This window comes from Cydia amplana, chromosome Z (assembly GCF_948474715.1).
Source record: "Cydia amplana chromosome Z, ilCydAmpl1.1, whole genome shotgun sequence".
Taxonomy (NCBI): domain Eukaryota; kingdom Metazoa; phylum Arthropoda; class Insecta; order Lepidoptera; family Tortricidae; genus Cydia; species Cydia amplana.
Window position 1 is genome coordinate 7,864,994 of NC_086096.1, and position 72,089 is coordinate 7,937,082.

Consider the following 72,089-nt stretch of genomic DNA (forward strand, 5'->3'; position numbering starts at 1 on the left):
TATTTATATACCAGTATGTATATACCAGTTAAAAAGGGGATGAAAGTTTGACTTAGGGGTTCAAATTTTATTTTAAGCCAGGAACTTGAAACGTTGTAAAAAGGTATTATATTAAAAGAGAAGAAAACTAATTTCAGCGTTTTTGAAAATTCATCCCCGAAGGTGGTGAAAAAGGGGTTGAAAGTTTGTATGTACATCAAATATTTTTTTGAGTGCGGGACTTGAATCTTTGTACAAGGCCATATTATAAGACAAGAAAAATAATTTCAGCGTTTTTAAAAAGTCATCCCTTAAAAGGGTTAAAAAGGGGTTGAAAGTTTGTATGGAGATCAAAAGTTTTTTTGAGTGCGGGACTTGAATCTTTGTATGGAGAACAAATATTTTTGTGAGTGCGGGGCTTGAATCTTTGTAAAAAAGCATATTATTAGAATATAAGAAAAGTGATTTCAGCGTTTTATAAAAATAATCCTATTAAAGGGTTAAAAAGGGGTTGAAAGTTTGTATGGGGTTCAAATTTTATTTTGAGCTAGGAACTTGAAACTTCGTATAAAGATATTTAATTAGAAGAAAACTAATTTCAGCGTTTTTGAAAATTCATCTCTCAAGGTGGTGAAAAAGGGGTTGAAAGTTTGTATGGAGATCAAACATTTTTGTGAGTGCGGGTCATGAGTCTTTGTACGAAAGCATATTATTAGAATACATACAAGTAAAGTAATTCCAGCGTTAAAAGGGTTAAAAAGGAGTTGAAAGTTTGTATGGGGTTTCAATTTTATTTTTAGCCAGGAACTTGAAACTTCGTAAAAAAAGGAACTTGAAAACCAGGAACCAGGAACTTGAAACTTATTAAAAGAGAAGAAAACTCATTTCAGCGGTTTTGAAAATTCATCCTTCAAGGTGGTGAAAAAGGGTTGAAAGTATGCATCGGGCGCGATTTTTTTAAAATAGTGGACATGAAAATCTTCTAAGAGCGACGCAAGAGGGATTATATCGAGAACTTTTTTTTTTCAGTTAGGGGCTTGAAACTTCATGAGTAGTTTGTGACAGACAAATCTCATGCTTTGTATAATTATTAACAAATTATTAACAGTCCCTACTGCTATCTTCTTTAGGTGGTCGCCAACATCCGTTAGGGCATGGCAATTAAAGAAGAAGAAGACTACTATATTTTGCCGCATTAATGCTCTCTGCTCATGTAGAATATATTACCACCAACATACAAATCCACGCGGACGAAGTCGCTGGCAACAGCTAGTTCTATAATAAATTAAATTAAAATGTAGCAAATACATTTGTTAAATTGAATTATTATGATAACCGGATGTGCAGGAAACATCTTACTTGTTATTCCTACCAAGAAGTGGTGGAAGGGGTGAAGTCTGATCGAATATAAGCGGGTGTCTGACAGTTGTGGCTCACTTCTCAGTTGGAGAGCTAACGACGACAAACGAAGCTAAGTGTCCATTTTATTTTATTGTGTTTTTATGACTTGAATGTTTTCTTTGTGTTATAGTCTGATGGTATGTACGTTACAACCTTTAATGTGAATATAACCCTTTGATGACCTTTTAACAATTGCTATGTAACGTATATTCCAACTGATTACGGTGTAATACATCATGTAGCTTATTGCTAGATTTTATTACTGTTTTAAATTATGTCAAGTGTGTACGTTAAGGTAGCCAGTACTAACTACAAGCCACCAATATCTATTACGCAGCGTACCTACTTAACTAATTTAGCAATACAATATTAAGATTGTTGTGAATTATGTGGTAATAAAGCCGATTAATTGTTCAGTAAATCTACAATATACTTTTACTTACAATCTGCTTATATAAATATATTACTTAAATAATGTTTACCATATTTATATTCTAAACCTTGTAGTTGTTCCTATAATAAATACATTACTTTGAGCAATAACTAACTGATCTTAATTAAATACTGCATTACATCTTTATTGTCTATGTTATTAATGGTCTTACTATTAGTAAATCTGACATGTGCACGCGCCAGTGTTGTGTTGTGACGCGTCAGAGCCGCATCAAGTATGGACGAGGAGTGTGAACTCTCCGAGAGCCAAGACGGAACTGATAAAAAATGCATAACACGTCATATAGATGTGAACAGTATGCCATCATAATAGAGAGCATCACAACACAACACGACAGATAAATGTGAACCCGGCTTAAGGTATGTATTAACTCGTAAATTCTCTCAGAATTCGCTGTTAAAAAAGTTTTAGATGAGATATAATATAAAAGGCGATTACTTTAATACGATTGTATTTAATTTTACAGAATAGTATCTACAGATCACTATAAAAAATGCAGTGGTTAAAAATTACCACAAAATAAAATGAAAAATCTAAAATAATGTGCTGCTACTTTTTTTCCGAACCACTAGGTACCTACTTAGGTAGGGCTGAAAGGAATATTTGTAAATGAAAACCATCAACATAGTCAAAAATATATTTTTAATAATAAAAATAACGAAAGACCCAAATCAATTTTAGGTGTGTTAAGCTGACAATATGCGTCTAATAAAATAAACAGTTCTATAAATATAAACAATCTTATTAATTGTAACATCTTTCAAGCGTAACTTGTAGACAAAAAATACCAACTAAGGCCCACTTGCACCATTCCATTAACCCGGGGTTAACCGGATAAACCTGGAGTTTTCATGGTTACCAGTACAATTTGACACTAGGTAAACGGTTTAACCGCTTAACCCCAGGGTAGTGGGATGGTGCAAGTGGGCCTTAGACGCGTATAGCACTACTATACGTACCTACTTCAACCTCCAACAACATTATTAGGTATTAGTGCATTTACAAGTTGGTTCCAAGAAGTGAAATAATCATTTATACATCTATTTCCTTCTACCGCATCGATCAATTCAATAGGCACGCTGGCTGTTTTCCACTAACACCATTTGAATGCAACACTATCATGACATTGTGGCAATCCAGTTTAGGTTCGGCCAAGGTGCATACACGAAAATTATTTACCAATCAAAATTGAATTGACTAGGGGCCGGATTCGGCTTTTGAACTAGATATCTATTAGACATCACCAAGATACGACAACAATATTTTTAAGATCTAGCCTGTCAAATTTGACATTTCCGCGATTCTGGAGATACTCTTGAACGATTTTCACAATGTCTAAAACGTCTCGTTATGTATTTTTTAGATCTCTAAACGATTTTGAAACGATCTTAAAACGATAATTTAACGTAAAAGTGACATTGGTTGCCCGAATTGTGATGCAAAAGAGATCTAGTTGAAATCTAAACTAGTTGGTATCTAGTACATATCGTATCGTTCTCTTCTCTAGAACGGATCTTGTTTACCGAATACCGCGGTATGACTATAGTATCATCATACTTATATTCAGCTTATTTAAACCTACTTTACGCGTCTTAGTACTGCCTTATCTATTATACCCGATGACGACTTTGATTTCAATTAAAATTATGTAAACCATGACTATTGTCATCCACGAAGGCGCGCTCAACACCTTCTAAATCTGTACCTGGTAGATAAAGTAATTGAAGAAGGGTGGAGCACGCCATCGCAAATTACCTACAACTAGATAAACATTCTTATCGCTCAAGAGGAAGAACTAGGCTTATTAAGTATCTAATGTTCCCTCTATTCAAATAGACACAAAGAACTTAGAATTAGTTGTGTGACGCTTTGAGCCTATATCTAGGTACGTATTCTACGTAAGCTATATAGAATTCCATCCATTTGGCCCACCGTTTGCCAAATTAAAACGGCAGATAGGCTGGGTCATTTGATATCTTTTTAGGCCTCCAAAAAAATCTTATGCCAGCGGATTTTCACTAGATCCACGGGAATGTAATGGCATCAATTTATTTATTTTACTATTACTTACATGGTTTTAAAAATATGTGTGCGAAACTTTGGTATCTAGATGATATTTTAAATTTTAACATATTGTGCCAACAACTCAATTGCTCCATACTGCTACGAAACCATAGGTATCATTATTTTTACAGCCTTCAGTGATCTCAGGACAAGAATGTTGACAAGACGATTTTAGATAATTTCATATCCTACAAACCATCGATACCTTGTCCTGTTCTGTCCATTACCCTGATAATGTTTATTTGGCCCAGGTGTAGATTGTAGATTTCAGAACCCTCATGTAGATGAAAAGGGAGCTTTGCCCTCACATACCATACCTACTTAGGTATTAAATCTAGATGCACTTGACGGTTAAGACATGTAATACCTGCACACAGCCTGATAATATACCTACACATTGTAATATTTGTATTGTACTGATTATATAATTCATTTTCACCCCCATTTTAACTCCATTTGAACTTTATCTGCTTACTTATTTACATTATTATATAACCTACAGTCACTATAAGGCGATACTTAACTAATATATTATCAATATTATCTTTCAACAATGTGTCAAAATTTACACGAACAATGAATTATCACAAAAATATCAATTTCAATTAAATACTAATTTTGGTCCCATCCCAAAGACCTCTCAACTGCCATTTTCCATTGTTTATACCTCATATCGCGTTCGTCATCTGTGATACGTGGAACATAAATGGTACCATCGGTCATAGGTATAGGTGTGACCGGTTTAGAAGCGTCGACTCCCCAATAGGCTACTTGCGCCGCGCCCAAGGCGGTGCTCTCAGTGAAGCCTGCTCTGATAACGTTGATGCCAATTAAATCAGCCTGCATTTGCATGACCAGTGAATTTGACGTCATACCGCCGTCGACCTGGAACGAAAAACATTCCATAAGGACCCTTCTAGATCAAAAGCTGATCTTAAGGAGAAACTTCACAGTGTCTGGAATGGAATAACCCCGGATGAGTGTAGAGAGTTGGTAGATACAATGCCGCTGCCGCTCAGGATTAAAGCCGTTTTGGATGCAAAAGGTGACGCCACCAAGTGGTAGACGTTATATTCTGTGTCGGCTAAATTGAAGACGACCTTTTTTGCGAGTTTTTTTTATTATATTTGAAGAAATATTGTTTTTTTGTCACTGTGGCAAGATGTTATGATATTATGATATTGATATACATATGTTATTATGATATTGGTAAATAAAATATTATTTATAATCTATATTGTTTTTAACTTATATGTTCTACTATACATTAGTCCTCCTGATTCGTCCTGATTTTGTAGGTTGAAGTTAGGTTAATACATTTATTTCCTATCAGACGACCTCATTTGCATTGGGGCTCGTAGTCGATATTTATGTTATCTTGACATTATTGTCAAGTATCTTGCACATCAAACAAATTTGGCACGTTTGGTACAAATCTTGTTCAAAAGTACATAGAAAAGTTTAAGTGGTATCCCATGACAGTCACCATGCGATCCTTGAGGTGCTGAAATAGATAAAACTGAATTGTCGCAAATCCCTGTAGGGATGCTCTCAGAGCAAGGAGCAGAAGCCCGTAACAAATACTGTTCGATATTAGGGAGCACCATAGATAGGTAGTAAATCTAAATAAGTCGCGACGCAGACATGTTCGATTTGTTTTCTAGGGCATTGGGTACCTCAGACCCCATAAGTACCTAATTAGTGATTATGGATTGCAAAAACGGAAAGACAAATTTACAGAAGTTTAACTACAATTACTTACTTAATTATTCAGCCACGACGTCAAATATGGAGGATGACGAAAATGTAGTATTATATAATGAAGAGTCTAGGTAGGTTTTGACATAATAATATTATAAGGTATATAGGTATATATCAGGTATACCTGATATAGGTACTATATCAGAACCAGTTACAAACTATTACGGATAACCCTAAGTACAAACTTTTATTTATACTACGTCGGTGTCAAATAAACAAGCATACGGCCCGCCTGATGGTAAGCAGTCTCCGTAGCCTATGGACGCTTGGAACTCCAGAGGTATTACATGCGCGTTGCCGACCCTAACACTCCACCCTCGCAGTGTCTTACGTGTCTGCCGTTCGTTTTTTTGTAATAATTATACAACCTCATTGATAAAATAGCAGTTAAGTTGTTCAAATGTTTCAAATTACTTATACAGACATTATAGAAACCTGTCATAATTTTCTTTCTGATAAAATAATTTACGAATTCATTATTTTTAGCCAGTTTAAACATGGCATTGTATGGCATGGGTTATTGTTTGATAAAGAAGAATACCGTCAGTTTAAGACAAAACTAAACGCAAAGACAGAAATAAATAAGCTTATTAATAAGAACATTCTAAACAAATATCCTGAAATAAAAAAGGTTTTTCTTAACATCTTACATCATACACCTTTAACATCATCCGCTCCAGTAGACTTTTCTCGTTTGTCACAATGACAAATACTCCAAAAGCGAATAGGTTATCAGACGATAATTTTGAACGCCGAGTTATTTTAAAAGCTAATTTAAATGGTGAAAAACTTTTCAAAATATAAAGGTAAATGCTCTAATACCAAAACAAACGAGTTGTGTAAGTAGAAATAAATGTAATTTGTACTGAGGGTGTCTCATAAGTAAAGTCGGGTTTTGTAACTAAAAGCTTACTACACCACAATTTGTACAAGTCGTAACCTCTGTTACGACAATTATCTAGTTCTGTAAAAAGTGCGATTGTCGTACTATATTTAAGTCATACTGTCTTAGTTAATTGACGGCGTAACACGTTTTGACAATGAAAAGTATAGAGGGCGACAAATACGAAATTCGTTTATTGTTGAGACATTATTGGCCTGATGACAGTAACAAAGAATCATGGAAATAAAGGTTCCAAAGAACATATATTAATAGGATTCTAAAAAATGGCCCAATCTCAGTATAAACATTAGGATTATTAATATATTCAATAAAATAAAAGTGCAAAATTCTCCAATCAGCCATTTTGACTGAAACGCCAATCAGAAGCGAGCTAAGGATTGACGTCATCAATCCATGACGTATTTCTTAGAGTAGCATAGACAACCTCATTGACCGTAATCCATACATCCTCACCAAAGAGTTTGGAGGTTCAAAAAAAATATTATTTTGCCACTAAACGTTTGTTACGTCCAAAAATATTATTACACGATGTCAAGTAAACATTTATTTGTTATTAAATAAATAATACGATATTTCACCAAAAAACTTTTTTAATTATTTGGCTGAATGGAACTATCATTGCCATGTTGGCTGTCGTAACCAGAAAAAATTAAAAAGCAAAACCGGCACTCGGGTGATTTTCGCTCAGAATTTACATGTATCTAAATAATTCATCTTAAATTGCAACCGTGTGAGAGTTTTTGTGTAAAATGAGTTATTTTGATTAATTATCATCCCTAATCGTAATATATGGTGCTGAATTAAAAATATCATTCATTCAAGGGAAAATTCGTAACTGTAAGTATGTAAACAATGTCTATCACCCTTCCAGCAACTAATTAATGACGTCATAAATGGCTTGCGAGGCGTTTTCGCGCGAGGTTTAAACGAGCTATAAAAAAATCAATTATTTATGTTAAATCTTATGAGTAAGTATAGCTGAAATATTGTGTTTTTCGGAACCAATACAATTGTACCGACAATATTAAAAGGGATTACAAAATTTGTCATCAGGCCAATTGGAAACAAAAAGGCCGTGGCAGGATAAGGAACCACCTTGTGCCTTAACAGGTTTTTGGCCTAATTAGGGTTTCGTACCCAAAGGGTAAAAACGGGACCCTATTACTAAGACTCCGCTGTCCGTCCGTCCGTCCGTCCGTCCGTCTGTCACCAGGCTGTATCTCACGAACCGTGATAGCTAGACAGTTGAAATTTTCACAGATGATGTATTTCTGTTGCCGCTATAACAACAAATACTAAAAACAGAATAAAATAAAGATTTAAGTGGGGCTCCCATACAACAAACGTGATTTTTGACCGAAGTTAAGCAACGTCGGGCGGGGACAGTACTTGGATGGGTGACCGCTTTTTTGCTTGTTTTTTGGTGATGGTGCGGAACCCTCCATGTGCGAGTCCGACTAGCACTTGGTCGGTTTTTTTTTCTGATGATGGGCCACGTCATTAGTAAGTGTTATACTAAATTTCAGCATTCGCCTCATCTTATTTTTATGAATAGTTCCGTTTTAATGGAACAAATTATACACTCTATACACTCCATATAAAAAAATAAAAATACATGTGCCAACGTTTTTTTTTCTAACTTGTGAAACAGAGACACCTCCAATTTTTTTACTTATAATAGGCTTTTTAATGAGCTTTAACATATACCGTGGAATGGGCTTACTTTTAATCCTGGGTTTACTTTGATAAAAACTTTATCTGAGGTTCAAACTCTAATATTGCGCTTTCTGAACGCATCCTTTGGTTTTTTTTTACGGTTGGCAAGATTGAACGTCTCTGTCAGTTTGTGATTTGTGACTGTGGGATAAACCTCGTCGATCGATGAGAAAAAAAAATGTAAGTATTAGTTTTCTGTACTTTTAATAGCCTGTATAACTTCTAATGTACAATGTTCTATATAGTGAATACATAAATTGTATGTAATCCAATGAATCAGGCATGTATCGGTCTATAACCTCAATTCTTGTTGGAAATCATAATCATGGGGGCCATTTTAGTATGGCATTAGTTTGTGGCATGGGGTGTCATTGATCACCTATAAGGGTTTACTTTATCACTGATCAATGACACCCCGCGAAATATAGTGTTTTATATTATTTAGATAATTAATGATTTTTTGAAGGTTTTTTAAACTGATTTTTGTTTTATTGTTTTAGAATAATGTCTCGAACTTATAAGAAAAGGTTAAGTTCCCGAGCTCATCGAAATTACAGTGAAAAGTTGTTAAACCGGGCTGTAACAGCGGTGGTGGAAGACCGGCTGACAATGCGCCAAGCATCAGAACATTATGGAATATCATATGGCCCTTTATTTAACAAATTCCATGGTAAATATGGAAAAAAACCTGGAGCTCAACCAGTTCTTTCCCACAGTGAAGAGACAAGAATATTAGAATCAGCAGCAAAAAGCGCAGTGGGGATTCCCCTTATCACTTCTCGATTTGCGTATGTTCGCAAAAATGCTATTAGATAAGCAAGGGCGATCAGTGGCAAAATTTACGAACAACCTTCCTGGTGTTGATTGGACTTATTGCCTGCTCAAGATACACAGCTCAGAATACTCTCAAAGAGTAGCCACTAATATAAAAAAATCAAGAGCTGCTGTATGTCGAGAATCGCTTACTAAATACTTCGACAACCTTGAAGAAGTAATTAAAGATGTCCCGCCGGCTAAAATCTTCAACTACGATGAGACCAATATGAGCGATGACCCCGGAAAAAAGATTGGCCTCTATAAACGGGGAGTAAAGTACCCGGAAAAAGCTACGAATTTTTCTAAAAGCTCTACCACCGTCATGGTATGTGGTTCGGCAGATGGCGTGCATCTGCCCCCGTACATTATTTACAAAGGTGTACATTTATATGACACCTGGAAAGAGAAAGCACCCGCTGGTTCACCATGTTGTGATCGACCATGTTGTTCGAATTAATCGAACTAACAGTGGCTGGATTGATGCTCCTACCTTCAGAGATTGGTTTACGACATCATTTTTACCACATGCAAAACGCTTACCCGGGAGGAAAGTGCTGATTGGTGACAACCTGTCGTCCCATTTAGATGAAGAAGTATTGAGGCAATTTCGATGTTCGATTTCGTGTGCCTGGTTCCAAACTCAACACACTTGACGCAAGCTCTAGACGTGGCTTTCTTCCGACCTATGAAGACGGCTTGGCGTCAAATCTTAACAACTTGGAAAATTCAAAATCCCCGACTTTCAACTGTTGCGAAAGACACCTTTCCTTATCTACTAACGAAAGCGTTGAACAGGATGGATGAGGCAAAACCGAAACCTAACTCATTGTTTTTAAACATTACTTCGGGAATAAAACGAAACATGATGAGTGCTTTTTATGCCACAGGCATTCATCCTTTTAATAAAAAATAAAGTCTTCTAAGACTTTACCGACTCCCAAGAGAAAGCATGGATGAAAACGAAGTTGAATCCACTTTGACCAACTTTTTAAAAGAGTCACGATATGGTAACAGCTCTGATCAACCTGCTTGAAAAAAGAAACGATTGGATGTTGCACCTGGCAAAAGTATCGCTCCCCCAACGCTAATGTAGCAACTGGTTCACCTCAGCCAGGAACGAGTGGTAATGAAGATGGTAATGACATACCATTGAGCCCTGAGCATCATTCGATTGACACGAACCAATTAAACCTTAATGAAGAAAATACAAATCAGACAGAGTTCTCTGACCATAGCCCTGTACAGCATCGTATTGACATAAATCAACTCGAGTTGATTGAAGAGAGCACAAGCCAGTAATCGTGAGTTAAAAAGCAACGAATCGGATAATTTTGCTGAAGAAGAGGATGAAACAACCGAATTTGTTCTCGTATAATTTTTGACTGTTCGTGGCAAGCAAACATATAAATATGTTTGCCAAATTATACAAAAAGATCCTTTGTTGGTTGAGGGCTACAAGTCCTTTAACAGTAAATCCAGGTTTAAAAAAATACACAAAGACATTTCAGAAATAGACCTTTGCGATATCGTTGCATATTTGCCAAAACCTGTCGAAAAAGATCTTTACATTGAGTGTCCTTTTGATGTAAATATCAAAGAACTGGGTAAAAAATATGTAAGAGTTGATTATATTTGTAAGTTAAGAGAAAAAAGATCTCAATTAGTTAATTAAGTACGTTTGCTTGTGTCACCTACTACCTACATTATTATTTTAAAGCTAACGAATCTCGCTTTGTAACAAAATTATGTTGGGTGACGACCCAACACGACACAACGCAACATAACATGCCATGGACAGCTTCGATGGAAACTGTCCATGGCATGTTAAAAGAAAAAAATCAGCTACTTAGCCACACTTTGGACAACAAAATGTTGCCCACAATTAATCAATTAATTATCCTTATGTTTGAATCGTTATGGCAAAAAGAATACATTAGACGACTCTATGACAGAAATTATATTGCAAAGAATGACTGAAAAGAGAAATGAAGAGAACGTTTTAATTAAATAAGTCGAAGAACATGGCTGGCACCGAAAAAAATTGCCGTTAGAACCAATAAATAGTACTGGAATCATTGACTTTCCAGAATTGACAGAACAACTAATATTTTTTTTTACTGGTAAAAAGCAAATGGGTCAAGCTATGTCGTATCTGGAAGAAATTATTCTGGAGGATGGTACTATGAATATGCAATTCGTCAAAGATCAATCTAACATCTTGAAAATACAGGTCCAGTCCAGAGACATGTCCAGAAAACGTTATCGTTGTTTTGTGGAATATATTCCAAATTGCAATGAAATTGACGGTATCAAGAGTTTCTTCTGTGAGTGTGCTTGCGGCTTACATACAGTCAGTTGCTGCTCCCACATTGCTGCAATTGTGTACTATTTATTACATGGAAGGTTTTTATCTAAAATACCAAGACCAGCCGACAATTAAGCAAGCTTTTTAAAAATGACAAGGATAGTAATTAATGAAAATAGCGCGACGAGGACAATTGAGTCTATTCTTACTTTTGTTATGATGCACCATTGTTAGAAGCTTGAATTAAATATATGTTACAGCTCATTAAAAAGCCTATTCCCACAAGCAATATAGCCACAAGTTAGTCAAAAAAATATTGAAAAATGTTGACACGTGTATTTTTATTTTTTTATATGGAGTATTATCCGGTTTATAGGGACAAATTGGGGGTATTAACTAAGTGTACTATATGTGAAAAGTACGAAGTAATTCGTTCAATTAAAACGGAAGTATTTATGAAAAATCCTTTTTCTTATTTATTTATTTTCTTCAAAACAAGATGAGGCGAATGCTGAAATTTAGTATAACACTTACTAATGACGTGACCCATCATCAGAAAAAATCTGTCCGAAAAGCTTGGCACAAAATGGTCCCTTTGCCACGGCCTTTAAAGCAGCCGCAGCAGCAAGAAAAATATGTGAAGTTGAAGGGGAACACGTGTTAAATGAACGGACGGCACAGCGGTGGTTTAATCGTTTTAATAGTGGAGATTTGACCCTTGAAGATCGACCGCGCTCTGGTCGGCCACCCGTGTGGGATATTGAGGCTACAAAGGAAGCTGTTGAAAACCAGCCCAGTACCAGCACTCGTCGATTATCGAACTCACTTGGACCTTCTAAAGACACTATACATCGCCACTTAGTCATTAGGTAAGACCTATTATTATATAAGTTGTCGAGCACTAGCCCCATGAATTAGACAAAGTCCAGGCAACACGACGAGTAGAGGTTTGCAAGAAACTCCTTGCCCTGCCGCAATGCGATCATTTTCATAAACGAATCGTTATCTGTGACGAGAAATGGATTTACATGAACAACCCAGACTTGGCGCATCAGTGGTTGGACAGGAATCAATTACCAGAACCTGTGGCGAAAAGAAGTCGATTTGAGTCAAAAGTCTTGTTACGTGTCTGGTGGAATTATGCAGGTTTGGTGTATTTCGAGATAATTCCAGAGGGCCGAACTATCACTGCCGAGATATATTGTGGCCAACTGATACGAATGTATGAGGTTTTATCGCAAAAATATCCAGGTTTAGTAAATCGAAAACAGATGCTCTTACAACAAGACAATGCTAGACCACATACTGTGAAAGTTACACGGTCTAAGATCGATGAACTTGGTGGTATTGAACTCCTGCCACATCCAGCATTTAGTCCGGACCTTTCACCGTCAGATTACTATTTATTTAGATCCATGGCAAAATTCCTTCGCGGGAAAAAAATCGAGTCAAAAGAAGATGTTGAAAATGCAGTGCGGCAGTTTTTGCATCTAAGCCCAAAGAATGGTTTTATCAAGGACTCGAAAGAGTTGGCTGAACGTTGGGTTAAGACTATAGAATACGAGGCTTGCACTGAAAGATTCGGGAATCGCCTATTTAATTATACAATTATGATTCAAATTCATCCTTTTTATAATCGTAGAGGTCTGCTAACTCAACTCAACTGGCAGTTTGATAAAATAAACGACACACTTTTTATTTATTTGTTTTCAAAGCGGACTGGCCGTTGACAAAATGGAACAAACACGGGAAAATTTAAGAGCGATCATATTTTACGATTTTAAAAGTGGTTTATCACAAAAATAAAACTTAGATCTGATGACTTCTGTATTTAGGGAGGAAGTTACATCAGAGACGACCATTTATCGCTGGTTTTCCGAATTCCAACTACGTCGTGTGAATTTTAGTGATGATGTGCGTGAAGGTCGGTCAAAATCTGCGGTCACTCAAGAAAACGTCACTCAAGAAAATTCGACGTGTCTCATATCGTGAAATTCTGTCATGTTTGGGGATTTGAATGAGTGAAATCCAAACAATCATGCAAACAGAACTTTGCGTAAGAAAAATATTTTCCCGTCGGATCCCACTTACTTGCCGAAGAACCAAAGACGGCCCGCGTCAGTTTGGTGTTGAAAAAAATGAAGAAAGGTTCAACAATGGAACTTCAAACGCAATTTTTAATATCGTATTGGGTAGAGAAACGTGGATACATGCACACGAACCTGAAAATAAAAAGCAGTCGCAAGTTTGGATAATATGACAACGAGCTGAAGCCAACCAAGGTTGTTCGCTCTCGAAGCACGGCGAAAAAGACGGTGGCTATTTTTGTGTCGAAGTCCGGTCATATTGTGACTGTTACACTAGAGGATCGCAGGACAGTTAATGCAGATTGGTTTACAATGGTTCGCCTGCCTGAAATCGTTGGCATACTTAGAAAAGAAAACTGTAACCGACGCATCATCCTCCACCATGACAACGCCACCAGCCCGCACACCGCTCATCAAACAAAGGAGTATTTAACGCATAATAACATCGAATTAGTGGACCATCCGCCATACAGGTCCGACCTAAGTCCTAATGATTCGTATACATTCCCAAAAATTGAAGAAAAGTCACGCGGTCAATAATTCCAGTCGCCGGAAGAGACAGTCGATACCTTCAAAAATGCCATTTTGGTTACTACTACTTTGGAATTGAATAACTAATTTAATATTTGGTTTGAATGTAGGGGAAAATGCGTCAATATGCTAGGAGAATAGTTTGAAAAACAGTAAAAGTATTCTTAACTCGATACATTTGGCCATTTGTTCTATTCCCGAAATTTTTAGTGCAACCCTCGTATGATGGGCTATATTTTGAATATTAAGGTTTTCTTTTAATATGATTATTTAATAAACGAAAGTGAACATTGAAACCAACATTATTTATGAGACACCCTCAGTAGGTACCTACCTACTTATTGTAAGAAGTACGCTCATCAAAATATAAACGTGAAATTGAGACACAACTCTCAACATTTTTGACATTAACCTATATTTTTGCTGGGATATATATTTATTCCCAGCAAAAATATAAATACAATATTAAAAACGATTTCAAGCGACGAAAATGACAAGGAGATAGCATACCGCCTCATTTGAAAGGAGATGCACTTGGTAATGAACAACTTCAAGTAAAGAGAAAAAGGCAACAAGACTTCGACCTGTTCCTACTATGGAAGGAAAGCCAAAACGCAAACACCTTTTCTGAAACTTTGTTTTAGCGTAAAGAGATATTTTTTGTCGTTGGGTGCAGCGAAACTTGCACTTAAATATCTTATGGATCGACGAGGTAACTTTTACAAGAGTCGGCAGAGTCTGTTGACAGCGTCTATGTATCCCAAATGTGCTCCTTCATCAAACATAGGGCAGAAACCATATATCAACGACGGAACTGCTCACTACGCACCATACTAGGCTGGCTGAGATGCAGGATCAGTATTGTCGTTATACGCGCGACCAGCATGTGCATCCGGGGCACACGCCACCGCTTTAAGTCCACTGCAAACCGAAAAAAAATCAAGCTGAAATGCGAGAAAAGATGGGGTTACTCATAGATGTTGTGCGACCAAACTCGGGAACCACCAATGACGGTAATTCGGCCCGCACAGCATTAATTATCCAACTCGAATAGAAAAACGTTTTCGGATATTTTAGACATATAATAATGGCTCGTTGATGATCTACATACGATCTTAGCGACATTATCAAGTACATTAGAAATCGATGCTGATAAATTTAATTCATTTTGTGCAAATCTTGCCGCGAGTTAATGTTAAAAAATATAATTGGTGTTATATGTCAGTGACTCTACACAAAATCTTAATTCATGGGAGGCAAATTATAAAAGCTAGCTCGCTACCTATATGCTTTCTGAGCTAGCAGGCGAGTCTCGTAACAAGTTTTGGCGGTACGATAGGTGTTGAGAACTCTTTTGATTATCCTTTATCGAGTACATGGAAATGCTCATCCAGAAAGGCAAGGAGAGGGACTCGCATTTAAGGGTAGGTGATGTAGCTTTAATACAGTGGTTCCTAACCTTTTCAGTCCGGTCACCCCTATGACTAATTAGGGAACCTGATTTTACCCCTCCTCCCAATGGTAATAAAAAATACAAAGTGTTCGTTTGTTGTATTGTTAAATTAGGTTAGCTTATTACCCCCGCAAAATACCAGTTTTACCCCCAGGTTAGGAACCACTGCTTTAATAGATACAAACTCAAAGCTTATTCAGTGGCCTTTAGGGAGGATTTCAGGATTATAGAAACCAGCGAGATCTAGAAAAGGGTTTTGGGCCTCTCGCCCAAAAGGTGGGAGGATGTTGAGAACTCTTTTGATTTGTGTCAAATATTTAAATTTATATTTTTTTCTATGATTTTTACAATCAATGTCACTCTAAAATAAATAGCGAAACGTTTAGTGCGTGTTTTCTTCATTCGGACTATATTCCATCTAATTTCCTACAATAGGGAACATCACACACGCAAATTAAATCGTAAAACAACTATACTAGACCTGTTTCTTCTGAGTCTGAGTCTTCCGATCCATACATTTCGCTTCAGACTTTAAAAAAGATAAACAATTCTGTAGCTCTTCCCGAGAAAACAAACTTTTGTTAAAACCATCGATGGATTATGTGGTGATTTATCGATATACCACTTCGAGCAATTCAAAAGAGACTGGATTCGTACCCATAAATACTTCAGTACAGTTGCTGTCCAGAAGTTAATGAAGAATATTAAAACCAAAGTCAGAAAATTAGCAAAGGGAGGCAATAAATAAAAAAAAATATCACTCTTGTTATATTGTTTGAAGATTTAAGAATCGCATTTGTATGTTATAAAGCTTTTTAGCTTTTTACGCATATTACACCATTATACTTGTTTCCATAATTAATGATACGGTCCCCCTGAAATATGAATTAAACGACAGTTCTAGGTTTCTTCAATACGGAAAACAATAAAAATTTGAAAAATAACCGAAAGAGTGCTTCGAGAATTTGAAGCCAGATTTACAATACGAGGGGTGTTCAAAATATTCTCGGTATGAGAATGAAAACAAACAAGTACGAAAAGTTTGATATTTTTATTTTTCAATATACTCCCCCCCTATGTTCATACACTTAAAAGATCGATCAATTATTTTTTTTAATCCCTCGTAAAAATATTTTTTATCTTTCGTGTAAAAATGCTCCTCCACTGCCGCCTTCAATGCTTCATCGTCAGAAAATTTATTTCCACGCAGATCCTTTTTAAGATTGGGGAGCAAAAAGAAGTCGCTGGGGGCTAAGTCCGGACTATACGGTGGGTGAGTAACAGTTTTAAACCCACATTCAACAATAGCTGCCTTGGCAATATGAGCAGTATGGACGGGGGCGTTGTCATGCAGAAGCAGAATACCTTTGGTTAACTTTCCTCGCCTCTTTTCTTTAATTACATCCTTTAATTGACGTAGAATGCGCAATTAGCGTAGTACTGTCCTGTGATATTTACACCTTTTTCTTTATAATCGATTAGTAATACTCCTTCACAATCCCAAAATATCGTGGCCATGACCTTGCCAGCTGAAGGGATGACCTTGAACTTCTTGGGATGAGCTGAACCCTTAATGTGCCACTGCATGGACTCTTGTTTACTCTCTGGGTCATAATGATGAACCCAGGTTTCATCTCCAGTAACTATTCTTTGCAGCACCTCATCAGGATTTTCACCGCACAGGTCAATAAAATCGGAACAACAAGCTACACGCATGTTTTTTTGAAGCCGAGTCAGCATTCGCGGAACCCATCTTGCACTTACTTTTGACATATTAACATGGTCATGTATAATATCATGTACGGTACCAATAGAGAGATTGGTTACTTGTGCTATAGATTTTACCTTCACTCGACCATCTTCCAATATAAGTTTTTCCACTTTATCAATATTTTCTTGTGAAGTAGCTACTACAGGCCGGCCAGGTCTAGGGTCATCTTCAATACTCTCCCTTCCGCGTTTAAACTCGCTTGACCACTTTTGAATGGTAGATAAAGAAGGAGCAGACTCACGGTAAACACAATCCATTTCCTCTTTTATGGTTTTTTGATTTTTACCCTGTTTTGTCAAGAATTTTATCACGCATCGATGTTCTAATTTAGTTAACATTGTCAATTCGCACATGATGTTCATGTTTGTTCAGCAATTGCAGAAAAACAAAAGACTATCTCGGTTCGAATTATACTTTTTTTTAATGTCAATGAATAAACCTTAGCGGCCAGTAACGAAAGAAATTTTAGAAGAGGTCGTAAGATATAAATACCGAGAATATTTTGAACGCCCCTCGTACAAGCCGTTGGAAAGCCTATTCACGAAAGAGCTCCTCTAAGAAAGGCCGTAGCAGGATAAGGAAAGAAAAAATCCCTTTATGATTAAGAGCTGGTTTTTTTTATAGTTGCTTACATCTAGTAGTCCAATTGTGCAAAGTTTTGTTGAAAAATTCCCAGTGGTACAGCAGGAAAAAAAAAATCCGAATTCATGAAATATGACTGTTTTCAAAAAGTATTGAACTTTATCATATAATCTTTTCTTCATTTTGGTTAACTAAATATAGTGCGTCAAGCAAATCTTGTCAGTAGCAATGTACTGCAAATTAAAGTAGGGTAACACCATGTAACACTCAAAGAGCAGAATTGCGCTAAGAAAAGCAGCAATGTACATCGAACCAAAACGTGTTTATTTTTCCGCCCTTCATACGTCAGTTCGAGTGAATTATCATAACCTCAAATTTTAGTAATGTTTACCGTCTACGAGTATGATTGTACATTGTAGGCACCTTAGCTTTGCTTTAGGTCATGCATAATCTTCGTATTTAATGGTGACAGCAGAAATTTCTCTTGAAATAGAAACGATTCAGAATGTAAACAATAAGATGATGGCTGTCATTCACGATCTGTGGACACCACAGATAACACACAGATGACAGACGATTTTGGAATTATTCGAACACAGTGTTGCTAACCCGCGATTTTTCAAATTTGCCGCCTTTTACTACTGACAAGATTTGGTTGAATCAGTATAGTATATATGTCCTGAAAGAAAATTGAGTCTCAATCTTTAACACTTCTGTAAAAAACACGTAATACAACATTCCAAAAAATATTTGTTACGTTCCCGAAGGACCACTCTAAGTGACATTTCTTAATTTACGGGATGTTAAAGAAATGCTTAAAAAAGATTTCTTAGCAATCGAAAACGGGACAGAAGAGAAAATATTAATGTTTGCAACGTCTACCGGCAGACTGTACATAAACAATTCCGATGGTAACCATCAATACTTTGGAGACTAACTAATATAATAACTTCAAATGAAAACCTAAACAACTATTCCCCATACATGTTGATCTTGTTAGAAATGGAAGATCGAGTAATGTGGTGCCAATTATTTTCGCTCTGCTTCCTAACAAGACGCAAGACACTTACTATCGACTATTTACACTATTACTAGATGAATTGAACTTGGAAATCAGAAATTTTAAATGTGATTTCGAAGTTGCTATTATAAATGCATGCAAAGCTGTTTTTCCGAATGTCCGTTTAACAGGCTGTAAATGTTATTATGACATTTGATTGTACTGAAAATAAGTCAATTTGGGAATTTAGGCATTTTGCAACTAAGACAATTTGATATTTAGTAAAATATGTAAAAGGGCATTATGATATTTGGCTGTAACAAACCGGAATCAAATTAGACTCTCTTCAAATAATATCTCACACTGCTACAGAACTTAAGCATAAATCCTCTTTAAAACAATTAACAATAAAACATATTTTGACAGCAAAGCGATGTGATGATGTTTTTTCGTATAATATGGCGTTGTCAGCTCTTGACATTGCATCTTTAAATCTGCGACACTTAATCAAAATGTTATCTAAGAAGGATGCCATTAAGAAAATATTTTCGAAATATCCGAAATCTTTGTACCACATCTCAATGGAGAAAGTTTAAGTGGACTTCACCTGAAACAGGGAATTAGTGTTACCGTGAATGAAGACAGCGATAGTGATTAAAATAAGGATATTTTTATTTCATAAGATGAACTGGTGACCACTTAAATAAGTATATTTTCGAGCTAATATTAAGAGGGGGTAGAGGGTAAATTTTCAGATTCTGTCAAATTACCCCATTACACACACAAACGCAGTTCACGCACACTACATCTATTACTGGGACAGGTCAAGGACCACTAATGTTTTAAAAAAGGTGCTGTTTCGAGTTTGGTTTTAACCAGGCCTCCTTTAAGGAATTCAAACTGTCAAAGCGTTCCTTTGTGAGAAGATAGAGAAAAAACACTTTTTTATATAGCTTTCCTTGTTTGTTCATGTCATGTCATGTCATAGATATGTGACATAGAGTCTGGCTAGCCAAAAATTGTTGAGAGATATTTCGTTGTTGTATCACCAATTGTCTATGATAGAAAAAAAAAGCTAAAAGTCAGTTGCCAATTTATGTAATTCATTCAAATTGTTTGCGGTTTATAAGGGGTTTATTTTAAATAATATTAATAATGTCTATACTGAGTGAGGCGAACTATTATTTAAGCTTGAATTGCCGACATCGAATGTTATTTCAAAGACAACGTTTCAAGTATTTTCATTTCATCGACAAGTCATTGCGTCGAAGAATCGATACTAGTTAATTTAATTGACACTTGAGTTATTTTGCATATAGTTTATATCCACTTTTATGCCCACTTTCAAGGTACGTACTTTAAAAGTATTTGATAAGGTGATAACATTGAAATTAATTTAATAAATACACTGACTTAATATAAAAGAAATAGACACACAAAGCAGAACAAAAACGTCAAGAAATGTGGATCCCAATGACGTTTCGCACCATTTGCATTGATGATAAAAACGCTTACGTAAATTTTGAGTCAAGATAAATGTTTCGTACAGAAAAGAGCTTAATGTCGTAAGCATTAAGTGTCAAATTTGCATACATAAGTACCAACACTGTTAAAAAATTTAGTCCGATGGCACTAAACGTAACGTATTTACGTCAAGCAACGTCAAACGAGAATAATGAACGAATGGAGTCACTTTGGTACACTTGAATAGGTATTACTGTACAGAAAAACCAAATGAAGTAATAAATAAAACAAATTTAATTTAATCGGGAGTTTAAATAAAATTAATTCGTGGTTCAAATTCAAACAAATTAAATTTTTAATAAGTAAGTATACGTCTTTAAATACTAATTTCCTTGAAATAAATTCAACTTATTAAATAAAATAACTGTGTATTTTAGATCTACATTTACTCATCGCACGGGTGCACGGGGACATTTAGGTACTGATTGGATTTTTTTTATAAAGTCCATACTTTATAAAAAAAATCGGGTTGTTCCCACTAGTTACCACCAAGTTGATATCAGTGGTAACTACTAGGATTTTTTTTCCAACCTTTTACCACTGGTAACTACTGGGAAAAATAATTCCCACTAGTTACCACCAAAGCGAGTTGGTGGAAATAACCCAAAACAATCCTGTGGTTGTCACTGTGTTCAGACAGGTTTAGCATTTACAGTTAGTCGATATAAGCCCTTATTGGTTGTCGGAAACAGGGAAATGGGCCGATCACACAAGTGCCGTTTTGCTTTGTTTAAAACTGCATCACCCCTATCTCTTGCTATAATTAAATAGCAGTCCACTTTGCACGTCGCATAGGTTTTCTTGGAAATCTTGAATTTAAACATAATATTATTCCTTACGAATTCCATATAAAAATAAAAATAAATATTGACCTCACATCGACTCATTAGATTTTTGTTCCTTGACATCCCTTCTTTGGTACTAACAAATTAATTTATTCAAAACCATAAAATTACCACCAGATTACATAAATTATGTAATGCTATCCAAAGAACTAACCGAAAGAAATACATTCCATCCTTTTTCCTTGTTTTATCATTGTTATTTTTACATATTTTAACGGCACATTTCGTAATTGTTGACAACTTCACATTTGAGCGTTTCAAACAAGACTAAATGAAAAAGTAACGCGTGATCTGTTTCAACGTTACTTTTGTGGGGCCATTTTTTTGCGGCTGATTGGGTATCCAGTTCTTTATTCTATATCAATGAATAAATACCCCTTCGGCCGTGTACGTAACCGACCTTTCGTAACTGGTAACGAAGGAAGAAAAAATTATCTTTGTACGATACTGGTTTCGAATAAAGATTATTTTTTCTTCGTACGTAACCATAGTTACGAGAGAAGAAATTTTCTATTTGAAATTACGAAAAAAGACTATCTATTCCTCATACGTAACTGAGTCAAAATGTTTTAATCATCATTGAGCGTAGGTAACATACTGATATGAAACCTCTTCAAACTCCTTACTGTTATAGACTAGACTAACTGTTATATCCATGAATGAGTTTCAAAAGAAGACTCTATATTCTGTATCCTCCTTGTGACCAGTTAGAACTTATTGACGGGATGACGAATAGGAACAGATTTTCAGTGTGACCAATAGCTACAAAATTAGTATGTGACTTAATAGAACTAAATTTACTTGTGACGGGTTGAAACAAATATTATTGCTTTCTGCAGTATGACCGGTTAGAACAAAATTTTGGTGTGACGAGTTGATCCTAAATCGGGAATACGATACTAAATTATGCCCTTAAACGGATCATTACATTATGCGCCAAGCAATTATTTTAATTCATTATACAGTTGCTAGTGTACTAGGTGCACCAAATTATAATTAAATGATAATATAGATCTATTAAGCCTTTCTTTGTAATTAACTAGCTTTTTCCCGCGGCTTCGCCGGCGTACTAAGACTACTAAAAAATGAGGTTTTCCCCAAACAAACTTTGAACCTCCATTTTACCCCCTTATGGGGTGAATTTTGAAACATCCTTTCTTAGTGCACCCCTAGACCTTATAAGACCTACGTGCCAAATTTGGAATCTCTAGAACTATCGGTTTGGGCTGTGCGTTCATATGTCAGTCAGTCAGTCAGTTTCTTCTTTTAGGTATATATTTATATTGAAAATCGGCGATGGAATAATTAATGGTACAATCAGCATCAAAATAGTAGTCTACAAGTATACTAAACTAACTATTAAACTAAAGGTAAGGAAATGAAAAAAATTACATGTGTTATAATATGTACCTAATTAAAACGTAAAATTTCTAAGCAATGCCCCACAGACATATTAAATGGTGTTATACATACAAAAGAGCTAGTTAAGTCTAATCTTCAACTCAGGAATATATCGATTAAGACGGTTTACAAAATTAGACATTTTACAACCAAGACCTGATGAAATTAAGTTGGTTTTGCTCACATAGTCGTTATGTAATCTAGTCCTTACTTAGTCTAGGCGAAGGATCGTATTAAGAAAATTAATTCTTACTATGTAACTGGTTACGAACCACCTTCGAAAGATGGTGACTGATTACGTACGAGAAAAAAATGATCTTTATTCGAAACCAGTATCGTACAAAGATCATTTTTTCTTCCTTCGTTACCAGTTACGAAAGGTCGGTTACGTACACGGCCGAAGGGATAAATACAATTAATTTAACAAACCTTGAACAATTTTATTGCAGATACAAGGACAAATTTACCACTTACTTGGAGCACTGTTACCTCCACCAGATGCAGATCATCAATTTTTACAAATTTATTTTATGGGGAATTCGGACGCGGAAGTTGATAGGCGTTGTGCTCACAGTCAAACAGTCAAGCGAAGCATTGTGCAATAACTGCAAACGTTTCTTCATCGGAACAATGATTTAGTGAAAATGTTCAAAATAGCATTGAATATGTGTTAAAAGAGCGGTTCCTATCCTAAAAGGAAATTGCATCTGTTCCAGAAACAGACAAGCGGAATGGGGAAACATTGCCACAATTGTCGGCAATGGATGCCCAGGCGAGTATAAGAATAAAATGTAACAGAATCCAACCAACATATTTTTTTACTTTTTACACTGTTGCTTTTCGATTTTAACCGCCAAGGTTTGGCGGTTTGGCGGCCAAACTAATATGATCGTTAAATAAGGTTTTTTTAGAAATGTCACTAGTTTACAGTGGTCACTCCTTCGGGAATGAAAAAAAAAATATTTTAATTTTGTCTTACGTGTTTTTACAGAAATGTTAAAGAAGTTAAAAAAGAGACTCAATTTTCTTTCAGGACATATGAAGGGTCCACGGAAAGAACATGTCTGGTCACATTTTTCGAAAAATGAGATTTTAATGTCAAAATGTAGAGCTCGTAATGAACTATTACTTACATTTTTTGTTATAGCTGTCTGATACACACATATTACTTTTTTGTACATTAAAAAAAACATGTACCTACATGGAAATAACGTGCGTAGTCTCATAGAAACGGGGAAAAAACCTGCTATGTCACACATAACAAAAATGAAAAATTTATTTAGTACGTTTATTTAGTATCTAACGTTACAAATAAGATTAAATGAAAAAATTTAATGTTTAGGTTTTATCCCAAACTCATGTGGCTTTGTTTGTCTTTACAATATTTGTAACAAGTAATACTTTTTCGATAAGTATATACTTCTTGTTAGCTAATTTAAGAAATTAAAGAGGTCGCTATAGTAATATTATCCTTATTGAATTATGTAACCTCCTTGTTGTTACAAAGCAAATGATGATGCCATCATATTAATTCATTTGTTTATGACACATTTTGACATTACAAATGACACGACTAGCTAAAGTGGACGTGACTACGTATTCATTCGTAATTGCAATTATTCATAATGGATAATGCCTCCGACGAGGATCAACCATTGCAAAGCCAGCCAAAGAAGCGTAAAATAACGGGACGCACTTCAGAAGTTATGAAAAAACTTAGACTGCAGTCCCATGAGTGTGGAGAGCCTTGCGGGTGCAAACGTTTAAAATGTTTTGAAATCCTAACCAAAAACCAGCGAGATACCATCTTATCTTATTTTAACAACCTTCAGACAAATGATGAGTAAAATGCATAGCTGTTTGGACTTATAACATTGACTTACGTACAGAGACATCGTCCGCGGAAAGAAGATACAGGACTTCAAAACGAAGCGTCATATTCGTATAGAGTACAAATTAATAATGAGACGGGGCTGGTAGATGTTGCAGTTTGTGCTAATGCATTTATGTCCATTCATGGAATAGGAAGAGAAAAATGGATTATATAAAAAAGAACCTAAAGACAACAGGAGAAGCACCAAAAGATCAACGCGGTAAAAGTAGTAGCAACCATCGTCAATTGAATAAAAATCTTGCAAAGCAATAAATAACACATTGCCAGTTTCAAAACCAGATCGAGCCATTATGGCGGTGAAGATAGTAAACATCGGGTAAATAGGCAATATTTACCCGATGAATTAAACATAACAAAAATGTTTCAAATGTGTCTTACTAGACATACAGGAATATTTTTAATACGGAGTTTAATATTTCCTTTGGATATCCACGAGTAGATACATGCAGCTTTTGTGATGAGATTCGGGTCAACATAGCTGCCTGCACCAACGATGAGCAGAAGCGAAAGTTGAAACATGATGACCAAAAACATAAAGACAACGCTGATATATTTTACAAACGAAAGAGGCTCGCACGTATAACAGCATTAAAATATAGTTCATTAACAGCTATTGTCATGGACTACCAGAAAAATATCTCTTTACCGGATATATCGACGAACGATGTATATTACAAACGCCAGCTCGCTTTCAAAGTTTTCTTTTAACATACACGAGTTGGCAACTAAAAGGTCTTATTTCTATGCTTATCCAGAGACGCATGCCAAAAAGGGCTCGAATGAAGTAGCTTCTTTCCTGTATGATTTTATCATAAAGAGTCCGGCAAACATTAAACACTTGCACATATTCTGTGACTCATGCGTAGAGCAGAATAAAAATTACAATGTATATTCATACATTTTATTGTGCACGAACTACGTCGTATGGATTGGATTCCATTACTATGACATTTCCAGTGAGAGGGCACTCTTATTTAGGAAATGACAAGAACATGGGCCTCATCAACCAAAAAACTCGAATGGAAATGCCTAGTGATTGGTACGATTTACTAAGGAGTTCACGGCAGAAACCTTTTCCCTTTGAACTTGTGGAAGTTGAGAATGATATGGTGAAATCTTGGGCAGATGCACTGAAAAAAAAATACGTCACTAAATGTCTGTTTCCCATACAAGTACTGAAGGAGATACAAGTTCGCAAAGACGAGCCCAAATGTATATTTTACCGGCAAGATTATAAAGCTAACTGGGTCAAAAAAGTTATAACACAACGATCAAGCCCTTTGCGTGCAAGAGAATTCAACCTGCCACCGAATGCATACTCAAAACTCCTGCCAGTAAAAAAAGATAAATATCGAGACCTGCAGTGCTTAAAAAGGTTTTGTGCTAAAGCGACTCAAGATTTCTTAGATACGCTACCTCATTATTGACTTTAATCTACTGTTTATCTATGACATAATATGTCATAGATGGTTTTCTTTTGTTTTAAGTGAAAGAGTCTCACGCTTTAATTTCAATCAGAAATTATTAATAAGATATTTACGGAAAGATGATGAAAACTGACGATAATAGATTCATTGAACCATGCGTATTGGAAAATTTGTAGGTATAACTATTCGTTTCAATGTAGATAACTTTATAGCTCAAAACAGTGGGAAACCACTTCTAGAAAAGGTACCTACTTTTTCAAGAATTTATTTCTATGATTTCTTTACGTAAGTCACAATATAGATATATTTGGTTATTGCTACATGTTTATGAATTTGTTACAGGTGAACAGTATAAAAGAATCGATTTTTAAATTGTCACTTCCTGGATTCATACAGTCCCAGCTGTTTCATGATATTCTCCCAATTTGGGTTATAGATCTAGATAAAGAAAATTATATTTTAACAGGAGATTTGTGCCAATGCGGTTATAATAATGATACCGCACATTATTATGATTTCGAACGATTTCTCCCTGATTTATTCTGCATACAATGTGCCGGGCCGCTATTTTCAGTAAAGTCTTAAATCACTCCATAGGGTCGTTTTATTAATTATTGGACATTGTTATAATATTATCAAACCGCGTTGAGAAAGGGATTCGAGTGTACCGTTAGCACAAGTGTACTTAATAAATGATTAAATATAATCATAAACCAATCTTTGATATCTTCATAAGTGCAGACCCTTATAGATAATAGAATTAATAGCTAAATATGATTTGCATATTTAAACTCTATTCTCGGTAAATATTGTCATTTGTTTAATAAAAAATAGTATTATCATATTTGACAAATCTGTCACCAGTCACATTATTTCGCTTTATCAAATTGCCGTAGCTTTTCAAAAATACGTTTGTATAGAATATGAATCGCGGTAAAGTATTAAACGGTCGATGCCGAGAAATTGTCTACCATGTACTAACATATTTTAATAAAGAAAACGATAAGACGAAGGTTCTTTTGAAAACTTTGATGGCCATCTTAAGCGTAAATGCAATCGTCTCTGAGGTAAGTATTCCAAGAGATACATTGCAGGAAATAATTGGATTACTGAACAATAATACCAAAGTTTTGAATCGTGTGGTGGCCGCGACGGGCGTTGGAAAAAACACAGTAACATTAATAAAAAAAGAAGGCAATGTCGCCAGAGCAAATTCTTGTAAATTGAGCACACCTAAAAAAGGAAAACGAGGGCCAAAATTTATTTTGGACAATTTCGACAAATGTGCCTTGCGAAATATTATAACAAATATGTATCGACAAAAGATTGTTCCAACTGTGCAAAAAATTTTAACTCAAGCTCAATTAGATATAAACTTTCTTGGTCAAAGAACCACATTATTAAATATAATGAAAAACCATTTAGGGTTCCGCTTTAAGAGGTGCACACAGAAACGGTTAGAATTGGTCGAACAACCTCAGATTAAAGCTTGGAGAGCCAGGTATCTAACAAGAATCCGCGAAAATGATGCATTGGGTCCTAATAAAAAACTTGTAGTTTATTTAGATGAGACCTGGATACATTGTCACTACACCGTGAACAAATGTTGGCAATCAATGTCCGAACAGGGCATTCGAAAATATGACAGTGCTGGAAATCGGTGGATTATAATCCACGCAGGTTCTGAAAACGGTTTTGTGAACGGAGCATTAGCTATTTGGAAGGCTAATTCCAAGAAAGGGGATTATCATGGTCAAGTAAATACCGAAAAATTTATTAAATGGATTACTAATAAGTTAATAACTTATTACCGAATATACCACCCAATTCGATTATTGTAATGGACAATGCTTCCTATCACAGTACACAGGTAAATAAACCCCCTACTTCTCGAGATCGGAAAGACGTAATGAAGGAATGGCTTAAAGCACATAATATCGAGTTTTCTATGAAGGACACGGTTTCCATTTTATACGAAATTATAAATAAAAATCGCCCGCCTAAAGAACATTTAATAGATAACCTATTAAAAGCACACGGTCATGAGGTACTTCGCTTGCCACCTTATCACTGCGACCTAAATCCGATCGAGTATATATGGCATTTAGTTAAGCAGAGAGTATCTCAAAAAAATGTACTACAGCGTGAAAATGAGATTGAGGCCATAATACTAGAGTCATTAGCCTCAATCACCGAGAACGATTGGAAAAAAGAGGTGACTCACGTGAAACATATTGAAAATGACTACTGGCTGAGAGAAAACATGGAAATTCCTCGAAATGAAGTAATTGTTAACACTGGTAGGTTAACCTATTAGCATAATATCAAATTTACATTATAGAATCTACTCGTATCAAACACTAACTTATCCATTTTTTTGTTCATACAGGTGATGATACTGAGAGCTCTGATGACGATAGCGTTATGACTGAATAATTTTTATGGTTCTTAAAGTAATTATTTACAACATTTGTATTTTATTTAAGTAATACACCGTGTTTTTTTATTTACGATTAATTCGACACGTCGCTTAGTACATTAACAGCAATCAACTTGTATATGGGTTTCTTTTAAATTCAAAATGAGACTTGTTTTTACTTTTTCATACAAACTAAATCAGAATCGTGTTGATCACAAGTGTGACCTCTCACTTTCACCTCCTTTAGCGTAAATGTAAAATTGCAATTGTGACAGTTTTGACTTTACATCAATGACAACACTTACCAATTGTACATAAATTATAAAATCATACTTAAAATACTTTAAAAACGGTGTTTAAAAAAGTAACTCTATTTGATCTGAAGAACTATCTCTTAATGCTATCGGAAATCAATAAAAACACGCTGTATAATTTGATATTTTTTCCATGCTTTAGAACTTCATTGTACCAAAATAACAATTTAATTTATCTGCATACTCTACCACTGACAATGTCATATCATGCATTAATTCAAAAATGACATATGAGCTCAATCCCTTTCTAAACGCGGTTTGATAATACTAAAATCGCTATTACCTTCCTATAGATGACATACCTAGATTGACTTACATTTAAATAAATATTATTAATAAATACAATAGCGACTCCATGGTATTTAGAACCACGAAATATGTAATCAAAATATACCTAATTAATATTCAAAGTCACCAGATTCCAATAAAATATACTTTTATGCTTTTGACTTTGCATGTTTATTTCCTGTAGTTAAGTGACAACGCATGTTTCTTCCGTGTTCAATAGGGGTTTGGTTCGGTTTTTTGGTATTAATAATAACAATCCGTCACTTTTAACTAATATTCTATTTATTTATCTAAAGATAAGTAATTTTAACATACAATTGATTTAAAGACAAGTGCATAAATATATTTGTTGATTAATTACATCGTTCCAAACTTTAAAAACGCGATAACTCAAAATGTCACTAGTGTGACTAGACATGTTCTTTCCGTGGACCCTTCATATATACTATTTAGTTAACAAAAATGAAAAAAAAAAATATAGTTATGATAAAGTTCAATACTTTTTGAGAAAAGTCATATATCATGAATTCGGATTTTATTTTTTTCCGGCTGAACTACTGGGAATTTTTCAACAAAACTTTTTGTACTACTAGATGTGGGTAACTATAGAAATAAAAACCGGCAAAGTGCGAGTCGGACTCGCGTTCCAAGGGTTCCGTACATTAAGGCCGACTCACGCTTGACTGCACATTTCTAATAGGTTTTCCTGTCATCTATAGGTAAAGAACTATTTTGTGTATTTTTTTTAATTTTAGACAGTAGTTTCGGAGATAAGAAGGAATGGTCACTTTTTGCCTATTTTCTTGAATAACTGCTAAACTATTCATCCTAAAACTATAAAACAAAGCTCTTTAATTTGATATGTAACACGATATAGTTTGAAAAACTTTATTTTTTAATTTTCTCATTTACACCCCAAAAATGGCCTCCATATTTAAAATTCATTTGTTTGCGTTACATGTCCGTCTTTGGGTCACAAACTTACATATTATGTACATGTACCAAATTTCAACTTAATTGGTACAGTAGTTGCGGAGAAAATAAGCTGTGACAGACGGACAGACAGACAGACGCACGAGTGACCCTATAAGGGTTCCGTTTTCTCCTTTTGAGGTACGGAACCCTAAAAAACAGCTTTTAATCATAAAAGGGCATTTTTTCTTCCCTTATCCTGCTACGGCCTTTTATTTAAATTAATTTTGTATCAAGCAGAAATATCTGTGAACGAGCCGAACGACCGGACAAATGCGAATCGGATTCGCTCACCGAGTATTCCGTACTTTTTAGTATTTGTTGTTTTAGCGGCAACAGAAACACATCATCTATGAAAATTTCCTTTGCCTTTTTTTCCCTTTGGGTACGGAACCCTAAAAAGTGGATCACTAGTACAGTGCTCTGCCATCTGAGCTACCAAGACCGGACCAAATACAGCAAATATTTCCACCATATATGAGCCGTGCCGTGCGTGAGTAAGTGCAGACGATTAAATTCTGTTTGAGTGACAATCGTGTTTAGTCAATGTACCATATAAAAAGTCGCATCTTCTATAGAAAATATAATCCCCTCGTCCACTACAAAACCAGACAGTCCAGAGAATGATGAGAAATATACACAACTAGTATGTATTTGTAAATGCCAACACATATTTGTTGTAGTAACCTGACATCAAAAATGTGTCGGCATTTAAGTAAATTAGCTTGAAATGTACTAAATAGGACAATGGGACCGTAAAAAATATTTGTCCTGACCGTAAAAAATTCGCTCTTCGGAACTCCGTTCTAGAATCCTCTAACGTTCGTTTGAAGTTCAACCTTTGTTCCCAAATGCACCATAAATAAAAATAAATCTTACGTTACGACTACATAACAGAATGAGGCAGAAGTTGTCTACCTTTTGCGATAACATAGGTCTGAAACTGGCAATTGCCGAAGGGCGATTGGGCGACGTGCCTAAAAAGTTTGACTGATTCGTAAACTTTCATTTATAAATATTAATGGAAATATTTTCTTTCAATTTTCTACAAACAAATGGATCCAGAAACAGATGACTACACCAAAAAGAAAAAAAATATTATATGATCCAGGACCAGGAATACAGGAAGCTGCAGTTATTGAAGATTTCATGCTTACATTACATGATTAAATGATAATAACCTTCAGTAATTGTAGAGGTATACCGCAGTCCTCGTTCATGGCGTCCAAAATGTCTCTGACTTGGTAGCAGACTGCCTCTAGAGCTGCTTTAATTATGTGTGATGAATTTGTGTCCTCAGTAATGCCACAGATCACCCTGAAATTGAGAAACGTTACATATTAAAGATTGTTTACATTACGCACACCACTCATACACAATTGGCTACTTTCCTAAACGTCTGCCTCTAGGGGGAAAGGAAAAGTGGCCATTATGGAAAGCTCTCAACAGACTTAGGACGGGAGTTGGTCGGTCAAAAGACTATCGTAAATAATGCATTGGTCGACATTAACAATTGGACATGTAAAAATAATTTAAATATCAATATGGCAAAGACATTTTTTATTCAATTTCACTCATATAATAGCATTCCAATTAATTTAAATATCAATTACAATAATTTATCTATATCAAAATGTGAAAATATTAAATTTTTAGGATTATTCATTGACCAGCATCTAAATTGGAAGGAACATGTAAATGCAGTGTGTAGTAGATTAGATAGGTTCGTGTTTACATTAAGAAAATTAAGATATACTGTTAACTTTGAGGCAGCTGTCACAGCCTATCACGGCGTGGTATCGTCTGTGCTAAACTATGGGCTATTACTATGGGGAAATTCGGTAGACGTCGAAAGAGCATTTCTATTACAGAAAAAATGTGTCCGTGCAATAATGAGAGCCTGGGTGACTGATAGCTGCAAACCACTATTTCAGAAATTAAATATATTACCGCTGCCATGCATGTATATTAAAAAAGCATGTTTACTGGTAAAAAACCGTCCCGATTTGTTTAAAATGAGATCTGAATTCTACTCAAGTCAGAGAACTCAGTACCAAAATCTTCTACACCAACCTCGGTGCAAAGCAGATATATATAAGAAGAATGCGTACAATATGTGCATAGTTCTATACAACAACTTGCCCAACAGTATAAAACTATTAAACGCTATGGAATACAAGAAAAAAGTAACCAGTTTTCTGTTAGAACACTGTTTCTACAGCGTGAAGGAATATCTGGAGTATAATTTTTAGTGTGTATTAACATGTATTTAATTTAAACTATTTTTATTATTGATTAATTAATTACTTATTATGAATTTTAATGTTTCAATTTTAATTTATTACAATAATTAGTAGATAGCGTTTTATGTAAAATTTGCATGTCGTTTTGTGCGACTGAATACTGTACACCACTCAACAAAACAACATCTATGTATTTTAGAATTAAGTATTCTTGCAAATAAAATATCTTTATCTTTATCTTTATCTTTATCTTTATCTTCTAAGATGGGGAATTGGGCGACAAGGTGATACATCCTGCGAGTGTGGAGTCCCTCAATGTTGTTTGAGGGACACATGAGACAGTGTTCTCTGTGCTCAACGACGTGCACTGAGGAAGATCTCCTGAGGGCTACACCCCGAGGGCTGGAAGTGGCAAAGCATTGGCAGACAAAAATTTAGTTTTAAGAAGTTTGATCACTTTACACGAAAAGAAGAAGGCTACTTTCCTACTAGTCAAATAAGCTTCTTTTTTAGAACTGTCAAAACGATTTTCTAATATGGAATTTATATGAAAACGTGTGTAGTGACGGTCAACTCACCTATTTTTTATATTTCAATCCAATTTATTAAATAGAAATAGTATTTAAAAATAACTGCTATCTATGTTTCTCTAATAATTATCTAGTGGTTTATTTCGTGCACGGTGTGAAATAATTTATTTTAAGTAGAGGAATGTACCCAATGGTAGTGCTTATTTCTTTTTTTTATTTAACTATCAATACAATTCTGCGTCAAACAGAAAATTACGCATTTTCTTTACGATTAAACTTGTAAAAAGGCTCTTGCTCAAATATTAAAGTTCTGATGAAAAGGGTTATTAAATTTCTTCCTTGTATTTGGCCGATATTATCTGAGACAAACTTTTTAAGAACAATAAAAAAGGATAATCTGACAGCTTTAATTCTTTTTTCAATTTCAATTTGGAATGTCTGTGTTCTTTTTTTTCGTCTACCTGGATAGACTAAAGTTCAAAAGCCATACTGCCTTATCATAAGTAGTTTTTTTAACCGACTTCCAAATCTCAAAAAAGGAGGTCATCAATTCGGTTGTATGTTTTTTTTTATTTTATTTTTATTTTTATGTTTGTTACTCCATATCTCCGTAATTACTGGACCGATTTTGAAAATTCTTTTTTTGATTGTATGTATATGCATACAGATTGGTCCCGTTTTTGTCAAAACCCAGTTCTGATGATGGGATCCATGAGGAATCGAGGGAACTCCTCAAATCTTAAAGGCATACATATAGTGATTTTTGTGTTTTTATCAACAAATCAAGCATATACATTCAAAAACGTGGCATTTGATGAAGTGGAACTGCTGATGATGATCAGAACGGAACTCTTCAACGACGCATAGTACACGTTTGACGATTGGTCCTCTTCGTTATTTTTTATTTTATTTTTATTTTATTTTATTTTATTTATTTGGGGCATCAACAGCAATACAAAAAGTACATGATACATAGCACAATGAACAGAAAACAAAGCCAGTAACAGATGTCCACAATAATACAGCTAACATGCAATAACAAGTGGCAATAATATAAACATCTTTAGGAAAAATGAAGGGAGAGAAAAAAAAAAATATACAAAGAAGGTGTGGGCTTGCGTAACGTGTGTGTGTGTGTGTGTGTGTGTGTGTGTTTACTTTGTGTGATTGTGTTTGTGTATGTGTGTATGTGTCTGTGATAGTGTGTATGATGTGAGACGAATGAGGTGTATGATTTACTTACCTAGTTATATTTATTCAAGTTGTCGCTCTTTTTGATTTCAGTAACAGTGATCGAACACGATTTTTTAAGGTTGATTTTGTGCAGTCGAACAAGTCGATGCTACTAAATTGTTTATTATATAGTTTAAGGATACGATTGATAGACGAATTTTGAGCATAATTGGTATGAGTTCTGGGTAGACTAAACAGGCAACGCTCTGCATTCCGCGTTCTGATTGACGGCACTGATAATTTGATCTCCGATAGCAAAGGAGAACTGTCAATGCGCCCCGAGAGTATATCGTACAATACAGAAATGTCTAATAAAACTCTTCTGTCCTGGAGACTTAGTAAGCGGTGACGAATACATCATACTTACAATACATTATGTTTGTTAAGCAAGTTAAGTTTTTAAGCCACATTTTTGTCAAGCTCGAGTTCTGATGATGGAATCCATGAGGAATCGAGGGAACTCCTCAAATCTTAAAGGCATGCATAAAGAGATTTTTGTATTTTCATCAGAAAATCAAGCATTTTTATTAAAAACTGTCGCATTTGATGAAGTGGAACTGCTGATGATGATCAGAACAGAACTCTTCAACGACCCATAGTTCACGTTTGGCGATTTGTCCTCTTCGTTATGTTGGTTAAGCAAGCTTAGTTTTTAAGCCACATTTCTGTCAAGCTCGAGTTCTGATGATGGGATCCATAAGGAATCGAGGGAACTCCTCAAATTTTAAAGGCATACATATAGTGATTGTTGTGTTTTTATCAACAAATCAAGCATATACATTCAAAAAAGTAACATTTGAGGAAGTGTAACTGCTGATGATGACCAGAACGAAACTCTTTAACGACGCATAGCTCGCGTTTGGCGATTTTTCCTCTTCGTTATGTTTGTTAAGCAAGTTAGGTTTTTAAGCCATATTCATGTCAAGCTCAAGTTCTGAACATGGGATCCATGAGGAATCGAGGGAACTCCTCAAATCTTAAAGGCACACGTATAGAATTTTCTGTATTTTCATCATAAAATAAAGCATTAACATTAAAAACTGTCGCATTTGATGAACTGGAACTGCTGATGATGATCAGAACAGAACTCTTCAACGACGCATAGTACACGTTTGGTGATTTCGAATTTCGACTTTGACTTGGACTGGGACTCGGACTCGGATCCAGATCCGGAGTCGTATCCGGATCCGGTTCGGACCCGGACCCGGACCTGGACTCGGACTCGGACTCGGACCTGGACTAGACCCGGACTCGGACACAGACCCGGACCTTGACCCGGAAAACCACTATGATACCTAAACTAAATAAACCACTATGATTACCTACCATACAGTGAAAGCATATAACTGGAAACCGCCTTTGGGAACATTACCGTTCAAATTCTCGGGCCAAATTAGCACACATACACAATTACGCCTACATTTAAATAACACGATACGTTTACAGAGCCTGTCTCTATTACACTAACGTACACAGCTAAGTGTAGATGAAATGCATATAATGTCAATAACTACCAATCAGCGACATTAATCCGCTAATAACCTTCTTGCTGTACGTACTGGCCGCTGAGAGTTCGCGGTTCATATTTGATTAGAATATGACTTGGACAGGGATAGGTTTATGCCATACATTGAAGAACCAGTCAAATAATTCACGTATAATAATTTAATGCAGATTAAAAGATAACTAGTTAAAATGTTGTTATGAAATTAAATGACAGACTAACTCAACATAATTAAATATTCATTGTTGTATAAATGTATTCCGCTATAATAAGTATTTTGTATATTTTATTATCAATCTGTATGGCAGTGCGAAGTCACGTTCAGAACCCGTACCATGAGTCACTGACAGTGTCAAAACTGACATTTACGCTATCGAGAACGTAATTTACTTTCTATACATCTCGTTTGCACTAATATGCGAGTACGAGCGAGATGTATAGAAAGTAAATTACGTTCTCGACGGCGTTTATGTCAGTGCCAAACTGATGGTAGCCGTACTGGTATAGTCTGTCCGTTTTTCTAAAATCAAGTTTGAACAGGCGGAGTTACAATAAATCCCCACTTTCATTTCCAATGGAAATATTTTATATGTATATAGCCGGTCAAGCAAGTTTGTCAGTAGAAAAAGGCGCATAATTACAATTTTGTATGGGACCATAACCGTTCGCGCGCTTATTTTTTCTAAATTCGCCGCTCTTTTCTACTGACGGAAATGGCTTGAGAGAGAACCTACATATATGTGACAGTAGAGGGTGGATTCAAATGATCAACATTTTGAGATAATGTGTGTATTTGTTAAATTAATTCAGTGAAAGCGTGATAGAAAAAAATGTATCTACATATAGGAGACCGGGTATGATTATCTCACGGGTTATCTCATGAATAGAACATTAGATATCTTGCCAGGCATCCACTCAATTTCATGTCTCTCTAATTGGACAGCTTTTTTCCATAGTTCTCTGCGAATAGCATCTTGTGGGAATCTGAATGGAAAGTAATGTAAAATGACAATACCAAATTTGATTATTAATTTGAAATAACTAGGTAGTTTTTTTATAGCTCCATCTCATGAAATAAAAAAGGAAAATACAAATCTGTAAGAAGGAATTTATTACTACATTTATAATTACAGTGGAGTCCGTTTATTATGACTCCGCTTATACTGACCAACCGCTTACTATGACGCAATAACTGTGCGAAGTTTGGTTTTCATATGAAATTCTTTGTGACAAAGTCGGATAAGATGACTTCGCTTATAGTGATAAACCGCTTACTATGACCTATAAATACTATTTATATGGAATTATGTCCGGTTATACTGACAAATTCGCTGGTTTTCGTAGCCGGCCCCACATCTTTCCCTGCGAGAACGTCTGTGGCGTTTAAATTGTTTTAGTTTTTACTCTCGGTGAAAGTTGATAATTGGTATAGGTGAACCAGGATCTATTGAGGGTGCGCCTTGTTGCGGAATTTCACTGAAACTAATTTTTTCATACTACACTGAATTGTCACCCTATACATGAGAATAACAGCGCCCTCTTGACAATTATCATATATTACTGATCAGGCTATATAAGGTTAATAAAACTCGTCTCTCACAAAATAGTTTGAGATTAATTTGGAAAAAATAAAATAAAAAGTTTATCAACTATGCTTTATATGACATCCGCTTAGTATGACATGTTTGTTACTTCCCTTCAATGTCATTATAAGCGGATTCTACTGTATATAGTAAATACCTAAACCAAACATAAGTTAATAAAATAGTCTACTTCATTTGGCATAAAACCATCCCTATTATCCTCGCAATTTAAAAAGTCGTATGTTGTTATGAAAGTCGTATGCAGTTGTTACGTTTTAGCTTAGCACGGTAGTATTGAAAAAATGTCGTCATGTTTATTCCAAATTTTACTGAAGTTATCTGTTTACTACAAGTGAAAAGTGATTCCACTGTCCTTGATATGAACTAAAACAACTTCTGCACCACTTCACGACACATGAAGACATTTTTAATTACAAAAAAACGTAGTTTTTATAAACCAATTTAGCCATCCGTCACTGACTGTCATCTCGGCCGAACTGAAGTTGCCAATCGAACAGTCTGTAAGCACCGCCTACAATCGAATACTTTACGTTGGGTCATAATTGAGCGGACAGAATACTTCCATGGTTTATATGCGTTCACTGCTACCATAAAATGTAGGTATAGAGTATGATGAGGCCAAACCCCTCCCGCTCAAACCCCCGTACACCGCACCGCATATGCGCTGTTAAGTGGGTTAGGTTAGGTTAGAACTGCTATCCTCACAGAACCGAACAAAAGTGGGTTAGGTTAGGTTAGAACTGCGAGCCTTACAGAAACGAAATGCTACTAGAAAAGTGGGTGGTTTTACCTCCTTTTCTACATAGCGCACCATCTACAATAATCTTTCACCGGGCCGCATAGAAGTCGGTTTTTTTTTCTTAAAAATTATTTTCTTTTCAGTAAGTTCAATCCGATGAAAGTCTTCAGTGAATACTATTCATATTAGGTCAATGTCTGTGTTCTATCGAAGCGGTTTGAAAATATTTATTTTATTATTTTTCTCATGATGAAAGCAACAAAAGATTTGCGTGTAACTGTGACTGATTTCGGTGCATAAGGCGGGGAAAAAACCATTGCAATCTTCCGTGACGTAATAAGTATTGGTATAAGCCGCAACTTTGTCTATTATACGTTAAAACGTTACAAAGAGACTCGTTCTTCAAAAGATCGTCAAAGTGGTCAGCCGCGGTCCGTGAGAAAGAACGACTACAAATAAATATCAAAATGATCAAAGAGCGAAGCTAATTTTCGTTGGTTGTGAATTTGCTAAATACCACCTTATATCATTCAACATTACATACAATTCTCTTTATAGCCTTAGAATATTTCAATTTATAATCCACCCTGTGGGTGGATATATTTAGAGGCTTTTGCATTATTAAAAGGTTATTAAAAAAATGTTTTTATTTAATTTGTATTGCTAAATAGCCATGAAATATGTAAGTTTTCGACCTCGGGAGGTCACAGCGTTAGCCGCCATCTTTAAATGAAGGGCCCAAAATTTGTTTTATTAAAGAAATGTTTTGGTTTATTTTACATAAAATAGTCAAACACCCAAACTATGGATTCAGTATTTCCAGATGATAACTTTAGTAAAACATTTTATTGAAGCGGAGCGATCGGGAAACTAGCAACTGCTCCTGAACATCGTTCAAAGAAAGAATGCTGCCCTATTTCCACGCTAGTATTGCTAGTGGGCACTTTTTTATGCAAATGTGCTCATCTATATTTGCTAGTCATGCAAGACTTGGAAAACGAAATGGATCCGGTTGAAATTTGTATACCTACCACAAATTCACAAAGGCTGGCTATTTCACAATCAGACGTTCGGATACATTTTAGTCAGGGATCTGGAGTGACATGACCATCGAACAAACTTTGATGCGAATGATGCACAGCTGAATCAGTGAAAGCGTACTTCGGCTGTGGACGTCAGGAATGACATCACTGCACAATGTTTGCGACTCTATTGGAGCATATTGTGGTGTTCAATTTAGATAAATCAGAACATGCCGATACAAGAACTTCACGCATTTCTCGTGACAATCAAGATTTGAAGAAACTGTCGGATTGGTCGAAGCATCCTCCCTTTCCCGAAACTGATTCACTTGATTTATATTAGTACCGGAGTAGTTGGAGACGATAAGATAAATTCTCACTTGGCCAGAGAAAAGGGTATGGATTATAGATTCTGCAGTGGCCAGTCAGGCATTCGAAAATGCATCGAAATAGAGTAGCTACACATTATGTAGTTACACAAAACTATAATCGCAAATACTAAGGTTTCAGTTTCAGTCAACACGAGAGACGTGAGAGAAGTTAGTAATTAATGGCGTTATTTATAAACGCGCATTTTGACTGATGGTATTTGGAAGAAAGGTGACAGCGAATGGAGTGGACTATATTATGACTTATGAGATGATGGAAGGATGATGATGGAACATAGTTTGAATATTAGAATATGGAGAACTTGTAAATACTATCCCCCTTATTCATAAACGTTTACTAAAGTTGACAAGCCGATAATAATCGTTTGTCCCTTTCCGACGTATTGGTATGATGGAAAGGGACAAACGATTATTATCGGCTTGTCAACTTTAGTAAACGTTTATGAATAAGGGGGTATGTTTATACCAACCCTATGTAACCCGTATTCCGCAAATAAAATTCATTCATTCATTCATTGATTTTCCGCGAGCTAGCCAGCTAGGAGAGAAGTGTCACGAAGGAGCCGACTTGTGTACCTACTTAAGCGCCACTTGCATTATTATTTTAGTGATTATGAGAATCTCCTAGCTCTTCCATGAAACCAGCTCTATGATGTACATGGGACATAATGTCAAGAAATTTCTGCTCAACTGAATATTGAGAAGTTGGGCACGCATAAGAAAACGATTGTAAGCTAACAATAAGACCAGAATTAGTGACATCACAACACAACATATGAGATCTTTCTTGAAATCCGATTTTAACGATTTTTTTTGTTAACGAAGCAAAACCGATGAAGATATGCGAACTACATGAAATGGACTTTAATATTTTAGCATACACTCTTACCATAGTTACCATACCGCCAACGAACAATGCAGAATCAGGAAACTTTTACCACTTTCGCCAATAAATACTGCCGGTTGAACCCTTTTTTTATGTTTCCGGAATATGTTTCTTTTTTAATACATTTACCCCTAGGAGTTAGAACTGACACACTAAGGGGTAAATTCACGATCTACGCGGCCAAAAGTCGATTTATCAAAACAATAAATACCTCTGCGATAACAGCTACCTGCGGTAGAGGACCCTTTAGCGGCTAGATAACAACCCCCCCCCCCCCCCACCCTCGTATGCACTTTCTAATTCGTTTCACGTCAGTCGGAATTTGATCGTGTCACTTCGTGTACGTTACTTGTTCTCGGCGCTCTTAGAAAAGCAAAACTTTGAAGGTGTGGTTTATTGTTTTTAAGTGATCAAGAGTGAAAAAAATCATGGATTCTGAAACAGCAGGTTAGTAATTTATAACCAAATATATAAATATGCTTTATTTATTTGTTTTTAAGGCTAGGTTAATGCTCTGAAAGAGAGACTGTTTTTGAGCGTCATTTTTCGCAAAAAAAAAACTTCACTCGTTAATAAGTGATACAATAGGGTGAGATCGAGCAGAATTGTTAATGGCATGTTATAGTCTATTGTTTTGGTTATTAGAATTTAAAAAAAAACCTTCCGCATGCTTCCGCCAAATCATAATTTTTATACTTTAAAAATAATTCGTCATTTTACTCAAAAATTAACTTTTTTTTTGTATTGAGTTTAATCGACATGTTTATTTGTTTTAGATGTACCAAATACGTCAGGAATGAAGATCGTGACTAGAAAACACATATTTGATCTCTTCAAAAGTAAAAATTTACCTACATTGGAAGAAAAACTGTGTTCCTTAAGAGATCAACTTTTATCTAGTGAAGGCTGTACTAATGATCAAATAGAATTATTTAAAAACAATTTTGCTTATTTCAAGTCAGAATTTAAGACTAGATGGAGTAAAGCTCATTATAAAGAAGACAGATTCATAAAAAACAATCGTTCTTGGCTAGAAGGCACTTTCGCGATTCCCGTTGCTGAAAGTCCAGCAAACCGACCAGGCCGACAAGATTTCATAACGAAACTGGCTTGTTGGTAGATATGCCAAAGGCAAATTTCGGCAACACTAATGATGGAATGGAGATATAACTGGAATCAGTTACGAGCTGATATATAGATTAAATGTAATTTTAGAGACGATATCAAGTGGCCACAAAATTGACTCTGAAAAATATGACAGTTACGCAAAGGAAACAGCAGAACTATATGTCAAATTATACGGATGGCATCCCATGACGCCCACGATGCATAAGATACTAGTCCATGGTTCTGTTATTATAAAAAATGCCTTACTACCCATTGGACAGCTGACTGAAGAAGCTGCAGAAGCGCGTAACAAGCATTTCCGATCTTATCGACTTGATTTCGCAAGGAAGTTTACGAGAGAAAGCTGCAACACGGATATTTTGAATCGCTTACTTTTGAGTTCCGACCCCTTACTGAGCTGCAGGAGAAAAATAAAAAAAAGAAAGCACAGTACTTTCCTGCCAGAGACGATAGAATTGCTATTGCCTGCCGATCCGAACCCCGAGTGTTCTTCTGGAAGCGAAGAAGAAAACATCATAGCAGAGGCTGTAGCTTAATATGGCAACTGATTTTATTTCAGTAATAAATTATTATACACATTTTACTATATTTTTAATTTTTTCCTCTTTTGTGCAGATGTCAAAATTTTACATATCAGTAGAATTTTGAAAAAAAAATACCATATAAATAAAAAAAAATCAAGTAACAGTTGTTTCAACTTCGTAAAACGTTAAAAAATACAAAAAACCGCAAAAATAATTTTGGTCCCGTAGATCGTGAATTTACCCCTATGTGTGACATCACTATTGACAATATCAATAATATTCTAAGCCAAAAAATCATTAGGCCGAATGGAGTACGCGGACTTAATCTTCAACAATAATTAATTATAATTAGCCCCTTGAACCGCAATGGCATTGAAAATCATTATTCTTCAACGTAGGTAGGCATATTATGCAATGCACTGGTGAATGGGATAACGTGGAACACACATCCCGATCTATTCATGCGTGTAGCTTTCATAAAAATTGCAACATGAAAAAAACAAATGGAATACTACGAAATGAACAAAAGAAACTATCGAGTTAAAAGATAAAAGACAAGTAGGTATACAAGTGTTCGAGTAGGTAGGTATGTAAAAGATGTGTAAAAGTGTATAAAATTTAATTAGTTGCATCCATATACGCCACTTTATTTCCAAAACTAATACGAATTTCAGCATGAAATTTAAGTGGAATAGAAGGTAAATATTGGTATGTATAAAACGCAATATCATAGAATTGTCACTTGCCTCAGTATACTTAGGAGGTGTCGAATATACCTATAGGTACACTTTGCGACCAAACCCAGAACATAACACTAAAACTAAAATGTAAATTAGTGACATTTTAGTTTTATTCGAGTTTTAGTAGAAGATAAGAACAAGATAAATAATTAAAAAAACGACAGAGGAAAAACATATCACAAACCACAAACATGTCAACGGAATGGTCCACCCCAAAAATAGACATGAATAAAAATTATTTATTCGTACTACTACTTTGTTCGTGAAGAGTCCTTAGAGCCAGTTTAATGACAGAGCCATGAGGTGTCCAAATGCTGCATAAATTCTTTATATAATGGATTTGCGTTGTCTAAAATGTCTCAATGAATACGAATGTACCTACTCGCGAAGAGAAACGTATTAAACTTTTGGACGCCAATTACCGATATATACGCACCGCAGGTCCAACGCCAAAGACGTATTAATCGGTTATAGACCACAGAGCAACATAGACCTAGATGCATATGCATAAAGATCAATTTCAGTTTTGACACTTCGGTGACGTGGCGTCTGAAAGACAGCTTTTGTGTTTGACACGGCGTCGAAAAGGTTAATAGCCACCAAATCAGGTCTACAAAATAAATAGAATATTATTATTATTATTTATTACAATATATTTACACAGCATTACAGTTCGCACCAAAGCGCTGGCAAATTTATAGGTACATGCAAATAATATAAATTAAAAATATGTCAAGTTATTTAAAATATACAACTAGGTAATATACATTTTCGTGTCAATCAATAAAATTAAACAAAAGAAATGAAATTAAATCAAAAAGTTTCATTCATCCATCCTCTCACAGTATTTCAGACATTCACGACACACATTCACCCATCTGCTGGCAAACACATCGCAATCAGGAGCTGATGACAAGAACGCGTTAATCGTCCTGAGTGCTCGGAGAATCGGAGAGTTTCTGCAGGAAACTGTACGCGTAAGAGGAACAGCTAAAAGGCTAGGGCACCGCGGCCTGAGCAGGTTCTTGGGCACGAACGGTACCGAAAGTCTTACAAGTCTTGACACCAAGTCGGGACAGTCGCTGTTCCCCCTCAATATGCCACACATGTATGTCAAAAATTTGTAATTACGCCTTACCTCCAGCGAGTTGAAGCCAAGTGATCCCAGCAAGAACTTAGTAGGGTATAGATAGGGATAGTATCCATGCATTTTTTTATACAGAAACCTTAAAAATACTTTTTGTACTCTCTCCAGAGGCAGTGCGTAAGTACTCTCATGAGGGTTCCAAACGACTGCCGCAGACTCAAGTTTGCTACGAACCAGCGATGTGTACAGGAGCCTGATTACGTTTGGATTTCGGAAGTCGCGTGCACTCCTGATAACAAATCCAAGCCTTTTAAAACATTCAGCAGCTAACTTCTTAATATGGTCATGAAAAGTCAAGTGATCATCAAAGATAACGCCTAAGTCCTTGACTGTTACGACTCGAGACATACTCTCAGACCCAAGTTTGTAGTCAGCATGTATAGGATTTTTTGCTCGACTAAACGTCATGACAGAACACTTGGACACATTGAAATGCAGCTCATTAGTTGTACTCCACTGAAAAATAGAGTCGATGTCATCCTGTAACTTTTTGCAGTCACTCATATTTTTTATTCCAAGTATTAGTTTCAGGTCGTCCGCGTAGAGTAGACATTTGGCATGTTCAACGGTTTCCTCAAGATCGTTGATCATAATGCCAAACAGCAGTGGACCTAAGATCGACCCTTGGCTAACACCCGAACGCGTTGAATATTCCTTAGACACAAAACTTCCGTGTTTGACAAATTGCTTCCTATCACATAAATAACTTGCAAAGAACTTAAGGAGCTTAGGTGAGAAACCAAGACGGCATAGTTTGTGTAGCAGAACGTCGTTGTCAACGCGATCGAACGCCTTTTTAAAGTCTAGATAGAGGACATCAACCTGCTGACCCTCATCCAAATGCCTCGACATTATATCAACTAAAGTGAGGAGGTTGGATTCAATTGACCTATTTGCTCTGAAACCATGTTGAGAGTTGCATAAGAAGGGTGAGAGCTGCGAGACTATCAATGTGTGCAAGACGGATTCAAATAGTTTAGCTAAAACTGATAGGATGGCAATAGGCCTATAGTTCTCAACATTAGAGACATCGCTAGATTTTGGTATTGGAGTGACACGAGTGATTTTCCAACAGTCAGGGTACCGTCCAATGGACAATGACAGATTAAAAATGTGACAAATAGAAGGTATTAAACAGTCCTTACAACCTTTTATGACGTATGCAGGGATGCTATCAGGACCCACCGAACTTCGCGGTTTTAGTCTCTTGATGGCTGAATCTACATCGCGCGGCTCGATTGCTGGTATATGCACATAATTAGCTGTTCTACTTTGGTCTTGGTTATTGACAGCTTTATAGTCAAGTTGCGGCACATCAGACAGAAACACACTAGCAAAAAAGTCTGCAAAGGCATTTGCTGCTTCCGGACCAGTGTGGTCCTTCCCATTGTGCCGAACAGTAGCTTCAAAACCGCCTTTTGCCTTTAAGGAGCCTATATGCTGCCAGAATGCACGAGGATTGCCATTTATCCTTGCTTCTAGCCCACTAACGTAATTATCATAAGCGCAAGAAATTCTGTCCTTTATATCCGCGCGTAAGGTAGAATAACAATTATAAACAGAGACGTCTTTACTCTTTTTCCATTCCCTATGCAGATTTGCTTTATGTTTTAAATCCTTGATGATATCTGCACTAAACCATACTGGATATTGTCTACACATCGAACTTGCACGTGCTTTTTTCGGAATCGCAACGTCAAAGGCAGAGTAAATTATTCTATAAAATGCCTCAACAGCCAGGTCTACGTCCTGTTCTTGAAGCACTTCATTCCAGGACTCTTTGGTTAAGTACTCGTAAAGACACTCGTAATTACCCTTCGGAAAATTATAGTCGTGTTGTGATTTAATATTACTGGGGTTACTACTCCTCGCTTCCCCACAGGTACGGTCAATGGTAATTAAAATATCCAAAGGAGGATGGTACGCGTCGCGATTTGGGACAAGACCGCTTCCTGTAACTTCAGAAACGGACGCCTTAACACGCTCTGACACCAGCACTACATCTAGCTTACCACCGTACGCATTCAACACACCATTCATCTCTGTCAGGCCACAAACAGCTAAGAAATAGGCATAGTAGTTAAGAATATTTTGAGAAGCATATGTTGGATTAATGTTTAGGTCACCTACTATAATTATAGTTTGCTTTAAAGACATCACTATAGACTCCACTTTATTAAACCACTGCATATAAATTTCGTCGGTGGCTCTCGGATGGATATACACAACACAGATGTGAAATGAGGATTGCTCCGTTGTAACGGTTGCCCATAGATCTTCACCTGTAGATGTCTCTAGGTCCTGACGTCTCCTCATAGTGACACCGGGCCTGCAGGCTAGCAGAACCCCTCCGCCGCGGGAACCCGTTGCCCGGTCACGACGTAGTAATTTCCAATTAGTATGTACAGCTTCCGCGTCTTCCACGGAATCCGTTAAAAAGCTTTCTGTAACGGCAACTATGTCATTTTCACAACTGGCGAGAGATTGTCGGAAGTGTCTCAGCTTGGTGTTCAGCCCTCTGACATTTTGGTAGACAACGTGAACGGTAGGTTTAGACTTCCTCTGTTGCGCTCTCTCGGTGCTTGATTTATTGTCGGTACGCTCCTGTGGCTCTACGAAAAAACCACTCTTTGACTCTAGCGTTAACTGGCCACACGTCCGGAGACAGACATTTAGTAAAACAAGCAACAGGTAGTCCAATTTTAAAAGATCGGTAGTCACCTCTTGTCTTCAACTCCACTACCGAGCAAGTCATCTCGTCGCAAAGGCTTTTCACGTAAGCTAGTATTTCATCCGGTCCAGACTGCATGTTCCAGAGGTGCAGGTACTTTCGCTCTTCGACCGCCCTAAGCGCTGTAATTTGTGGGCCCGCAGTTCCTCGCACTGAGATACGTTTTCCAGTCTTCGCCACATGGGGTGTTTGCAGGTCATTTGTAAGTTTGGCGGTTTCGTCTTTCTGCTTGCTGCCCTGGGCTATCTTTTGTGTTACTTGACTGTATGTTAAATTTTTAGCCTCCGACCGTACTGCTAGCGGCTGCTGTAAGCGAGCTGATGATGCTGGCATTTCCGTTTCAGTGATTGCCTGCTTCGTAGGTGATGACTCCTCAGGCTCATCATTTTCAGTGCTACTATCAGCCTTTTCCCGATTCTTTCCTTTCCGCCTCCTATTTCTCTTAGGACTTGCTTTAGATGTCAGCGTCATCTTCTGAAGGTCCTCGATTGTTTTGTTTTGTTTTGCTCACTTGGGCGTGACTTTTCTTGGGCGGCATGATTATTTTGGACTTCATAACAATCGTAGTGGAATATTACCTCATATACTAGTAGTTCGCCCCGAACTGAGAACTCGCGGTTAACCAAAAATTATATAGCGATTGACTTTGTTGCACCTACTTAGGTACTCGTATAGTGCGACATATAATAATAGAAAATAAATGAGGGCGCCACTTTCTATGTAACTGTCACATTTTTGACGTAAAATACTTACACATGGCAACAATTTAGTATGGACATTTTTGAGTTCCATTTTATTTAATTTCTACTATTTTATGTCGCTCTATAGGCGGATATAGTTGGCCAAGCAGATCTTGTCAGTAGAAAAAATGTAGGCGCGAAGGGATATGGTCTCATAGAAAAACTGAGTTTCGCGCCTTTTTCTACTGACAATAAGATTTGCTTTTTTGCATCAATTTTGAAGCGCCATTTACAAGTTTAGCGTTAAGTAATATAGATGGCGCTATTTTTTCGAATAAAGGGCTTCGTATACGGCTGTCCCTCCCCTGGATTTAAGTCACCACCATAGAGATTAAAATAAACTGTATCTGTGCTAAGCCGAAATATTTCCTGTCAAATGTCAAATACATGTATTATGTTTATTCTATTTTATTTTTATCTTGCTAATTATTTCAAAATGGTAAATTTAAAAACGATATTATAAAAGTGTAAGTCGAGCACTTTCATTTGATACTAAACTCGAACATGTTTCTTGCAAAAAAATGACCAGAATAGCAAGACCTCTCACAAACAGCTTTTTGGCCTTCTAAGCTCTTCTAGCTCAATAACCTCTTGATCGGGCCTGCTCATAATTTAATGACTAAAATATAATGCCCTCGACTACACGTTTACCCAATTTTATTTAAATTAGAACAAATTTACTTAAGTTATTGAGTATCAAACTATCTTCTGACAGTTCAGCTTAAAAACATCGAAATGCCGAGACGTGCCGCTAGCCAGCCGCGTGTTCAAAGTCGAATGTAAGAACTTCGCTTCGCTTCGCTCGCTCGTTCGATTATTCTTACTCTAGCATATGAACGGCACTGATAGTAAATTGAAATTTTGCTTGAAATGACATATGCATACCTACATTTATTATCTAAGAAGCTTGATATCAGGTGTGATATCGAACCTTTTTATAGTAAATAACCGAGAATTAGTAAAAAAATCATAATAATGATAATAATCGATATCAAATCCCTAGAATGTGCCCCGAGTTATCACAGGTTTGGTTATGAGGTCGATTATAAAAGATGACAGTTGTATAGTTTTATAAAAGCCTCGACCACTCACAGGTACTAGTTACTTGTTAGAAATCATTTCACGCGGTAAAATTTGCTTCTATAGTAAATTCCATCTCCCTTAAGGGCTGATATCCTTCGTAAAAACTATCTTATGTTAATCATAAACATAACATTAACAAAAAAACGTACCCTCTAGCATCCTGTCTCCAATAAGGCGCATACAACCCGCTAAAGGCAGGCACAAACACGACACTACCGTTTTCAGATGCGTTCTCCGCAAGTTCTTGCGAGTCCTTGGCACTTTCCAACAATCCTATATTATCTTTCAACCATCCCAACGCAGCGCCGGCTATAGCAACCTAAAAACCAATTACAATTAAATAAGTAGTAGGCAAAAATTTCATTTTTAGTACGAGGTTTTATCACTGACTGTACTTTTCTTTCCACAGGCAACTAATACTCATAGAGGCAATTCTAACCCAAAGACAGTTACATAGTTTGCGTTGTTTTATTACAGAGTGCCCATAGCCACCTCCTGTCTCCATCATCAGATCAGCTCCATGTCATACTAATATTGCATTGTCATCCGATTTACATCTGTATGCTAAATTTCAGCTCAATCGGAAATCGGGAAGTGGGTCAAATCTAGCTTCCATGATTTGAGCCACACTAACTACACACATACATATATACTAACAGGGCAAGTTATATAAAAGCTTGTAAAAAACGGTATAAAAGTATTAATTACAAATTAATTAATTAATGAAAAACGGAAACTAACCGAACCTTCTAGTGCATAAACAGGTGGGTTTTTGCTACCCAACTGAAAAGCAACAGTAGTCAGCAAACCTCTACTGGAATTGACTCGAATGTCACCAGTGTTGTAAAGCACAAAGCAGCCTGTGCCATATGTAGCTTTGGCCTGACCCCTCTGCAGGCACATTTGACCCACTAAAGCGGCTTGCTGATCGCCTAGGCAGCCCGATATCGGTATGTCCTTGAGTGGTCCGTCAGATATGTAACCATATACCTAAAATATTCGCAATAAAATATTTAACAACGAAATGCGCATAAACATATGACACGTTCGTGACTACAAGATTTTGTCAGATATTTTGACGCGTGCAGGATGGCCATGATGTTATTGCAGATGACTGAACAATCAAATAAACTGATTTATGATTTGCCAATCTCACTCACTATAGAATGTATTCAAGTGTCATAATAATTTCACTTTATAAAATAAATATAATGCCAGTAACGTAAAGTGACCCGCCTGTTTCTATCTCTATCGCTCGCGCATAATTATGATGTTATCCGCGCTCAATAGAGATAGAATCAGGCATTATTAAATTTACAACCGGACTTAATCGCGTATCTAAGTTTTTAAGATTTACCTCCGACATTTCGAGGACGGCGTTGTCCCCGTGGTCTCGGAGAAGACTGGCTTAAGTTGACATCAGCATCTTCTAACCGCGCGAGTTTTTCGAACTACCCGCACTTGGTCTTGTTTATCCGCTTGAACGTTTTGCGCACTAGGCCACTAACTTAAGCCAGTCTTCTCCGAGACCACGGGGAGAACGCCGTCCTCGAAACGTCGGAGGTAGATCTTAAAAACTTAGATACGCGATTAAGTCCCGTTGTACAATTTAATAATGTGTAAAAATCGTGAAAGTTTAAATCAGTGTTAGAATCAGGCATGTACGAAATTCTTTCTACTTAGTGTCCTTACTTCATGTAAATGTGAAAAGATTTCACAGTATGTCAGGAATTAATTTGTTCGATAGTACATAGTAAGCAAGAGGTTTCCCTCAACACTATTGATGCATTGTTGTGAATAAAGCCTATTTTACCTCTGAACTGGATTTAATTTCTGGCAGGACAGGACTTGTGATTTCAAAAAACTTCAACAGTAACGGATCCCATTTCAGGTTTTCAATGTTCATGAGCATCGTTCTTGAGGCATTTGACACGTCAGTTACGTGCTTTCCACCATTAGGTCCGCCTAAAATGTTATAAAACGTATAGGGCCAGTTCAACGAACCATATTATAAGATCTGGATCTACTATTCATTAGGTATTGCTATTAACTAAACATCAATAAACAAACTGAAAGTTTTCCAACCTAATTATATTCATTGTTTTGAATAATTATTTACAAAAATAGCATCCACTGTCTGACTCTGACAGTGTGGAAAATTAAAAATAGGTACTGTCTTTCGCAAAACTGGTTAATTAATTGTTTAGTGAATAAAGCATAAACATGGGCCAGCGATGTGACGAGTCCACTTTTTTTCAATTCGAATCATTTGAATTGATTCGGCCGCTGATTCGAATTCAAAATCGAGTTGACTCGACTCGACGATTCGCGTGGTTCGCGACAAGGTCACAGGCGCGGAGCGAGTTGAGACGGCGAGTTACGCGGCAGTTGTTGTAAAAAGAACCTTCAGGGCACGGAATTAAGGTTTATTTTTGAATGGCCATACTAGCAGTGAACTCGAGTTGGGATACTTGGAATGGCGAATCAAGCGGCAGTTGTTGTAAAATGAACCTTCGGGTCACGGAATTAAGGTTTATTTTTGAATGGTCATAGTACCAACTCGAGTTGAGACGGCGAATCGAGCGGCAGTTGTTGTAAAAAGAGCCTTCGGGCTACAGTATTAAGGTTTATTTTTGAATGGCCTTAGTAGCAGTGTGATAGCGTTGACTCGGCTCGGCGAGTTGTTCGCCGAGTTAGCTAGTGGTCGAGTTGATTCGAATTGCCCATAGTCTTGATTCGAATTAACTCATCTGTAGGCTGATTCGAATTATTCGAATCAGATAACTCGACTCGCCCATCGCTAACATGGGCACAATAAATTGTAGACCTAGTGAAAAGGGGTACAAGTCTAGCGCAGCTTAGGTGTAAAAGGGCGTAAGTGTTACGTGGGACTTACACCCTTTTACACCTGCGCTACCCGAGACTTGTACCCTTATTCACTAGGGCCACATTTATCTATAATGTGATAATTTATCACTGATAAAGCAACAGTAAATGAACTAGAGAATTTCAGTCTTAATACATTCACTGTGGCTTTTAATAGGTAAGCCTAATCATGTCATATTAATGATAACCTATCAGCTTAGATAACACTATTTAACAGTTGTAGATTAATCTTAAGCATTTGCACTCAAGCAAATACACTGATATTAATATTCTTATTCAAGTGCCAATAATGTTACAAAGTTTTAGACATTAAAAAAATGCTTTAACATCCTAATGTGGCTACTGCAACAGGGCACAATTAATCATCATAATCGCAATTTAAAAATTATACTTCTTTATAATTAAAAGTAGGTATTACAATTACTAAAAAGCCAGAAACATACCAGTTAAATTCCAAATAATCCAAGTGTCCACAGTTCCAAAGCAGCATGTGCCATTCTTCATAGCCTGCTTAACTGAGTCCACATTATCAATGAGCCACCTTAGCTTCACAGCACTGAAGTATGGGGACAGTGGTAAACCACACAGGGGCTAGAAAAATGGTCAAAGACTAGTTAGAAATATGACGCGAAAGTATATAAATTATGACACATCACAGCAAAGATTATCTCCTAAGGTGTTTCAGGCAGACCCTGGATATATATTATTGTCCCTTACTTGCTGATAGTCAGAAATTGAGAGGCCTGGAGTTATGTTAATAACTTCATATATAATTATGAGTGTGTACTATACAGTATTTTGATTTAGAAGAAATAAATGGTAGAATATTATGAGCTGAATTAAAAAGTGATTTTAGTTATGTATTGAAGAAAGTATTTGAAATATAATTTACTCCGGAATTTAAAACAACTAATTGTATTTGTTCGTTTTTTAAAGATTATCCCATACCTACTTCTCAGAATAGATAAGACTATGGCCATGTTTGAAGTGAACACAGTTTAAGACACTAATATTAATGTTTTTACAGTAATTGCTAACCTTTGTATCCTTATCTGAAGACCTTTGATTCATAGCACTATCATATTATCGTCAGGTGACAAGCAAAAGTCACTAAGTACCACCACAAGTTCAAGCCATAGTGAACCATATTAGTACGAAAAGAAGGTTGATTTTTGTTTAAATTTTTATAGTAATTAGTGACTTTTGCTTGTCACCTGACGATATGAACAGTTAAGCCATGTAACATCACAGAAATGTGTCAAGTAACTAAGAACGTAAATAATATGTATTTTAACAGTTTAATTGTGGTTTAAAACATATCCCCTAATTACATTGGTACAGATATAGTGACCATGACAAAATATAGCACAAGGTTATTCAAAACTTTGTCATTAAAAATACTACCTGTCATTATTTTTAAATATTCTCAATGCCAATGCGACCTAGAAGATGCCAAAAGGGTTTCAGTTTCAGGAAAATGCCATCATTACTGTAGTGTACTGAAAAATAAGTGTTAGGAACTTCTACAAAACCAGTCTGGATTTGTCAGGGATGCTATTATGAGGGTGCTCCCGAATTACAGCAATATTATAGTTTAAATACAAGGAAAATGAGTACTCATTGCAATTTTACGGACTTCGACTGAACTTTGCATGATTGGTTAATATGTGGTGTTCGGAGGAAGTACAAAGGAAACGGCTACGGTTCTTACCATGTGACATTTTGTATTTATTTATAGGTCACTAATTTAGAGCTAGACATGTATCTTATTATTACATATTTTCTATCTAGATATTATGCTGTTTGGCTGTAACAGGGCAGAAGGGTAAATAAGAAGACTGTAAAATTTTACCTTAAGATAGTTCTGATTCCTAGTCTTGTTAGGCACAGTATCCAAGAGTTTGTCTATAGTGGCTGTTGTTCTCATGTCAAGCCACACTATAGCATTGTACAGTGGTTTTCCTGTATTACGATCCCATACTATCGTAGTCTCTCGCTGATTTGTCACTCCCACTGCTAATATATCCTAGAAATATTCAATTTAGTTATAGAGTCACATGCAATAATATGTTGCACAATGAATGCTGCAAAAGTATCTGACACGATCTTATTTGTAGAGCCATAACAGTGTGTCACATATTTATTTCTACGGCCTGCCAAGAGTAACATATTATTGCTGGTGACTGTACTTGGTTTGTAAGCCATACACAATATTAAAGAAGCATCTTTTTTCTAACAATTATAGTTTAATTAAACTTTGAACATTGATTGTTGGACAAGTTCTTAGATGTCTTTATCATATTATTTATTAAAATTCGTTCAAAATACATATGTATTTGCATAAATTTACCTTAGCTCTTCCACCCATCGCTTCTAGTTTCTCGACTGCTTTTTCTACGCATGTTGTCACAACTTCAAGGATGGCCATAGGATCTTGTTCGACCCACCCTTCCTGAGGGAAATGCTGATCCAAAGACTTTTGATGCAATGCCACGACTTCCGTAGTGTTAGCTTTGAAAATAATAAATCTTGCGCTAGAGGTGCCCTCGTCAATGGCGCCGACGAGAGGCCCGAATTTTCCGTATTCACTCATTTTCACCGCGGTTTTCTATCAATCTTGTGTTTCCAAATCGATCAGTAATAATAGGTACGCGCGAGGTTTATCACAATAATAAATTCTAACAAGATTTAACAGATAACAAAATTATTATTAACGACAACGATATCCTGTTTGACAATGACAGTCAGTGAAAAAATCTTTTATCTTAATGTATTTATTTCACTTCATAACGAAAAGTACTTTTGTATTGATCACTTGATCTGATTACACAAGAAAGTAAATCGAAGGACTCGAAGGAGACAAATTCCAAAATAGAAATTAAGTAGTCAACAACAACCTTCGAATGATGTTGAAGTTCGAATGCTTATATTATAGCCAGTTTAGACTCTCGGCTCGCGGCTCGGCTCGCGGCGCGTCTCGTGGCTCGCCTAGTCGCCTCGAGCGCGTAAGCCCGTCGAGCTAATGATTACACTCGCGCCTCGTGGCTCGGCTTGTGGCTCGTCCCGTGGCTCGTAAGCTCGTCGAGTCCAGCTAATATATTTTAAACACTAACAGCACGGCATAAGGTTTATAACCGAATGACAAGCCGAACGCGAGTGTGAACGCAAGCGCACGTCCCGCGCGAGCCCCTTTGGCTCGTGCCCAAAAAACCACTGCTCCACGCGAGCCAGGCGAGTGCGAGCCGAGCCGCGAGACGAGCCACGAGCCCACCGCTTACACTCGCGTCTCGTGGCGCGGCCCGCGGCTCGTCTCGTGGCTCGGCCCGCGGCTCGTCTCGTGGCTCGGCTCGCACTCGCTAAACTAGCCAGTTTAGACTCTCGCGCGAGCCACGAGACGAGCCGCGCCACGAGACGCGAGTGTAAGCGGTGGGCTCGCAGCTCGTCTCGTGGCTCGCAAGCTCGTCGAGCTAATATAATTTAAACACTAACGGCACGGCATAAGGTTTATAACCGAATGACAAACCGAACGCGAGTGTAAGCGGTGGACTCGCGTCTCGTGGCGTGGCTCGCGGCTCGTCTCGTGGCTCGCGCGAGAGTCTAAATTGGCTATACACAAGACCATAGTGATTAAGGCCTCTACAGACGGTTTCGATTTATCAAACAAACAGACTGAGATGCAATATATAAGAGTAATTTAGGATATGCTAACAGACACATATATCTCTTTCTCGCCACCAAGGCAACACCAAGGTCGCGATGCGGTGCAGTAGTCTGTTAAACCCTAACACGCTACCGCACCGAACCGCGACCTTGGAGCGGTTCTAGGAATAGCTCGTACTGGCGTGGACTTCCACACTATCGCACCATGATCGCACCGAACGGTCAAACCCAACCCAACACGGTGCGATCCTATAAATACTTTACAGACTGCCGCACACGCAGAGTAAAGTAAAGCTGTATCCAGACGAAACAATTTTTCGCCAATCTAATGAAATTGTGCGATCAAATCAGAACGTGCGGACGCAAACGCCAATTTGGCTCGCCGAATTCGACCGCCGATTATGACCGATTTTTCCGATAAAATGGGGTGCGGACGCAAGAATACCAATTTATTTTTTTAACTTAAATATCACCATATATGTGCATTTCTATTTAAAGTTGTACCATGACTCAATTCACGAGTTGAAAATATATTTTGGATTATTTGGTGCTTTTTCATGTAATTCTATGAGTAAATATATTCTAGTTTACCAAACACTAAAGAGAATAGTCATATTTTTAGGATAAACCAGTTAAAATTAATTGACCGAAGCGTAGCGAAGGTCTACGTTTTGACTCGGGCATTTTGCTTTTGTATGTCCGGATGTTCTCCTCTACAGGTCGCAATTCTTAACCGATTTTCGTGAAATTTTGTGACCGAATTCTATGACTAAATATTTTTTTTTTGTCGATCCGGTTTTTGGAAATTTTTCAAAATGGCGGAGTCGTGACCGCTCCCGCTCAAACGAATAGTCGTATCGGTATCATAAGAGTTTTTTCTTTTTGAGATATGTTTATAGATTAAATGGCCAACAATTCAGAAAATTTGTATCGCTGGTTTTGGCGGTATTTAGATATTTAGTTTTTACTTGAGAATGAGTAGCTAAATTTCGTCAGCTTTAGTAAGAACTATAGCTGGTCAACCAAATCTTGTCAGTAAAAAAAGGCGCGAAATTCAAATTTTCTATGGGACGATATCTCTTTGCGCTTACATTTTTCAAATTTGCCGTTGACAAACGTTCGCTTTTTTTGTCTCCATCGGGAGGTCCCTGGTTCCATCCCCAGAAATTGTATACTGCTACATAACTTTTTGTATTTTTTTTATACTTAAATTTCGTATAGTTGTTTTTTATTTTTTTATTTTGAACAAAATAAAAATTTCGTATTTTTTATTTACCAAGCGCGGGTTAAGCGTATTCGTTTAATTTTTGTTTGTAGCTTTATGTAGTTATTAATTTTTTGTTTATATTACATGTACTATACCTATATTTTAATAAATATTTTTGCCATACATTTATTCAGTTTTAAGCTCTGTTCGCGAGGTCTACAGCTCACAGAGCCACTAGTATTTAATAGGATGAGGGAGTTTTTTTGTGGTCCGCGTGGGTTCGAATCCCATCCTCGTCGCCAAATATTATGTACTGGGAATTAATCTATAGGAGTCAAATAACACAGAACGCGAGTATATTCAAGACTGATTTATTTGTTTTTCGTAGGTAGGCGCGTAAATCTTAATCTACCCTTATTCAATACATCGCAGTTACAAATGGTTTTTGATGTAGTAAATAAAGGACATACTTGAAGCAAATGTTTTTATGTTCAAAGCTTAGAACTGTTAATAAACAAACTAAAAACAATCATCATTGACCGATTAAGAACAAAAAATTTTCATAAAAGGGAACTTTAGGTGGTTTGGTTACGAGGTGACCCCAAATCGTACCTTATTTATAAGTTTATTAAATAGTTATTGGTATTACTGCCATGTGACGAATAACAATCATTAGAATTAACAAAATATGTGATTATTGTAAAAATAATTAAATATTTTAGCTTTTAAACATAAAATAAACAATAAAAATACTTTTGAAAACAAGGGGACATTTCCATTTTTTTTATCCATAACTTTATGGATAAAAAAAAGGACTACAATATATGTACTAAAATCAGTAGATAGAGTTTTAAACATAAAAAAAACTCAATATTAAGTACTTCATAAAATATTACTTATTAATTGCACATGAATTAAATAAGTACAGACAAAGTCACGGTAAAAACTACATATACTCAATGTGCGTGCAACTTTATCGTGTCCGTTTGGTTACATTTTTCTAGTCCGGCTATATGTTACGCTTCAAATTGTTACCAAACGGACGTAACGATTTGTCTGGGCCAGAATTAAATATATTGAAAATAATATAAAACTAACCACAATATTCAACTTATTTACTTGACAAAAAACTGTATGAGACATAGTTTTATTTAATATAAACAGTATTTCAGTTACTTAAGGTTTAAGCTGCATAAACTCTTGAACAAAACGGACAAAACATTGAGTATAATTACATGTCACGATGCAACACCAGCAGGTCACGATGGTCGCGATTTTGACCGTTTCAAATCAAATTTAACGTTTAAATAAGCTTTATCTATGGTCACAGGTTTGCCAGGATAAAATAAAACCTAAAATGTTGTTAAAAAATATTTCGCTACTTGGCGAAAACTGCGTAACCAACCCGGACTAAGTCCGATTCGCTATTTCGGGGGGACAATGGTTTTATCGAATTTAAACCCTATTATTGATGTTTTTAAAGCTGTTTTTACGCATTTTTCAACATTTAAACTATGCCAGGAATGCATTACTTGGTGTTGCCTTCATAGAAAAAATATATGTAAAAGTCAATCAAATGTTGAAGTCGGTGAAGGGGACAGTACTACGGGGTGATTTTATCATATATTATCTAAAAACCTGATTTAAAGTAAGAAAAAAGTGATTTATTTAGCATTAAACTTAATAAATGATGTGTCCATATAATATATTTCAATAAAAAACATCATTTGTCCAGTTAAAAAATTCGTCTTAAGAGTAAATCGCAAAAAATGTAAGGGGACATGCGAAAAACTCAAGGGTACAACTTTAAATAGAAATGCCCAAATCTTAAATTGGAAATTGGCGCCAATGATTTTTTTCCTGATCAAATCGGTCGATTTGCCCAGGTCGTCTGGACACGGCTTAAGTATATAAGGAAAAGAGAGCCCTCTTGAAGCATTTTATGGAAACTCATTTCAAGGCGCTATCTATAATTTGGATCCGGAACTAACGATGTATGTAAAGCGGGCGTTACATTATACAATTTGCAGAGCGCTAGCTGAGTTAGCGCACTAACTTTGTATAGTGTAAAGACAGCTAGCCAGTTATAGTGACCCAATCTAGTGCGATCGCATGACATGTGCTCTGCCGCACTAGCGCTACCTAGCGCTCTAGAACGCATAGTGTTAATGGTTTTAGCACGCTTAGCGCTTACTGTGCAAGGTCAGTTGTCGGCACGCCACCGACGCACTCGAACGTGTGGATGTTTTATTATTTTAGTTATTGCATTTCAGTTCAAAATGACGCAGCCACAGACTAGGGAAAAGGAAGTACCTGCTAAACATGATTGAACTTTATAAAGACATGTCATTTTTTTTCTCAACAACAGTTATTGTTTGACTCAGCATTTCCTGCGCCTCTTTTTACTCGTGAAAATTGAACTAGACAACAGTGTTAAAACAATACCAACTTTTAGCTGGTGCCATAGAATAAATAAAAGTACTAAGTACAGAAAACTCGCTGTCTAACAAAATGCGTCTGTTACGATCGTATTCATATTCATATTCATCAGCACATATGGCCGCTAGGTGGCGACAGCGCCACGCGCGGCTTATGGCTTTCCCCAAAATTGGGGCCGAACGGATGTACTTTTAGCTACCTGTAGCAAAGCGACGAAATCGCGGAGTGAGACACGCCTGCTGGTGCCATGATATACTAGCTCTGTTCGGATGTGGTTCGATTCGAACGATGATCACTGCCAAAATGAAAATAAGACACTAACTAGCGTCGCTAGCTAGTGTAGTGTAATGAACAAGCTCTTTTTTATCTCGCCTAGCAACACTTAAAGTAGTAACAGACTATCGCACCACACCGCGACCTTGGAGCGTCGCACCCATAAGTGAAAGCGAGAAACGGTATCCCTTTCTCGCTCTCACTTATGGGTGCGGTGCTCCAAGTTACCACTGTTACCACTATTAATTAACGCTCTGCAAATGGTATAATGTAATGCCCGCTTTTTAGATATACTGGGTCAACCAAATATTGTCAGTAAATAGGAACAAAAAAAAACTATACTCATCCTTTTCTTTTGGGTGCTAGTACTAGTGTTAGACAAAGATAGTATGATTCTCTCTGTCTATGTTTGAAATCAAACAGACCTTTGACCACAAACTACTAATGAATAATGACAACATAGAAGGTAGGATCATATAGAAGTGGTATACGCGTGCCTCCGTGAGGGACAAAACATACGCAATGCGACACTATGATTGGTCGAATTTATTTGTTGCCCACCATAATCCATACATACATACATACATAATGTATGGTGAGAAATTAAAAAAAATGTGAGACTGTGACAAGGAAACACAATAATAGCGCTTTCGCTGCTACTCCTACTGAAAGATACATCTAGACACGCGGTAGCGTGTCCAGCCAAGTTCAAAGAAAAAAGAACTGGCGACGCAGCAACCGTGTGTAATATTACACGAACCATTTCGAGCTACTTTTGACCCCTTCACAACTTGAAACCTACTTAATCTACACACATGAAATTTGGCACATGTATTCAAGTCCCTTAGCTTGTACAAAATACAAAATTTCATAAACATAGCTCAAACAGTTATTGATAAATTAACGTTTAAAAACCGGCATTTTTGTGACTGACTGACATATAGATCAAAAACCTAACCCACTTCCAGATGACCTAGAAACTTGAAATTTGGCATCAAGGTAGACTATTAGGTGTATATAGAGGGAAAAATCTGAAAACTGGAAATTATTGATATTTTGATGGAAAAAAAAAATTAATATTTATAGACCAAAAACTTAACCCACTTCTAGATGACTTAGAAACTTGATATTTGGCATGAAGGTGTAATTAGGTGCATATAGAGGGAAAAATCTAACAACTGGAAATAATTGATGTTTCGATGGAAAAAAAATAATTAATACTTATAGATCAAAAACCTAACCCACTTCTAGATGACTTAGAGTCAAACCGAGAAAAGTCTGCAGCGATTTTGATAGCCCACGCAGTGCAAGTGTTATTTACACGTCATAAATTCATAGAAGTTTGACGTTTAAAATGACACTTGCACTCGTGGGCTATCAAAATCGCTGCAGACTTTTCTTGGTCTAACTCTAGAAACTTTATATTTGGCATCAAGGTAGACTATTAGGTGCATATAGAGGGAAAAATCTGAAAACTGGAAATTATTGATATTTTGATGGAAAAAAAAATATTAATACTTATAGACCAAAACCTAACCCACTTCTAGATGACTTAGAAACTTGATATTTGGCATCAAGGTAGGCTATTAGGTGCATATAGAGGGAAAATTCTGAAAACTGGAAATTATTAATATTTCGATGGAAAAAAAAATTATACTTATAAACCAAAAACCTAACTCACTTCTAGATTACTTAGAAACTTGATATTTGGCATCAAGGTAGACTAGTAGGTGCATATAGAGGGATAAATCTGAAAACTGGAAATTATTGATATTTCGATGGATAAAAAAAATAATATTTATAGATCAAAAACCTAACCCACTTCTAGATGACTTAGAAACTTGATATTTGCCATGAAAGTAGACTATTAGGTGCATATAGAGGGAAAAATCCGAAAACTGGAAATTATTGATATTTCGATGGAAAAAAAATAATTGATACTTATACTTATAGACCAAAAACCTAACCCACTTCTGATATTTGGCATGAAGGTAGACTATTAGGCGTATACAAAAGAAAAAATCTGAAACTGAAACTTTTTGACAATTAACCGCGCGTTAGCAAGGGTCTCCTTTTCAGCTTAGGCAAACTGCTTTCATGATGAATATAGTAGTAGAGTAATTTAGTACTATAGTAATTTCTGTACAAAAAGTAATGATATCCCAACAAAAACATAAATGTGAAAGGAGAGCCAAGCTCAATATTAAGAATATGTATCGTTGTTGACTCGCCGACAAAAGAATTGAGATCTATATGGGTGCCAAGTTCTGTGCTGTGTAGAAAATCCTGAAGTTATAAAGGATTTGTCTTGGCTAGTTTTTACGTATAGGCATATAGATAATAAAAACAAACCAAATTTTCGAAAAAGTAACATAGATAAATATATATTACCTATATGCATATACGTAAAATCTAGCCAAGACAAATCCTTCATAACTTCAGGATTTTCTACACAGCACAGAACTTGGCATCCATATAGATCTCAATTCTTTTGTCGGCGAGTCAACAACGATACATATTCTTAATATTGAACTTGGCTCACATTTCACTTTTATGTTTTTGTTGGGATAAGACTATCCCGTTCGGTCATTTCCCGACACCCCTAATGCCTAGTCCAGTTAAAATACTAGGTTCATGAATGACAAGCTGATTGTATAGTGTATAGAAGCCTTTATCAATGTCTCTTATACGCAGATTAGACTCTCGCGCGAGCCACGAGACGAGCCGCGAGCCGCGCCACGAGACGCGAGCCCACCGCTTACACTCGCGTTCGGTTTGTCATTCGGTTATAAACCTTATGCCCTGCCGTTAGTGTTTAAATTATATTAGCTCGACGAGCTTGCGAGCCACGAGATGAGCTGCGAGCCTACCGCTTACACTCGCGTCTCGTGGCGCGGCTCGCGGCTCGTCTCGTGGCTCCCGCGAGAGTCTAATCCGCCTATTATATCTATGGTCTCTGTCGCCATGCTGTCAGTGTCACCGTCAGTAGCGTCAAGCTCTTGAGTCAAGTCTGTTGTCAACTCGTCGTCGTCCGTTGTCTATGAATCTTTTTTTCGCCACTACTTACTCACTCGCCATTCTCAATATTTCTCATAGTTCTCAATGTTCTAATCAAGTTACGATTCCATTCCGCTCTCCATTGATTTCCAGCGATGAACAAAATCCACGAAGCGAATACATGGTGGAACGACCTGACAAGGGAAAAGTCTAGTTGGGCACAAATGAGTGACAAACCAATATACTTACCATTATTGTGTCGGTGTTACTTTAGTCTTAAAGTTTGAAAACGGCTTTCGGCATATTATGTTTGTGGAAAATAATTGTAAATTGTTATTAAGTAATTGACGACGTTGTAAATAATTGCTAGTTCAGCTGAAGATGGAATGGATTTTGTCTTGTTCAGGTTATTTTGGGTGATGTTACTGATTGATTTAGTAGGTATATTCTTAAAAGTATGGGTTGATGTCAACATTATTATTGTTAATAATATGTCTGGTGTCGTACTGTTCTATAATAGTTCATTGAGTGATGGTACAACGATTTAAATTGATGTATGGGTAGTTTCAGTTCTTTTTCGTCTTCAGGGATTTTTGTCCTTTGATTTTATACTTGATCTGTTAGAAATTCAATGTTTATCAGTTGAAATGGTTCCATAGACCCCAGATAATTAGGAATTTACAGTGCAGAGACAACTGACCCCCCTGCATAGAAATTTTGTTTTCAGGGGGTCAACTATCTTTGTAGCTGAGTGTACCTACCTGTGAGTCATGCTCATACAGAGTTCTTCTGCCTACAAATTTGGCACATAAATGTTGGACATTGGTGATGGTTTAAATTATTTGGTTTTTAATAGTTTTGGAAGTTACTAGTACCATAGTTGCATCATAATAATGTTGACGGCACCAAAGTTACACTGACAATTTGTATTGTACTCATGTGATAAAAAGTGGTAAGGGGTTGCTGGTGAGATGCTCTACCTACAGCAACCTCAACTTCATTTGGCTTATACTCCCATACTAATGTAATGAGATACAATTATTTTCTAGTAGGTACATACAAATTAAGTAGTAATAGTGTAGGTATTCGGGGCTATGCCGGCTTGGGGTATGATACCTAGATAGATAGATGTAGTGTAGGGATGCCCGGCCGGATGCAGGCGGGCTGTCGATCGCGTGTCGCGTTCATTCAGCCCTGTTCCCTGGAGTTGGAGCTGCAGGTTACTGTCCCGGCGGCATTCCCACACTATTCTCCTCGAATCTTCTTGTTTTCCTGCAGAACAGAAGGACATCTTTGAGTTCGACGTCCTTTAGTTCGTGTTCTTTCAGTGTGTCTCTACCGAATGTATTATATCGCGGTGCCGCGTACATAGTACATTCTGCTAGTAAATGTAAGCTAGTCTCCTCCTTACCACAGTGTGGGCAGGAGGCGTCTCTACTAATTTCCATTATCTTAAGGTGTCTGTTGAGAGTATTGTGACCCGTAATGATACCTGTCAGTAGTCTCAGACTGCTCTTACCTAGTTTCAAAAGATACCTGGTTCTCCTGTGGTCTAACTCTTTGATCATCATCTTCGACTGTCTACACCCAGTCTCTTCTTCCCATTCTCTCTGTGCTTCCATCTCTTTTACCTTATCTATTACTCCCTTCGTCATCCGCTGACATAGGCAGAGCCGGTTCCGGACCTATATATTCCGTCTCCGCCCCTATCCTCGCCAGCTCGTCTGCTTTCTCATTTCCCGTTACTCCCTGGTGTCCTGGTACCCATGCCACCGTGACACTTCTTTGCTTGCCTATCAAGTTGAGCTCCTCTCGACATTCTCTCACGAGAGATGAGGTGACTGATATTTTCTTTAGTGCCTTTAGTGCTGCCTGGCTATCTGTGTATATTACGACAGCGCCCTCTTGCTTTACACTCTTCTTGATTATATGATACCTAGTGTTTACCTGAATTTATTTATAATTTATAAATGTAAAATATAAAGACAAATAATACCTACTAGATTAAATTAACTAAAAATACCTATATACACATATTTACAAGTTAAAAGAACTGCGCCAAGTATATTTAGGGCGACCCTTTTTCCGTGTGCCGGGCATCTTCCAGGTTAGGGCCACTTTGGATAGGATAGGTAATTGTAATTAGGCGTTATTATTGAAGTTAGTAGGTACTTAGTACATAGCATATATATATTATATAGTTGACGAAGGCCTTAATAGCTTTCCATTTGTTTCTTCCTTTTGATGTTTGCATCCATTAAATCCATTTACCTCTCTGTTCTAAGTGTTCTCACATTGAAACTTGCAATGTAAATGTGAGGTATTTTACTATTTGGAGGGTTTTGTTTATTTTTCCCCATTGGGACCAGCCGGCTTAGGAGATGTTGATTCAGTTTGTGATCTGTTGGTGCTTCTTTTGATTTGATTTCCGGTTTTTGTTGTTTCTTATTACGTCTTCTATTCATTATGTCTACATTGTACAATATTCTCTGTCTTCACATAACATAGACTGTGCTGATTGATTCAAAGAAGATATAGGAATATTACAATTTAATGGTAAATAAATTAATAGTTAAAAAAAAAACACTAGAAAAACACGCTTTTATAAATGCACGTAAAAACCAAAAATAAATTATGGATCGTTCAAGTTGTCTCTATTTCTGGGCTGAAGTGTATACTATGTGCTTTTAATTATAATATTTGATTGTAAAAGCGTGGGGCGCTGGAACAGGAAACACTTTCTTGTAAACAAATACTAACTTCCTGGCGGAAGCTGCATGAGGTCGCACAAGAGCATAACGTTTGTGCCGCCAAAGGGTTACCAAAGGGAACCAAAGATATCTCGTCCACGAACAAGAACTCTACATTTTGCCACTGTTGACGCATTACCCTTATGTATTTAATTGCCGGAAAGAAGAGGCGTTCAAAATGTCGGTGAATGTCGTGTCTCCTCGCTGCTGGCGCATGTTTTGTCTGAGTTCGACAAACTGGTACTTTGAACAGACTGTTTAATGTAGAGCCACCTACTAGTCGTGCTGCAACTCCAGTTAGAGCGCCGATCTCTGTAACCTGCTTCCCGTAACATCGCTTAACTTGATTTCTCAGCAAGCTATACAAAAAGTCTTTCCTGTTCCAGCGCCCCACGCTTTTACAATCAAATATTATAATTAAAAGCACATAGAACGATCCATAATTTATTTTTGGTTTTTACGTGCATTTATAAAAGCGTGTTTTTCTAGTGTTTTTTAAAGTATTAATTTATTTTATACTTTTTAGTCTTATTATAGATATATCAATATTCTATTACACTCTTCATGTACAAATACATTTTATACAGGCACCTATGTCAATATTTACACTATTTACACTCAATATTTACAAGTCAATATATAATAGGTTTGTTATAAGTTATAACCTTGAAACATGATCGTGTTCAAAGTCCATTAAGTGACCTTTCTCACAAGTGCAAACACGACTATGATACGATATTCCATCATGGAATGCCAGTGCCTATCTTCCGGCTTCATCATCAGACCTTGAAACCTAATCGTGGTCAAAGTTCATTACAAGACTTTTCTAACAAATCCAAACACAGCTATGATACGACATTCCATCATAAAGTTCCATTTCATATCTTCCGGCTCCATCATCAGATCAGTTCGACAGTACCATATTATTGTATTGTCATCAGAACTACATACAGCTGCCAATTTTTATGACGCTATGATCCTTGGAAGATGGAGATTAGTTACCTTAGATTCCATTACATAGTTACATACAGTCGACTCGACTGTATAAAACTTGTAGCAAATTTAATCAGCTTTCATTTTGTATAATGATCATGTCACAACGACGCATAGTTTCTAAGATATTATAAGCGAAAAACCGAAAAATGGAACCTTCAAATCAAACCCCCCCTACCCCAGCTCAAGGGCTACGGCCGGGGACTTTTGATATTTTCACCTCCTAACGAGTCCAAACAAAGTTACTAAGTTAAAAATGTGTCCCAAGCATTTCCCTCTATACCTTTTCGGTGCCTGACCTAAATGTAGTCAATATGATGGGTGCTGATGCTGAAGGGGCGGCTACAGGGTCTGGGCCTAGGGCGGCAAAGACTGCAAATCCGCCACTGGTTAAAAAGCAATATGTCTACGTATATTATTGATTGTGCAAGCCGTGTTTGTGCAAGATTCTCGTAATGTAGCACTATGAATTTCATTACACAGTGGAAACTCGATAACACGAATCTCAAAAGGGAAACGCCAAAAATTTCGTGCTAATGCTAACTAACGAGGTTTCGTCGCGTGATCGTCTACAGCCGGGGACCATCTCGCCTGATTGCGCTCAGTTTTTAATGGCGAAATGAGCATTGTACCTTATGTACCTCGTCGGAAATTCAACGTACCTCTGTAGTTTGGCAGATATATGCGTTTAAAAGGAGTCCGGCTGGGGAGCAAAATCTGCAGCCGGAGTGGATTTAGCCTTGGACCCATAGTGGCGAGATGTCCACATACGTTTTAATCATTCATTATTTCGCAATTTTTTTAATAATTAGAATCGCATGCCTTTCAAACTCTTGATTTGTTGTTTGTCGGTTCGTTTCGGATGCCTTTGCTTCACTGTCACTTTCCCTGTCCCTATCTAAAAAAATTTATATAGGTACAAGATTAATCAGTAGTAGGTACTGTTGCTTCTATATTCCGACACAACGTTTCCATTCAATGTTCTTTATTGGTTTGTTGTTGTGTATATGTCATTAAGTTATTTCTTAGAAATATGAATGATAGGCGCACTGGTTCAGGATAGTACTTTATTTCGTGAAACCTGAGAAAAGACTGTACAAAAATAGCATATCAAAAACAACATAAAACTATATAAAAACAAAAAAATCAAAAATACAATAAAAGTATAAAAAGGTGCGTCGTCCACATTCTCCCCTTTTTTGTTAAAGGGGGAGCTTAATCAGCTTCCGCAAGGGCCGCCGCAAAATGCCCCTAAGGCTGTGCACACTCATTCCATAGATCATTCCAAACGGATGTAGGTAGGTATGTATTGTTTTTTTTATAATATCCCGGACAGATGCTTCCTTAGGAAAGCCTGACCTACTTAATATATATTATGATCATTGTCAAGGGGGCGCTAATATTCTCATTTACCTATAGTTGAATAGTATAGCTTAATTTTTTCACCGTAGTCAAAATCAGAAATTCAGAACAGAATCCAAATTATTCCAAATATTCGGTGATTTCGGTGTCCATAATGTGCTAGATTGTCACAACTTAGAACCATCAATAGGGAAATTAGAAGAGAGTCGAGGACGAGGATCTTGTGATTTAATTGGGCTTTCTCAGGGAAAGACGAGGCGTTGTCGCATAGACGGAAAGTTAGCACCCATAATTCCCAAAGTCAGCATTGTTTTTCTCACGAACAGCACAACAATTTTGAGGATCCGGGATCCTATACCTATTAGGTAATAATTGCCTGATAACGGGCTAACTTGTCATATCCCACTTGCGGAGGGGCGCTTGGGTTTCTAGGTGATAGAAATAGTTTCCTGTAAGAAGATGTAGGAGCAGCTTCGGTAACTTCGGAATAGGATCGTTTTGACGACGGAGAACGGTGTGAGGCTTCACTAAAAGATATAGCTTCTTCCGACATAGCCGCTTTAATTCTATGCTGATGGTCAAATTCGGGGCAGTTTTTGTCATCGGCTGGATGAACGCCGGAACAAAATAGGTAGGCATAGGTACTATATCATTGCCTTAATTTCTTTCCAGGCTGCGGCTGTCGTGTATTAACAATTTAACACCCTCGTTTACAATATTTCATTTATCCCCCTCGTTGCACAATTTACTACGAGGACTTCCTTTTAAGTTGTGTCGTTTGATATTTCAAAGTGATTGAGTATAGACAATCTAATAGATTATTACCATTTATTATTTTTCAAAAAATTCTCCGCGATTTAAAATACACTTTTCCATGCGTTCGAACCAGTTTTTAAAACATTTATTCCACTCCGAAGTGGGGGTAGTCAAAATGGCGGATTGGCATGCGTAAACAAACAGCTTCTTCAGGTGTGCTGAAAGTTTGACCACGAAGACTGCTTAATTTTGGGGAACTTAAAAAAATCGTTAGGGCTCAAGTCAGGGCTGTAAGGCGGGTGATCTAAAATTTCGACATTTTGGCTGCTTAAAAACGTCTTTGTTTGGCGGGCTGTGTGCGAGCTTGCATTGTCATGGTGCAATACGACGTCTTGAGTTGTTTTTTCGAAACTCTGTGATTACCTACTTGTGGCAAACAAACAGTGGTATACCAGTCAGCGTTAACCGTCTTGCGATCTTCTAGTACAATAGTAGCGACGTGGCCACCCTTTGCCACAAACGTTTTTTTTTAAGTGCTCCGTGAGCGCATGACTTTGGTCGGTTTAGGCTCATCTTGGAAGACCCAGACAGTTGACTGCTGCTTGGAATCTGGGTCGTAAGCATATATCCAAGACTCGGCACCACTAACCATATCATAAACGTGTTTTGACTCTCCTCAGTTGAATCGCTGCAGAGTTTGGCGACACCATCTAACACGGGCTGTTTTTTGTACTCGGTGGGCGAGTCCGACTCGTACTTGTCTGGTTTTTTTTTATGTCTGTAGTGTAGTGTATATCGTTCTTGATATTTACCTAACTAATTATAGTAATTATTCTGTCAAGATGGATAGATAAATAAAAATTCCATTAAATTGCGAGACGTCTTTAATACGAGTAGTTAAAAAACTTCACTTAGACATTATTTTAATCCACACGTTTCGTTGGCGTGAATTGATCATTGTTAGAAAAAATAACGTTTCCAGTTAAAGTGATCAGGTGAACAATGCCTCGCTTTGAGGAGTAATCGGTTTCCATTGACATGAACACTTACTATTCACTATTCAGTAGGTGCTTGGTAAAGGAAAACACTAAGACTTATTTCAACGAAATCTGGAATATTTTGACTTTTTAGAGTCTGAGGGGTTTGAAATCGTGAAATAAAATAATATTTTTAATGACGTTTACCACTTTTTGCACTATGTTGAGGTTGAGGAAGGTTCTCGAGAAAGACGTGGTATTAGCGATTACCTACGTATTAATTTGTCATAACTTATTAGCCCGGCGCCCATCAATATTGCACAATATTATTTTGCAGGTAATCAGTCCGGGACCATCACTAAAAAAAGTACGTTTATCGTCAAAAAGCTAGGTAGGTACACAAACAACATTTATGAACACAAAAACCGGTCGATTAAGAGGTCATTTAATTCGCGCACTGAGGGTACCGTAAAAATTAACACGTTTCGTTGCAATTAACGCGAAATAATTTTTGCCCTGACTTCGAAACATAAATATCTGTTCCGACCACATTAAATCTGGAAGTAAAGTAGAAAATGTGCATCCGAGTGTACAGCGCCATCTATTTGCTAAATTACTCACTATGATACCCCACTGACTTTAAAATGTTGCCTTGGGCCAGACTCGCACTTGGCCGGCTTTTTAATCCATTCGAAATTCGAACTTACAAGATCTCTCTTGTCACTTCGAACTGAAATCAATTCACAACAGCGCCATCTATCGGGCTTTACCGCGCTTAACCTTATCGAGCCCATACTAATTTGCAAGTTATCCGATGCACGCGTGTTTGTTGTGATGCCGTTTTGATAAATCCCTGCGATAGTACTTCATATTGTAAGACCTATTAAGAACCGTATTGGTAAGGCTCTAAAGTGTTCTTTCGCAATACAATAAAGCGTCGGTGAAAAAAATGTGGAGAATAAAAAAATGCTAACAATAATGCTCTATCGAATCGTCATCGCGTTTTGTGGCAAGGGAATGTGGGATAGAAGAGTGCAGTCGATCTCCGGTCGCGGCGCGGACGCGTTCTCTAGCCGCACACATCAATCAATCACTGGAAAGCCGCACGCGCACCGCCCGACGCGCGCTCTTACAAAATGATTACAGCACTCCTTTTTGCTATTTTAGTGACATTTCTGACAGGATACATACTTCAAACAATTACTAAACCTAAGAAATATCCACCAGGTACGTACGTGTTAAGCTAAAATGAATAATTACATTCATAATTTTCCTTATTTCACAACAATATCGATTTTCAATTATTTTCTATTTAGACTGGTTACGTAACGATTACTAATACTGGACGCATGATTTTTTTACTGTTAGTCATATACCTGGTCTTCTCATTGTTTAGAACATATATTTGTTAGCATACGAAATACTTTTTAGAATCATATCATAACCTAAAAGCGCTCTACGCGATGGTAACAGTGGCTATTTTAGCGAGGTGTTCATATGTTCAATTGATCAATTAACATGTATCGGCATTCGGATGTATGTGCTCGCCAAATAAATATGATTTAATACCGTCATTGGTGGACAAAAAATATCTTGCGTTACATTGAAGGTCTTTAACGCAGGGTTAGGCCGATTTTTAAATTAAGTAAATAATTTATTTCATCCCTTTTAGGGTAAGTAGGTAAATACATTCTACTTGCCTACCTATTTTTTATGTTATTTATTAACTTAATACACATCATTGGTTATAGTACGGCCCTTCTGAGGTGAACTTTTCGCTTCAAACCTTAATCTTTCAAACAAAGGCCATTGTCTCTATTATCGCAAAACCGCTAGCTCCAGACTTAGCACGTGCCAGTACAACATTCATTTTGAAAAACAACCGGTATCGTCATAGTATTAAGGTTCAAATTTAATGTCACTGATATTCTAGATATTACGTTTTGGTAGTGTAGGACGATAGACCGCCCCGAAGCGATACGGCACTCATATTATTTTGATACTTAGTGTTGTGTTAAAAATGAAAGGTGGTTATTTATTATATTGTTTTATTTAAATTATTAGCTTGCGGTGGTAAATGTAATAATTTACAAAGATGCAGCTGCAAGCATTGTTATTTTTTCTTATCTTAAAAATACTGTGAAATTAACACCTCTGATGTGATGCCGACGCATAGTGACAATAAAAACACTGATAAGGATTTGCGACCTGACCACTATTGTTTTCCATACCTAAATACAATAGGTTTATGAGAAGAGCGGTGTCCAAGATCCGTGTGCATGAGAAGTGGGGCACATTATTTTATCATTTAGCGACCCTAAATCAGGCTTTAGTCGGTTTCTAATATCGTAACCGTGTGCTTCGTGTTATTTATATAAGTACTCTGCCCGATATTGTTAAAAACTTGACGACCTACTTACGTGACCCTGGATTATGATTGCATACTGTTTGGATTTTTGTGCGACAGAGAGAGTTGAATAACGACAAATTTAGCTGTCTTTTTCTTGCTATCCCAACTTTATTTGCATCAAAAATCATTTTCACTTGTAATATATTATTTTTGATTGTTGAAACTTATTAATGTTAAATTTACATTATTACCTTAGATTTTGTTATATAACAAATATACAACGCTTTATCATAAATAACCGTGTTTCATTTTTAACACTACACTAAGTATCAAAATAATATGAGTGCCGTATCGCTTCGGGGCGGTCTATCGTCCTACACTACCAAAACGTAATATCTAGAATATCAGTGACATTAAATTTGAACCTTAATACTATGACGATACCGGTTGTTTTTCAATATGAATGTTGTACTGGCGCGTGCTAAGTCTGGAGCTAGTGGCTTTGCGATAATAGAGACAATGGCCTTTGTTTGGAAGATTAAGGTTTGAAGCGAAAAGTTCACCTCAGAAGGGCCGTACTATAAACGAGTTTTTTTAGTAGCTGTTAAATAGTACTTCATGTAGAATATAAGGGACTAGATAATATTTATAGTAAAATATTGTTCAGGCGATAAATCATTTGCCGTTTAGGTGATAAAGCAAAATTTAAGCAAAATAAAACTATGTGACAAGGACCAAAAGTTGGGGAATCAGTAGGACTACAACGTGAATACGAGTAAGATATTTACTGGATTATTCAGAAACGCTTGCTTTATTAGAAAACACAATCCTCCTAATGAGAGGACGGACGATGCCCTCTTAATATATTTTCATTTAGTTTGTTTTGTACTATTTTCACACGCAATCGCCATCTTATACGTAGGTCGTAGGATCTATATAGAGAAAATTATCTACATCTAGGTATGTAATAGTATTTTATGCAACCGTTGTTTAAGAGGGGTCAAAAAAGGCGAGTGGCGTGAGTAACAATTTGAGGCGAAGCCGAAAATTGTTAATAAAGACGCCACGAGTATTTTTTGACTCAGTTAAACAACGTTGCATACAATACTTTTTCTACGACCAAACACTTTGAAATAAAATTGTAAATTTAACAAATATTTTTCATGTCATCTAGTGGACTTCTACCTACGGTATCTACCTGTTTTTAGTGATTCTTGTGCTATTACTGATATTTCTTCAGGCGTAGACACTAAGTTTTTGTCTTCATCCATTTTAACTTGAAAGACAC

General features: G+C 36.7%; 2 protein-coding genes and 1 long non-coding RNA gene across 3 annotated transcripts in view; 2 read left to right on the forward strand and 1 right to left on the reverse strand.

Annotated features, from left to right (window-relative positions):
* Positions 1–4,489: 4,489 nt before the first annotated feature.
* Positions 4,490–53,674, reverse strand: LOC134661686 (glycerol kinase 3). The gene is made up of 8 exons (XM_063517844.1): positions 53,388–53,674; positions 52,890–53,063; positions 51,481–51,628; positions 49,965–50,116; positions 48,893–49,141; positions 48,301–48,470; positions 31,090–31,225; positions 4,490–4,783 (listed from the first exon to the last, which is right to left on the reverse strand). The coding sequence occupies exons 1-8, from the start codon at positions 53,628–53,630 to the stop codon at positions 4,511–4,513; spliced, it is 1,545 nt and encodes a 514-aa protein (XP_063373914.1). The 5' UTR covers positions 53,631–53,674; the 3' UTR covers positions 4,490–4,510.
* LOC134661054 (uncharacterized) lies at positions 24,861–26,509 on the forward strand. Its single transcript, XR_010097922.1, has 2 exons — positions 24,861–26,159; positions 26,258–26,509. It is a non-coding gene; the product is annotated as an uncharacterized LOC134661054 (long non-coding RNA).
* A 15,764-nt stretch (positions 53,675–69,438) lies between the features above and the next one.
* Positions 69,439–72,089, forward strand: part of LOC134661069 (probable cytochrome P450 305a1) — a 13,540-nt gene continuing 10,889 nt past the window's right edge. Inside the window, exon 1 of the mRNA XM_063516971.1 lies at positions 69,439–69,678. Within this exon, the coding sequence (XP_063373041.1) occupies positions 69,588–69,678 (91 nt within the window). The 5' untranslated portion in view covers positions 69,439–69,587. The remainder of the gene's footprint in view (positions 69,679–72,089) is intronic.

Coding starts and splice junctions, on each gene's coding strand:
- LOC134661686 (XM_063517844.1), bottom strand. CDS start 53,630: ATGAGTGAATACGGAAAATTCGGGCCTCTCGTCGGCGCCATTGACGAG. Junction 50,117..51,480: donor GATTATTTGGAATTTAACTG/GTATGTTTCTGG, acceptor ATAACATTTTAG/GCGGACCTAATGGTGGAAAG. Junction 49,142..49,964: donor AAATTAAATCCAGTTCAGAG/GTAAAATAGGCT, acceptor CGAATATTTTAG/GTATATGGTTACATATCTGA.